Source organism: Musca autumnalis, unplaced genomic scaffold (genome assembly GCF_047663935.1).
Source record: "Musca autumnalis isolate F117 unplaced genomic scaffold, ASM4766393v1 scaffold_3, whole genome shotgun sequence".
Classification (NCBI taxonomy): domain Eukaryota; kingdom Metazoa; phylum Arthropoda; class Insecta; order Diptera; family Muscidae; genus Musca; species Musca autumnalis.
Window position 1 is genome coordinate 12,672,845 of NW_027411866.1, and position 72,089 is coordinate 12,744,933.

General features: G+C 36.2%; 1 protein-coding gene across 1 annotated transcript; it reads left to right on the forward strand.

The window, feature by feature from the left end:
* Positions 1 to 8,502: 8,502 nt before the first annotated feature.
* On the forward strand, positions 8,503 to 43,817 carry LOC141398330 (uncharacterized). Its single transcript, XM_073975615.1, has 11 exons — positions 8,503 to 8,585; positions 17,197 to 18,340; positions 26,294 to 26,672; positions 26,734 to 27,206; positions 27,284 to 27,363; positions 28,198 to 28,296; positions 41,979 to 42,235; positions 42,494 to 42,685; positions 42,770 to 42,939; positions 43,032 to 43,208; positions 43,274 to 43,817. The coding sequence occupies exons 2-11, from the start codon at positions 17,392 to 17,394 to the stop codon at positions 43,579 to 43,581; spliced, it is 3,084 nt and encodes a 1,027-aa protein (XP_073831716.1). The 5' UTR covers positions 8,503 to 8,585; positions 17,197 to 17,391; the 3' UTR covers positions 43,582 to 43,817.
* Positions 43,818 to 72,089: the final 28,272 nt, after the last annotated feature.

Below are 72,089 nucleotides of genomic sequence, written 5' to 3' on the forward strand. Positions count from 1 at the left end.
AGATTGTTATGTTGTACCACAAAAAAAAAACTTTTTTCATTGAAATTCTTCAGTTGGGGTGTCTTGGACTATTATGGTCTGAATTTTGTAGTTTTATTTAATTTTTGTTTTTTGCCAAATGTTAACATGAAAACTTTGTAATAACAATTTTAGAACCACAATTATTGTGTTGTGCAAAGCCAAAACCATAATGTCATTGTTTAAACCATAATAGCTTTTGGAAATATGTAATAGGATTTATTGCAACAAAATAATTTTAAAATTTTAGAATTAAACGTACATATTAGGTTTTGTTTTAGAAAATAACATTTCTGGCAGGTTAAAAGGGAAAAAAGCATATTCGATTAGAAAAATCACAGTTCGATGTCAAGCTTACAATTACAATATTCCAATAACTTCGATATAAGTATACGTTTTGAAGCATTGCCAGCGAATCCACTTCCACACGCGAAATCGGTCGCATCATTTCGGTGTTTTAATTGTTCAACCAAGAAATTTATATAGAGCTACTCGTTCTAATAAAGAAGCAATAAGTTTATTAGAGGCAAGTCTCTGTTCGTAGAAGAGGAATGGAAATGCAAAAAATTTCCTTCTTTTTAAAACGAAACTTGGCAATTTCAAAATAGACTAATAAAAACTGTATAATGTAAATCAGGGGCCTAATTACGACATTCGATTCGATCGAGTATTTGCTCCTGAATGAAAAAGTCGAACTATGAAAACCTACGTGTTATTCAAAGAACATTAAGAAAATAGATGGTAAACATGTGTTTATTTTAAAGCAAAAACTAAAAAAAAAACAAAATTATTAATGAAACAATTTAAATATTTGTTGTAATTGTTGAATAATATTTTGGGTAATAATTTCGGAATGATTTATTTTTGTACGAAATGATTTATTTTTGTAAAACTTTTTGTTATTGTTGTAACAAATTGCTAATTTATTTACCTCAGTAAAAATACGGTTGGTGGCGCGAATAGGTTTTCATAGTTCGATTTATTCATTCACTTGATCAAATCGAATGTCGTAATTAGACCCCAGGCCTTATATTTTTCACAATTGCAGAGATTACTACGAAGATCTCCTATTTTATTGGCGAATTTGAGGTTATAGTGCAACCCAGCAAAATGTTCGATGACAAATCACGAGTTGAATCATGGGTGCAAGTGATCTGGCATGTCATATTTTTTTCATTTTCACTCATGAATTTTATATGAGCCTGACCCCCAAAAGATGACGTTCTTTTTGGATCCGCAGCATGTCATTTTAACCAATGCTTTAACATGTCATTTTCACCAATGCTTTGGCATTGCATTTTTATGTCTTCTTTGGAAAATGAAAAATGCTGTATTTTAATATGATTTTCATGACATACAAAACTCTATTAATTAAAACGAATACATGAAATAATTGCAACTAATTTATCTGCAAAAAACTCATATAAAAATTTCAATTTATCACCGTCACTATACCGCAACAGAGTTTACTTCCTCCGCTCTCTGCATTTTTATTTTATTTCATCTTGCAAAATGTTTTTTCTATTATCTTATCCAGTTCAGATTTCGACATGTACTCCAACGGCACTCCTTCCCGAATTTCTTTTGGAAATGTATACTCTTTCATTTCGGGAAGAAATGATATCGCTACGTAGGGATCTACAAATCGATTTGCTTTTTAGGGATCTCTAGAGAATCGTATGTAACGAAAGGAGAAGAGGGACTTTTTCAGGAAAATATCATTTATGCGTAAAAGTCTGAGTGCAGGAGCTGCCTCGCCTGCTTGCCTTGCTTGCTTCTGATAAAATAATAAAAAAGAAAAAGGCAACATTGTTTGAAATTGGCTCGGCCTTCTTCCATATTTGTTATGTCAGAAATGCTGCAGGGAACAAGGCAAAAAGCGAGGCAGCTTATGTACCCAGGCCTTTATTAAATTATTTTTAAGTTAAAACATTTTCTTTCCAAAAGTCGTTACTTCTTTCTTTTCAGATTCTTGTTCCTTTTCTTTTCGGACTTTTTGTTCAAATTTCGAGAAGCGAGATTTGATTGATTTCATTCTATGCCAGATTTAGAACAGATAAGGGAATTTTTATAATACCAAAGAGTGCAGTCGGATTCTATTGTAAGCTCGTTAATTGGGACTTCCTTTTTATTGCAGTGTCTGAACGACGTTTCGAGCTAGGTAGAAGTCGTACTTGTATGATATACAGGAAATGTAAGACAACATGACGAATAGAGTTTTAACAATTTTAGTCGTGATTTCGAGTCTCCGACAGGATCAAGCCTATTGTAAATAATAAACCTTATATAGCTTACATCATATTTAAAAGAAAATACTGATGAATGCTGATGAAAAGATCGAATTTTTCACGGCTTCTTTTGCATGGGTTAAAATGCTAATGAAAAGATCGGATCTTTCACGACGCCCTTTACATGAGTTCAAATGCTAATAAAAAACGGATCTTTCACGACTTCGTTTGAAACAATGCAAAAGATGACATGAAATCACGTCATCGCATAGAACCTCTTTCTTCAAATTTTGCTGGGATCCTATAAATTACATCTCAAGGTAATCTTGCGGTTTAAAAAACTACTAGGAAGATCTTTCATATTTTTTACTAAACAACTTAAGAGGTCAACCAGTAAAAGATAACTAAGGACCTCATCCGCTTTGCAGAAGAATTCTACAGTTGAATATCCTTCATCGAAAAATTGCCGACTAGAAGGGAAAAGGTCTATAGTTGCGAAGAAAGTTTTCCATTGCATAAAAATCTTTCTACGTGACAGCTAAATATCCTCAGCATACGACTGTACAAAAAAAATTCCAGTAAGGAAAGAATCAAAGTGGGATGGGGCGACTATGTGATACCCTACACGTTCACTACTTCAATATAATTTGGAGAACTTTTTTCTAGATAAGAATGCGTCACATTTTCAAAATTTCATCAAAATGTCTGTATAGTTTTGTGCTTAGTGCGCAAATATATGAAATCTGGCCCATATTTGGGAGCTATATCCAAATCTGAACCTATTTGTATATAATTTGGCAAGCTTTATTGTAGCTCAAAATCGGTGACATTTTCCAAATTTCATCAAAATTGGACAGACTTTGCGAGTTTAGTGCACAAAACAAGTAAGAGAGTGCCAGTCACCTGTGTCGACAGAGATATACCCTCAGCCTCGGACCTAAATAAAATAAGTGAACACAATATTTCTGACTCCTCAGAAATGTTGGCGACATTTCCTGAGTATTTCAGTGATGTAAACCTTCTCTACAAAAGGGGTGTCTTAGACACGCCGTTCGGACTCGGCAATAAACTGTAGGTCCCATGTCATTGAGCTAATATGAATCGGGGTGCACTTATTGATAAGAGAGAAGTCTCCCTTGTCCCTTATGGGATGTTTGTGGAACAATTATATTATAAGGGGTTTTTTAGTTCTAGGGCCATTTTCTCAGGAAGTATGGACTTGCCCCCGAAAAAATTTGTTCATCGTAACTAGGGCCGCATAAACAAAATGTTGCCAAAAATTCAAAAACGATTCCAGACGAGTCCTTGAACTGCACTTTTTCCGAGCTTTGTGCAGGAGGTACCTGAAGAGTGGTCCGATATAGTCAATATTCGGACATAATCCGAGTCTGTAAGAAATAATACGATGTAAAAGGTTTGGACGAAATGGATTTCGCCCTTCGAGGGTTATCTAACATACTACCCAGTTAAGTTGGTGCCGACAGGCTTTTTTGGAGCTTTTGGGTCATTCTATGGAAGTATGGACTTGCCCCCAAAAAAATGCGCCGTCGTAACACGGTCCGCATGAAGATCTTGCAAAAAATTTCAAAACGATACGAGATGGCCCGTTAAACTGCAATTTTCCAAAATGTTGTGTGGGAGGTAACCGAAGGAGGGGACCGATATAATCCATATTCCAACTCGATACATGACTAGATGAAATAATACGATGTGCAAAGTTTGTAAGAATCAAAAACTCCTTTCGAGAGTTACCTTGCGGATTTACCATTTTACTTGATGCCGTCAAGGTTTCTTGACGCTTTTAGGCCATTAGGTAGACTTGACACACAAAAAAAATGGAACTGTCGTATCCGAAACGAATTGTTTAACTGTATTTTTTCCAAATTTTATGTGGAAGGTACACCAAGGAGTATACCGATTTAGTCCTTATTCAAACCTGATCTATACTTGAAGTGGACCGATATGGCCTATCTTCGAACGTAAACTAAGTTGGGACAAAATATTACGATGCCCTAAACTTGAAACAAATCGGCTGATCCGCTTGAGATTTATCGTGAGCACCAGCAAAAAAAAAAAGAATCCTGCAAAAAATTTTTTGTGAAAATTGGATCAGATTGGATCAGGTATAGCTATATAGGGCCCAAAATACCTAAAATCGGCCTATCGGAACTCTACCAAAATCCGATCCGATTTTCACAATTTTTTGTAGGATTCGATTTTTCATCGATTGGTCTATAAATGCGGATTTTAGAGAATTTTCGTGAAAATGCACCTTTAGCCCCATACAACATACTATGGAAACAAATATCCCTCTGGTAGCACGGGTTAACGTTAACCGATAGCCATTAAAGTTCATGTATAAGCTTTTTGGATCATATGGAATAAATTAGGAAGTGGCGTTTCAAAAAAAAAAAATCGTTTTTTGGACCTTCCTAATGTATACACTCTTTAGCCTCTCAACTGACACGGTGCTCTTGAATCAAATTTAAATGGAAGGTGCTTACACCTGGGAAGTTTTTGCGGATTCTGAAACTACAATGTTCATAGATGAGAAAAATCAAAAAAGAAAAAAAAATCGCCGGAGCGCTTTTTAAATAAATCGCGATTCAAGTTGACATTTTTAGGAGTTGTTTAGATTTTCACGATTTTGCTTAGAAACCGCAAGTCCTATCAAAATGAGACTGAAGAAAATGTTGTAGCTATGAAAATTCTCCACAAGATTTACCTTTACGGTATTTTCGTACGTTTTACCATTTTTGAGATATTGAAGTTCAAATTGGGACAATGCACTGACTGTATCGCCCCTTATAAAACAATGTCATGAAGGGTGCGCCTTAACTAACTTTTAATGAAAACAGCTTACACAGGGAAAGTTTTTGTGAATTCTGTAACAGCAATGTTCATAGATGAGAAAAATCCAAAAACAAGAAAAATCACTGTAGGGGTTTTTAAATAAATCGCGGTCAACATTCACATTTTTAGGTGTTTTTTTAGGTTTTTACGATTTTGCTTGAAAACCGCAAGTACAATCGAAATGGAGCTAAAGAAAATGTTGTAGCTGTCAAAATTCTCTAGAGGATTGACTTTATCATTTGTTCCCGGCTTGTACCATTTTTGAGATAAGGAAGCTCAGTTTACATTTTTAGTTTTTTTTGTTAGGGTTTCGCGAATTTGCTCGAATACGGTAAGTCGTATCGACATGTGACCTGAGAAAATCTTAAAGCTCTACAAGACTGTCTTAAGTAACTTATCCTTAGTTGTAAATTTTTTTTAGATATATAAGTTTAAGTTGGGAATTTGTAGTCATGACATTGTTTTATAAGGAGGCGATACAGAATTTAATTGAATTTGAATTGTCCCAATTTGAACTTCTATATCTCAAAAACGGTAAAACCGACGACAATATCATAAAGGTCAATCTTGTAGAGAATTTTCATATCTACAACATTTGTTTTAGTCCCATTTCGATAGGAAATGTGGTTTCTAAGCAAAATCGCGAAAACCTAAACAACCCCCAAAAATGTCAACGTAAATCGCGATTTATTTAAAAAGCGCTGTGGCGATTTTTTTTGTTTTTTGATTGTTCTCATCTATAAACATTGTAGTTTCAGAATCCGCAAAAATTTCCGAGGTGTAAGCACCTTCCATTTAAAATTGTTTCAAGAGCACCGTGCCGACATTTAAGTAGGTCGCAACAGGTTTTTTAGAGCTTTTGGGTCATGGACTTGCCCAAGAAGAAATTATACCGTTTTAATCAGAATCACAAGAACTCTCAGAACAATCTCAGAACAATCAGTATACGCCGATTCATATTAGTTCAGTCATATGAGACCAACTTTTTATCTTCGGACTCGGCATGTCGTACGACATCACTTCTAGAGAAGTTTTATATGGCTAGGGAGAAGTATTTTGCCACCGTTGGAAAGTATGATGTTTTTGCTCGTTCTGGAAATCGATCCCGGGCATACACAGTGCCAATATAGAAGACCCCTACGGTGTTCTTCTATAATATAGAAGACCCCTACGGTGTTCTTCTATAATACAGAAGAACCCTACGGTGGTCTTCTATGATATAGAAGACCCCTAAGGTGGTTACTATGATATAGAAAACCCCTACTGTTGCCTTTAATTCTATAGAAGAACCCTACAGTGATCTTCTACTCTAGAGAAGGTTCCTACCGTCGTCTTCTATTTATAGAAGACCCCTACGGTGGTCTACTATTCTATAGAAGACCCCTACGGTGGTCTACTATTCTATAGAAGACCCCTACGGTGGTCTACTATTCTATAGAAGACACCTACGGTGGTCTTCTCTTCTATATAACACCCCTACGGTGGTATTCTATGGTATAGAAGACCACTACAGTCGTCTTCTATGGTATAGACGACCACAACAGCGGTGGTCTTCTATGATATAGGAGACCCCTACGGTGGTCTTCTTTGATATAGAAGACCCCTACGGTTGTCTTCTGTAAAATAGAAGAACGCTCCGTTGGTCTTCTATGATATAGAAAACCCCCTCGGTGGTCCTCTATGATAAAGAAAAACCTACGATGGTCTTCTATTTTATAGAAGATCCCTACGTTGGTTTTTATTGTATAGAAGAACCCTACGGTGGTCTTCTATTCTATAAAAGACTCCTACGGAGCTCTTCTATTTTATAGAAGACTCCTACGGAGTTCTTCTATTTTAAAGAAGACTACTACGGAGCTCTTCTATTCTATAGAAGACGACTATGGAGCTCTTCTATTCTATAGAAGACTCCTACGGAGCTGTTCTATTTTATAGAAGACTCCTACGGAGCTCTTCTATTCTATAGAAGACTCCTACGGAGCTCTTCCATTCTAAAGAAGACTTCTACGGAGCTCTTCTATTCTATTGAGGACTCCTATGGATCTTTTTTATTCTATATAAGACTCCCACGGAGCTCTTCTATTCTATAGAAGACTCTTCTATACTATCGAAGACACTTCTATTCTATCGAAGACTCCTACGGATCTCTTCTATTCTATAGAAGACTCCTACGGAGCGCTTCTATTCTATAGAAGACTCCTACGGAGCGCTTCTATTCTATAGAAGACTCCTACGGAGCGCTTCTATTCTATAGAAGACTCCTACGGAGCTCTTCTAATCTTTAGAAGACTCCTACGGAGCTCTTTTATTCTTTAGAAGACTGCTACGGAGCTCTTCTATTCTATAGAAGACTCTTCTATTCTATCGAAGACTCTTCTATTCTATCGAAGACTCCTATGGATCTCTTCTATTCTATAGAAGACTCCTACGGAGCTCTTCTATTCTATGTCTTCTATGATAAAGAAAACACCTACGGTGGTTGTCTACGGTGGTATTTTATTCTATAGAAGACCCCCACTCCTTCAGAAGACACCTACAATTCTAGAGAAGACCATGTCGGTTGCCTTCAATACTATAGAAGAACCCTTGAAGAAATCGGTTTTCCTATAGAAGGCCCTACGGAGGGCATATATTTTTAAGTAGACCCTTACGCTTACTCTTACTTCTTTAAAAGACCCTTATGGGGGTCTAACTCCATAGAAGACCCTTTACGGAGGTCTTCTATTGTATAGAAGTAATTTTCTATTGTATAGAAAACCTCCATAGTGATTTTTGATTCAATAGAAGACCGCTACGGTGGCATTCTATTCTATTGTATGGGTCCTCTATATTGTTGCTTTTTATTCTATAGAATTCCCATATGGCGGCCTTCTGTTCTATAGAAGACCCCTACGGTGACATTTAATTCTACAGAATCCCCCTATGGCCTTCTATTGTGTAGAAGACCACTAGGGTGGTCTTCAATTTTATAGAAGATCCCTACAGCGTTTTAGTCTATGCTATAGTCTATGCTATAGAAGAATACCCCTAGTTTTATTCTATAGAAGACCACTGTAGGTGACCCTGTCTTCTATTCTTTTCGTTGCCCTGAATTCTATTCCATTGAATTAAATTTACAACTAGCATACTAAATTAAATAAATAAATATCTCCCCAATCCCGCCAAATGCATCTCGAAATTTGAACTTTTATTGTTATTCAGTCATTTTATAGGCTGCAATATGACGGCCTGTCATATCCGTTATTAAACGGATTTCAAGTTTTTTTTTATAGCTTAAAATGGCATTTCGTTATTGATTTTTGCATGCTGTTGCTGATGCATCCGACCCCCTCCACTCGAGTCCCTGCTGCTATTGCATTCAATTCAATTTTCATTCAAATGAAATTGACAGTTCAGTTATGCTACAGTATTGAAGTTTTCAATAAGCAAAGTTGGCTGTTGTGTTCGCCAAAATTCCTGAAATCGTAAATAGTCATGCAATGAAAGGTATTTGGTTTGGGGGCACAGTTTCTATGAATGAATTTCGATCGAAGAAAAAAAATATTGAAATGTTATTAAAAGTATGAAATGTTTGGCATTTCATTGAAATCGATTTTCCGTGCATATATCTTGTCATTGGACAAATAAAGTTATGTTTCAATGAAAATTAAATTCAATGGAAATTAATGGAAGTTGAAATGCATATTCAAATACAGATATTTGTGTTGATTAAAATGTCGCAAAAGGAGTTGAGTGTTATCTGAAGGAGTACTGTGACAAGCGATTAACGTTTTTCAAATATCGATATTCCACAATTGTGAACATTTGGTGCCAAGAAATCCAGATTCAATATCGTGTAGTGTGTTGCATATATCTCTTGTCACTCTCTTTCCATAAACGTTTTTCCATCCTCAAATTATCTCAACTCAAAAAAAATCCACACTCAATTCCAAAAACCATGAATGAATACATCTTTTTTTCTTCACTTGTCGTTTTCTGCAGTCAACAAAAGAAAGCAGGCAACAAGTAAATAACAATAGATTAAAAACAAAACAAAAATCAACATTGAAAACAAATCTCAAAATCTTTAAAGCTTGAAAGTAAACAAAAGAAAAGTGACCCTCCCCCTCATTTCCACGATAGTCAATTTCAAAAGCAAACAGGTTTAATGAAAATTAATGTCAAAACCTGCAGAGATAAAAGCGACAAAATACAGCTAAAGTCAAGGAAAATCATTAACAAAACAAACCACAAAGAAAGTGAAAGAAAAAAAATAAAACGGAGACAAACAAATCAAAGCAATATCTCGTTGATTGCTTTAAGTGATGCGTTTTCATGCCTGCCGGCCATTAATGTTACGCAATTTCAAGTTTTTCTGTTGCAGCCACATAAAAATGAAGCAACACCAGCAACAGGTTATTTTAGGTCAGGTTTGCAATAATAGATTTTGTCGGACATCAGGAAGCCAATCAAGTTGTAGCCGACACTTGTATCGAATAATAAAAAAATATCATAAAATGCGTGCAAAATCAAAGCGAAAAAATTGCACATCAGGAAGTGTTTTAACAATGTTGTTAATGAAATGTAATGAAGCGGAACGGTGTCTTGGTGTTGAATAGGGTCGATGAGGGAAACTCAAATTGTCCTTGGAAGAATTACAAATATACCTTCTTAGGCCTCTTTCAAAGGGCTGTAAAAGGTGACCTTCATAAGAGAATTCTATAGGATAAAAGAAATCTATAGGAAACTAGACCTCTGTAAAGGTGTTTTTATAGAATATAAAAATCTAACGCAATGATGTTGAGGTTCTGCTGTATAACTCTGTGACTCTTCTACACAACCGCAAGGATGTTCCCTATAACATAAAAACTTTAAAGCGATCTGTGTCTTTGTGTCTTTGATTAGAAAACCGCTTCTAGAGTTTTCTTTAGATTAAAACCCTCCAAATAAGAGGACCAACTTCGGAGACAACCAAGGACGTATATTTACAGGAAACACCTATAAGGATCTTCTTTCGTACAGAAGACCTCTACAAAGGCCATATTTTCAATAGCAATCCCATAGTGAAGCCTTCTCTTCTATAGAAGACCCCTTCAAAGGTCTTATCTTCCATAGAAAACCCCTTCAGAGACCTTATCTTCTATAGAAACCCGCTACAGAGGACTTCACCTCTATAGAAGAGCTTTACGGCGACTTTCTTTATATAAAAGAGCCCTAAAGGGGTCCTTCACTTTTATGGAAACACCTTCTTTACCATAAAATATCCATATAGAGATCACCTTATCTACAGAAAACCTCTATGAGGACCTTCCTTACTACCTTCCTTACCTATCATTTCTAAAGAATACCTCTACGTAGAAAATCCTTCTTTTATATTGAAAACTTTTACGGATCCCTTCTCTTCTATAGAATACCCCTTCGAACACCTAATCACCTATAGAAACTCTCTACAGAGCCTTTTTCTTCTACATAGCATCGCTACGAGAGCCTTCTTTGCTATAAAAACCCCAAGGGGTTCTTTTTTCTCAGAAATACTTTTTTAATATAAAATACCCAAAAAGAGTTATCCTTTCGTAAGGGCCTCCATATCCCAAGAAGACCTCTACAAAGACCATTTCTCCTAAAAAAGGACCCCCACGGAGCCCTTCCCTTCCATAGAAAGCCCATACAGAGACCTTCTCTTCTAAATAAGACCCTAATGGACATACACACTTAGGTTTTCTAATCTGCTAAAGGAACAAGGTTTTCACTTCTAAAGTATACCCCTACGTAGATCTATTCTTCTATAGAAATCCCAATGTAGGCTGTTTCTTCTATAAAAAAAATCCTATCAAAGTTTTTTCTAATAAAGAAACCACTTCTCTTCTTTTTTTAATATAACACCCCAATAAACTCTCCTCTTCTATAGAAGACCCTTAAGGAGACTTTTATGAAGCTCTCTTCTATGAGGTCATACTCTTCTATAGAAGATAAATCTTATACTTGATTCGTATTTTCCATAGAAGACAACCTAGTGTACAATAGATGGCTTGTGAGGCAAACTAGTCTACGATAAATGGCCTGTAAAGACCCCTGCGACTGGATTCTTGTTCTATGAAAATTTGGAATGAAAAATATTTCCTTTATAATTTTTTACATTACACAGTTTTCTCCTTTATAAAAGTTTTCATTTCGCATTGTGAAGTCCCCTAACCTACGATAACTGACGTCTGAGAACAACTGGTTTACAATAAATAGATCCAGAGGACCCCTATTGTACGATAAGTGCCCTCTGAGAGCATCTAATGTACGATTGAAGGCATTTGAAGGCACCCAGTGTACTATAAATGACCTCTGAGGTCACTTACAGTATGATAGAAGGCCACCGCGGACTTAGTATCCGATAGATAGACTCCAAAACTACTCGGTGTACGAGTTGACGATAAATGACCTCTGAAGTCATCTAGTGTACGAGATATGGCTTCTGAATCCACATTGACCACAATCGCTGGCCTCTAAGACCACCAAATCTTCGATATATGGCTTCTGAGGCCACTAAATCTATGAGAGGTGATTTGAAATCCACCTAGTATACTATAGATGGCTTCCGAAGCTATTCATTTGACGAAAGATGGCCTTTGAGGCCACTTAGATTACGATAGTTGGGCACCTCGTATACGAAAGATGGCCTCTGAAATCACCTAGATGGTCTCTAAGGTCACCTACTCTTTAACAGATGGCCTTTAAAGCTACCTTATCTTCGATGGGTGGCCTCTGAGGCCAATTAGTCTAAGATTGATGTCTTCTGAAGCAACTCAGCCTAGGTTTGATGGCCTCTGAGTTAACCTAGTATACGATGGATGTTCTCTGAATCCACTCAGGCTACGATAGATAACCTCTGAGGCAACTCAACCTGCTATAGATGACCTCTGAGACCACCTTGTCTACTATAGATGGCTTCTAAGTTCACCTACCTAGATGGTCTCTAAGGTCACCTACTCTTCAACATATGGCCTTTATGGCTACCTTATCTTCGATGGATGGCCTCTGAGGCCAATTAGTCTAAGATGTATGTCTTCTGAAGCAACTCAGCCTAGTTTTGGTTGCTTCTGAGTTAACCTGGCATACGATGGATGTTCTCTGAATCCACTCAGGCTACGATAGATAACCTCTGAGGAAACTCAACCTACTATGGATAACCTCTGCGACCACCTTGTCTACTATAGATGGCTTCTAAGTCCACCTACCTAGTGCGAGATAGATAGCTTCTGAGTCCACCTACCTAGTGCAAGATAGATGGCTTCTGAGTCCACCTAGTCTAACTAATCTTCGATAGATGCCCTCGGAGTCCACCTTGTATAAGATGGATGTAGTCTGACGCACCTCAGCCGACTTATGGTCTCTAAAACCACCTATTGTATGATATATGACTTCTGAGGCCACCTAGTGGACGATAAATAGCTTCAGAGTGCACATAGTGAACGATAGATGACCCTGAAGCCACTGAGTCTAGGATAAATTACTCTAAGACCATCTAATCTTCAACATATGGACTTTAAGTCTACCTAATCTTCGATAGATGCCCTCTCACTCCACCTAGTATAGGATAGATGCCGCTGAATTCTGCCGACTGATGTCCTTTGATATCAGTTGTTGTACGGTATATGGCTTCTGAGGCCACCTAGTGTACGATTAATAGCTTCTGAGTGCACCTAGTGTACGATAGATCACTCTGAAGCCACTGAGTCTACGATAAATGTCTTCTAAGACCACCTTATCTTCTATAGATGGCTGCAGAGGTAACTTCGTGTGCGATAGATAGCCCTGAGTCCATTAAGTATACGATGAATGTCATCTGAATCCAATCAGGCTACGATAGATATCCGCTGAGGCAACTCAACCAGCTATACATATATGGCATCTGAGACCACCATGTCTACTGTAGGTGGCTTCTAGCTCCACCTAGAATACGATTGATGGCATCCAAAGCCATTCAGTCTACAATAAATGGCATATAGGGCCACCTAATCTTCATTAGATGGACTTTAAGGCAAACTAATCTTCGATAGATGCCCTCGGAGTTAACCTAGTATAGGACAGATGTAGTCTGACGTAACTCAGCCGACTTATGGTCTCTAAAACCACCTATTGTAGAGTAGATGGCTTCTGAGACTACCTAGTGCAAGATAGATGGCTCCCGAGTCCACATAATCTACGATAGATGGCATCTGAAGCCACTCAGTATACAATAAATGGTCTATAAAGTCACATAACCTTTAATAGACGGCCTTTAAGGCAAACTAATCTTCGATAGATGCCCTCGGAGTCCAAATAGTATAGGATAGATGTAGTCTGACGCAACTCAGCCAACTAATGGCCTCTAAAACCACCTATTGTACGGTATATGGCTTCTGAGGCCACCTAGTGTTCGATAATTAGCTTCTGAGTGCACCTAGTGTACGATACATGACTCTGAAGCCACTGAGTCTACGATAAGTGTCCTCTAAGACCACCTAATCTTCAATAGATGGCCTTTAAGGCTACATAATCTTCGATAGATGCCCTCTGACTCCACCTAATAGAGGACTGATGTCCCCTGACTCAATTCAGCCGACTGATGTCCTCTGATACTATCTATTGAACTGTATATGGCTTCTGAGGCAAGCTAGTGTACGATAGATTACTCTGAAGCCACTGAGTCTACGATAAATGTCCTCTTAGACCAATCAGGATACGATAGATAACCTCTGAGGCAACTCAACCAGCTATATATGGCATCTGTGACCACCATGTCTACTATAGATGGCTTCTAAGTCCACCTAGTATATGATTGATGGCATCCGAAACCACTAAGTCTACAACAAATGACCTATAAAGTCTCCTAATCTTCAATAGATGGCCCTCGGAGTCTACATAGTATAGGATAGGTGTAGTCTGACGCTACTCAGCCGACTTATGGTCTCTAAAACCACCTTTTATACGGTGGATGGCTTCTGAGACTACCTAGTGAAAGATATATGGTTTCTAAGTCAACCTAGTCTATGATAGATGGCATCTTAAGCCACTCAGTCTAAAATAAATGGCCTATAAAGCCACCTAATCTTCAATATATGGCCTTTAAGGCTACCTAATTTTCGATAGATGCCCTCTGACTCCACCTAGTATAGGAGATATGTCCCCTGGCACAATTCAGCCGTATAATGGCCTCTGATAACCCATATTGTACGGTATTAGGCTGCTGAGGCCACCTAGTGTACGCTAAATAACTTCTGAGTACACCTAGTGTGCCATAGATGAAACAGAAGCCACGTATGGTCTCTAAAACCACCTATTGTACGGTATATGACTTCTGAGTGCACCTAGTGTACCATAGATGACTCTGAAGCCACTGAGTCTACGAAAAATGTCCTCTGAGACCACCTAATCTTCTATATATGGCCTCTGAGGTGATTTCGTCTACGATAGATGGGCCTGGTACCACCTAGTACACAATGGGTGTCCTCTGAATCCACTCAATATACGATAGAGAACCTCTGAAAAAACTTTGTCTACTATAGGTTGCTTCTGAACCCACATAGTCAACCGTAGATGACGTTTGAGTTCGCCTAAATTATAATCGATTACCTCTGTACTATAGATGTCCTCTGAAGCCACTCAGTCTACAGGGCAAATTGAACGATTGAAGATCTCTGAGGCCACTTTCTCTACAATAGATGGTCTTTGAGGCTAACTGCATTACAATAGATAAATCGTGAGACAACCCAATCATCGATAGATGACCTCTAAATCCAAGATGATTTTTGAGTCCACTTAGATTGTTATGGATGGAATCTGAAGCTATTAAGATGTCCTCTGCGTTAAATTGATGGGTTCAAGATTTCTGAGACCACTTTGTCTACATTAGACTGAGATAGACGGCCTCGGAGTCCACCTAGTATATGATGGATGTTTTCTGAAGAAACTTAGTCCACGATATATAGCCTCCGAGTCTATCTGGACTACGATAGATAACCTTTGAGGCCACTTAGTGCACCAAAACCATGATAGACTAGCTGTGAGGCCACCTGTTGCACGATCGATGTCCTCTGAAGCCACTCAGCTACAATAGATAGCCTCTGAAGCAGCTCAGCCTATTATAAATGGCCTCTGATGGGTTGAAGATTTCTGAGACCACTTTGTCTACAATAGACTGAGATAGACGGTCTCTGAATCCACCTAGTATATGATGGATGTTTTCTGATGAAACTTAGTCCACGATATATAGCCTCTGAGTCTATCTGGATTACGATAGATAACCTTTGAGGCCACTTAGTCCACCAAAACCATGATAGACGAGCTCTGAGGCCATCTGTTGCACGACCGATGTCCTCTGAAGCCAGTCAGCTACAACAGATAGCCTCTGAAGCAGCTCAGCCTATTATAAATGGCCTCTGAGTCCACTTAGTATACGATTGATGGCTTCGGAAACCACCTGTAGTACGCTAAATATCGTCAGGGTCCACCTATTATACGATAGATGGACTCTAAGGTCACTTGGTATACCATAGATAACGTCTGATTCCATCTCAGCTCAGAGGTAGAGCTGACAAACTATCGATAGTCGGACTATCGCTTCGATCACTGTCGTAAAGCTTTGTTTATATCGAACTCCGAAGCAATTATATTTTAAATAATCCAAAATAAGTTGTTTTGGTGCCACCGTGGTGCAATGGTATGCACACCCGCCTTGCACAACTAAAGGTCGTGGGTTCGATTCCCCGGCCAGGCAACATCACAAATTTCAACGGTTGCAAAATACCCCTCAGTAATGTTGGCGACATTTCCTGAGTATTTTAGCCATGTAAAAACTTCTCTACAAGTGGTGTCTTAGGACACGCCGTTCGGACTCGGCAATAAACAGTAGGTCCCATATCATTGAGCTAATATGAATCGGGGTGCACTCATTGGTATGAGAGAAGTCTCCCTTGTCCCGTATGGGATGTTTGTGGAACAATTGTTATTATTAAGTTGTTTTGGTATCCACCCACCCTCAAAACGATAGTCGGGCTATCAATAGTTTGTCAGCTATACTCTGAGGCCACCTTATGTACGATGGATGTCCTCTGAAGCTACTCAGCTACAAGGCTAATTGAACGATTGAAAATTTCTGACGCAACTCAGTTTTGATGGCTTCTGAGTTAACCTAGTATACGATAGATGTCCTCTCAATCCACTCAGGCTACGATAGATAACCTCTGAGGCAACTCAACCATCTGAGACTACCATGCCTACTATAGATGGCTTGTAATTCCACCTAGTATACGATTGATGGCATCCAAAGCCACTCAGTCTACAATAAATTTCATATAAGATCGCCTACTTTTCAATAGTTGGCTTTTAAGGCAAACTAATCTTCGATAGATGCCCTCGGAGTCCACGATGGATGGACTCTAAGGCCACTTAGTATACCATAGAGGTAGAGCTGGCAAACTATCGATCGGACTATCGCTTCGATCACTGCCGTAAAGCTTTATTTATATCGGACTCAGAAGCAATTATACACCAATCCCCTTTCCAATCCCCTTACCAATCAAAACGATAGTCGGGCTATCGATAGTTTGCTAGCTATACTCTGGGGCTACCTTATGTACGATGGATGTCCTCTGAAGCCACTCAGCCACAAGGCCAATTGAACGGTTGAAAATTTCTGAGGCCAATACAATAGATGGCCTAAGAGGCATCTAAGAATACAAAGTCGATGGCCGCTGAGACCGTGTCTCTGGGCCTTACATATATAGCTGACATTCGACAGAACGTTTACCCTATAAGCGAACTAAGAATAGATTTCCATCTCTCTCTCTATTTTTTGCATTTTCCCAATTCGGAATATCGTGTTTTTGATGTCGTCTTCCACTTCTTTTCTCCTTCAAAACCTTGGCCGTACAGTTCAGAGTGTAGCGCCATGTGGTTCGTGGTTATACACCATTTTAGTGGATTCATCATCGCTCATTCTCATGACATAACCTAGCCAACGCAATTGATGGAACTCGATTCCTTCCACACTGAAATATAGGCTCACCGGGCCCATCAAGTCTACGAAAGATTATCTTTACAATTCCACAAATTTTAAACTACTAAAAACTGTTTTCTCTCATTTCAGTGCAATAAATAGAATTGGAGCAGACATTAATTCCAAAGAAATTTGAAGAGAGTCAAGGGGAAATCTAAAAAACTTTCAACAATGAACGAAATTTTTCCTCACTGTAGATAACCTCAAATCATTGAGAAAACAAATACAATTTCAACAAAAAAGATCTTAACAAACAAAAATTCTTATCAAAAAGATATCATCATCATGTCATCATTTGCAGTCTACAAAATGTTGAAATTCCAAATACTCGGTTTACTTGTAAATCTAGTTTTCATTTTAAGCCAATTCCCCGGACGAACATCTGCAACAAATCTAACACTGCTTACAGCAGAACTTGAGCATCATCCGCACAATCCGAATATTACAATACTACACGAGGTACATGAGGAGGGTTTCTCCACAAAGAAAGATAAGCCACCCAACCCAGACATACTGCCATTAAAAAATTCCAAGAAGAAACCTTATTTGTTGTTGGAAAAACACCCCAACTCACATGAGAAACAAAAACCCTTAAAGGAAGTGGATTTGCATCCCGTGGTGTTTGATTTCAATTTGGGTGACCTGGAGGATTTGGAACATGAAAACTTTAAAAAGAAAGATTTAAGTGCCGAAGAGAAACTACTGCTGCGGGATACAGAGGCTGGGAATATACAGGTGGGCCCTACCCTAACCTATAGTGAAGATGTTAAGATACCTGATGCTGAAACACTGCAAGATGATCTATCGGTGCAGGTGGATATTGTTACAACCACAACAGAGAAGGCCGTTACTCCTTCAGATACTTTGTCCTCAACTACCAACACCTTGGAGTTTACCTCGACCACAGTTAGTCCCCACATTTTGAAGTTGTTTAAAATGAAATCCAACAAAAAGGGTAGAGAACTTTTAAAACATGATGAGTTGCAGCCAAAGGGCCAATTGAATTATCACAATAGCCTTAATCATTATTTGACGCCGGTGGACACGAATGGTGGCAGTAATCAAACGGCTGAAAGTCTACAATTGGCCAACGTGTTTCAAATTATGACAAATATTTATGATCACTTCTATTGGCAGCCATCGGATATCAGGAATAAGGTTTCCACGGGCTGTGGCTTGGAAATGCAGGCATATCTAACAGCTCTCCATGGCAATTATCGTTGGGCTCAATCGGGTGAGTATTTGGGGAAAAGGTGGTAAATAGGTCGTTAGATTCGGTAGAAATCGGTAGATTTTAAAACAATTTTTTTACATTCGATACATTCTCAGTTTAAAGGGGAGCTTATAATTAACAATGTTAGTCATTCGTAACAGGGTACATAATCAAAATTAAATATACAGCTATTGTAGTTGGTCCTTATCGGGTGAATATTTGGTTAAATGTATGATATAGTGGAGAAAAAGTGCTGCAGCATATTCACCATTTGCTATGCTGTGCTCATTAACTCGAAATCAATGTAATAAGTTATAAGGCATGTTCGTAGGTAACATAATAATTTTTGGAAGTTTTTGCGCAAATTTATGTATGTGAAGAGGTAGGTATCAGTAACAGTGGTCCTGGTTATTCCACTGACAAACCCAATAAGCACAATCTACACCAACAAAAAATATAACCCTTCTTATATTGCAGGATACCAGTAAGGTAAAGCTTTTTGAATAATTCGGATCATGGAGTATGAAGAATAAAATTATAGCATTGAAAAAAAGACCACAAAGACTACGAAAAACTTTTGTGCGAGAGGTGTACAAAAAAGATCCCTAATACGGAAGACTTTTCCCTTTCAGAACATCCCTATGGAGATCTTCTCTTATATAGAAAATGTATACGGAGGTTTTCTCTTCTATAGAAACCACAACTAGGCTTCCTTTTCAAGTGAACACCTCTACAGAGGTCTTCTCCTCTATAGAGAACCGATGACGATATTTTTTTCTTTTAGAAAAAGTCCCTATAAAGGTTTTGTCTTTAATAGAAACATCCTACAAATGCAGAGATCCTCTTAGGTGGACTCTAAAACCACCTAGTCTGAGGCAACCAAGTCTGTGAGACCACCTATTCCACGATAAAGATGCCACCTAGTCTACGACGGATGGCCTCTAGATGGCCTGTCAAATCATCTAATCTTGGATATGTGACTTATATAGTCTACAATAGATGGCTTGTTATGCCACCTAGTCTACCAAAGATGGCATCTGAGGCCACGTAGTCTACGATGGACGACATGAAACCATTTAATCTTCGATATGTTTCCTTGTGATGCCACCGTGTCTACGAAAGATGACCTCTGAGGCCACCTAGTATACAACAGATTACCTCTAAGTTCACCTAATGCATGATAGATGGCCTCTGAGGTCACCTAATGTAAAATAAATAACCTAATTTAAATTAATAAATAGCTTCTGTGACCGCCTAGTGTACGATATGGAATCTCAGACTACATTAACTTCGATAGATGGCCTGTGAAACTATCTGATCTTGGATATATTACCTATGAGGTACATAGTCTAGTGAGGTCACTAGGTCTACCATAGATGACCTGTGATGCCTCCGAGTCTATGAAAGATGACCTCTGAAGCCACATAGTCTACGACAGACAGTCTGTGAGGCAACGATATGGCATAGTTTTCGATAGATGTCCTGTGAAACCATCGGATCTTCGATATATTACCTATGAGGTCATCTAGTGTAGTGAGGTCATCTAGCCTATGTACTACAGATGAACTGTGATCCCAACATCTATACGAAAGATGACCTGTGATGTCACCTAGTCCACGACAGATGGCCTCTATGCACATCTAGTCCACGATAGATTGCATCTGAGGCTATATATGTAAAGACATACTAAAGATGGGAAATTATGCATAACGCATTCTAATTTTACTATTAAACCATAGAGGGCGTTTGTGTTTGATATGTAGTCCAACCTTCGATGGCCTTGGGGCCCCCTATACTACGATAGACGGCCTCTAAGGCCATCTACTGTATAATAGATAATATCTAAGCCTCCTAGTGTGCGATATGACACTGAGACTACCTAGTCTTCGATAGATGGTATCTGCGGCTAAATAGTCTAAATAGTCCACTTAGCCTCTCAGGCCATATATTGTAAAATATACAACGCCTGAGGCCGCCCAATTTACGATATGGCCTCTGAGGCCACCTCTGAGGTCATCTCAGACCACCTCGTCTTTGACAGATGACCTGTGCGACTACCTAATCCTCAATGGTCTGCAATATATTTTCTGTAAGGTCACCTAGTCTACGATAGATGCGCGTGATGGCACCTAGTGTCCGAAAGATAACCTCTGAGTTAAACTAGTGCACGATAGTGGTCCTCCGAGGACACTAAGTCTTCGATAGACGGCCTTTGGGCGCATCTAGTCCACTATGGATGTCCTCTGACGCCATCTTTTCTACAATAGGTGGCCTAGTCTACGAAAATCCTCAATGGTCTGCAATATATTTTCTGTAAGGTCACCTAGTCTACGATAGATGGCCGTGATGGCACCTAGTGTAAGAAAAATGACCTCTAAGGCCATCTAGTGTCCGAAAGATAACCTCTGAGTTAAACTAGTGTGCCATAGAGGTCCTCTGAGGCCACTTAGTCTTCGATAGATGGCCTCTGAGCGCATCTAGTCCACTATAGATGTTTTCTGAGGCCATCTAATCTACAATAGATGGCCTAGTCTACGAAAGATAACTTCTGAGGCCACATAGTGTACGATGGATAACCTCAGAATCATTACTTCAGGAAGCATGGACTTGCCCAACGAAAAATATTATTTCGTATGATAGAAATCTCATGCACTACCTTCGATGAAAATTTCAAAATAATCCTCGAACGGTCCTTAAACTGAACTTAAGCGAACATTTTGAATATTTTTGAGAAAGGTGCCGGAGGGATATTTATTATGCCAACCAACCAGCCTTTTCAGTTGATTACCGCCGGAGTTTTGAGATTTTACGTTATTATGACTGGACCCGTAGACTATCTGAGTTAAACTAGTGTACGATAGGGGTCCTCTGAGGCCACTTAGTCTTCGATAGACGGGCTCTGAGCGCATCTAGTCCACTATAGATGTACTCTGAGGCCATCCATTCTACAATAGATGGCCTAGTCTACGAAAGATGACTTCTGAGGCCATCTTGTGTACGATGGATAAGCTCCGGATCATTATGTCAGGAAGCATGGACTTGCCAAACGAAAAAAATTTAAATTATCTCGTATAAAAGAAATCTCAGTGATGACACCACCATAGATGTCCTCTGAGACCCTTCATTCTACCATAGATGGCCTAGTCTACGAAAGATGATTTGTGAGGCCACCTAGTGTACGATGGATAACCTCTGGATCATTATGTCAGGAAGCATAGACTTGCCAAACGAAAAAAAATTATCTCGTATAATAGAAATCTCATGCACTACCTTCGATGAAAATTTCAAAATAATCCTCGAACGGTCCATAAACTAAACTTAAGCGAACATTTTGAACATTTTTAAGAAAGGTGCTGGAGGGAGATTTATCGTGCTAACCGACCAGCCTTTTCAGTTGATTACCGCCGGAGTTTTGAGATTTTACGTTATTATGACTGGACCCGTAGACTATCTGAGTTAAACTAGTGTACGATAGGGGTCCTCTGAGGCCACTTAGTCTTCGATAGACGGGCTCTGAGCGCATCTAGTCCACTATAGATGTACTCTGAGGCCATCCATTCTACAATAGATGGCCTAGTCTACGAAAGATCACTTGTGAGGCCACCTAGTGTACGATGGATAACCTCTGGATCATTATGTCAGGAAGCATTGCCCAATGAAAAAATTATATCGTATAAAAGAAATCTCATGGACTACCTTCGATGAAAATTTCCTTAAACTGAACATTTTGAACATTTTTAAAAAAGCTGCCGGAGGGAATTTTCAGTCACTCCTTTCCATATTTATCATTCCAACCAACCAGCCTTCCTGGAACTTAATGTACGTTTGAAAGATATTTTACAATGAGCAAAGTTTCTGCCATTATAATTGGTGCTGGCTTGGGTTGTAGAGTCGCTGAGCCATTATCTCAGAAGGTATGGACTTGTGCCCGTAAATTGTACCGTCTTAATAAGGGACAATCTGCTGCTAAGAGGAGGTCAACATGCCAATTTAATTTTTCGAGAAATTTTTAAGCTTTTTATATAGGAGGTACCCGAATAAGTGGACTGATATAGCCCATATTCGAACCTAATCTATGTGTGGGAGAAAACTTACGATGTGCCAATTTTGGACCAAATCGATAACTCGCTTCGAGAGTAATAGAGAGTTATAGTGCGCAATCTTTTAGCGAAATGTCTTGATCTTTTGTGGCTGAGTTACCCAAAGAGGTGGACCGATATGGCCGCTCTTCCACCTTGATCAAAGTTTGAACAAAGCATTGCGAGGTGGAAAGTTTGAGCAAAATCATTTGGAGAGTTATGGTACTCATGCGATACTGAGACAAAATAATATAATTGTTCCATGAACATCCCTGAAGAGACTAGGGAGACATGTCTCATATCAAAGAGTACACCCCCATACATATGGGCTCAATGATGTAGATTCTATTGTTTTTCGCAAAGTCCGAACGAGGTGTCTTAAAACAATAACTCTTGTAGCGAAGCCATGTAGGCTGATATACCGGGGAAATGTAGCCAACATTACACTGAGTGGTATTTTGTCAACGTTAAAAATTTAATGTTACCTGGCCTGGGAATCTAACCCGAACATTTGGCGTACATATTATATCACCACGGTGGCAACCTTACTTATTTACTTAGCTGGCCCATTACAGAACATTTGTTCCATAGGCCGAACTAAGACAAGATCTCCATTCCTCTCTATTTGATGCTTCGCACTCTGGAATACCGCGCCTTTTCATCGCATCATCATCCACTTGTTTGCGCCATTTATTCCTTGGCCTGCCAATTCTGCGTGTACCGCCAAGCGGTCCGTATTTATACGCCTTCTTAGCGGGTTCATCATCGCTCATTCTTATGATATGGCCTAGCCAAGGCAATCGCTGCATCTCGATACGTTTAACAATATTGATGTCGTTGTATAGCAGATACAGTTCGTGGTTCATGCGACGTCGATATTCACCGTCAACGCAAATTGGTCCGTAGATCTTTCGAAGAATTTTTCTCTCAAACACACCAAGCACTGCCATGTCTGCTTGCGCAAGTACCCAGGCTTCGGAGCCATACATCAGCACGGATAGTATCAGTGTTTTGTAGAGCGTTATTTTTGTTTGACGAGATGTGGCTTTGTTTTTAAACTGCTTACTTAAACCAAAGTAGCATTTGTTAGCCAATACAATTCTTCTTTTTATTTCACAACTGATGTCGTTTGTTGTGTTTACGACGGTGCCGAGGTATGCGTAGTCTTTTACTACCTCAAAATTATAGGAACCAACTTCAACAGTTGGTCCGATCTCAATGGACGCATTGTGCGTCGACACCATCAACTTGGTCTTCTCGCCGTTTACCGCCAGACCCACTTTAGCAGATTCTCCTTCGACCTTCATAAAGGCATCGGTTACTTTTTAACTGATCGTCCCATGATGTCTATATCATCAGCATAAGCAAGTAACATATGGCTATTGGTGTAGATTGCGCCACTTCTTTTGACGTTTGCCTCTCGTATAACCTTTTCTAGCAGGATGTTAAAAAGATCACACGAAAGGCTGTCTCCTTGCCTGAAATCTCTTTTGGTACAAAACTCTTCGGAGAGGTTCTTTCCTATTTTAACTGAAGATCTTGTGTCAGTCAGAGTCATTTTACAAAGCCGAATGAGCTTTACGAGGATACCAAATTCAGACATGGCTTTGAATACCTTTGAACGTAGCGGGCTGTCGAAGGCTGCTTTATAATCGACAAAAAGGTGGTAGGTGTCGATCTGCATCTCTTGGGTCTTCTCCACGATTTGCCGCAGGGTAAATATTTGATCAATGGTGGACTTGCCAGGTCTAAAGCCGCATCGGTATGGTCCAATTATTTCGTTGACAATGTCGTTCGCACAATATCCCTGACACTATCTTGTAGGCGATAGGGAGAAAACTTATTGGATACCAACAGTTTGGAAAAATGCTCTTTCCATATCCTTAGCACACTATCTGTATCAGATACCTTGCTGGTCTCTACAGGAGGATGTGCCAGTTCCAAAGCCATCAGTTTGATGTTTCACACTTTGGTAAAATTTTCCGACTTCATTCTGTCTCCTGTACATCTCGATTTGTTCACACTCCCGCTTTTCCATCTCTCTCTTTTTCCTGCGGAAAAGACGTTTCTCCTCTTTCCTTTTTTCCCGATACCGCTCGTGCGCAACGCGTTGCTACAGATTGTAAAGTAAAGTAGCATTTTTCTCTTCGGTAGCAGCACGACAATCCTGGTCATACCATGGATTCCTTGGTGGAGGTCTCTGGTATCCAAGTACTGATTTTGCGATTGTTTGCATAGAGTGGGCAATGTTTTGCCATTGTCCTGATATGTTATCGGGACGAGGAGTGCTTTGATTTAGCAGTTGGGCCAGTTGAGTGGAATATGCTGTGGCTATCTGTGGTGATTGCAGCTTACCGATGTTCAACTTCCGTGATCAATTTGATTTCTTGTTCTTTCATCTGGCGACAGCCAGGTGCCCTTATGAATATCGAGATGCTTAAATCTGCTAACTACCATGTTTCTTGCAGCTGTCAAGTTTATCAGTCTCATACCATTGTCAGATGTTTCACTGTGGAGACTGAATTACCCGACTGTTGGGCCAAAGACATTCTCCTTTCAAATTTTGGAATTAAAATCGCCTAGTATAATTTTAATGTCATGGGCAGGGCAACGGTCATAAGTTTCATCTGAGCGCTTGTAAAATATATCTTTGGTCTGTTCGTCCATGTCTTCAGTGGGAGCATGAGCGCAAATAAAGCTGATGTTGAAGAATTTTGCTTTTAATGGAATTGCAGCGAGTCTTTCATTCACTGGGGTGAAGTTGGAGACAAGATGTTTTAACCTCCGACCAACTACAAATCCGCAACCAAACTCATGCTTTGTGTCATGACAGCTATAATACAGTGCGTCCCAATCCATCGTATTTCGTGTATGGCAGTAATATCGGCCTTGTACTTTTCAAGTACGTCTGCCAATGCGTAAACTACACTTTTCTTATAAAGAGTGCGAATATTCCAGGTGCAGATTCGCAGACCATGGTCTTTAAAATGTTTGCGGGGTTCGTCAACTTTAGAGGGGTTTGTTTTTCTTTCTTTCTTTCGTTTTTTCATAGTAGGCTGTGTTTTCTAGGGGAGTGTTACTAACCTGACGCCCAAGTTTTTAACGTTCTTATGGGTGAACGCGCGGCACATGTTAGCTCACTACCTTTAGCGGGTGTTAAAGGCAGTTCCCCAGGTGATACCACGGGGAGGTCACTGTCCACTTGAGATGAAAGAGGGACTAAGATAAATCCTGGGCTTTGCCATGTTAAAGCCGGTCAGGACCGTTCCTTGGTATCTTCCATCACCTACGTCACCATAACACTGATTTAAATTTCAATTGAATCAAAGATGCTAACGCTTATTCCTCTGTAGCATATAATGACTTCAACAAACAAATGCATTGAGTCAAATATTTAAATCCTTACCCTAGAAACATTCAATTTAAAATCAATTGATTTATATTCGTCTGCTATTGTCTCCTTTTGTCTAGATTTTAAATTTATTGTTTAAATTTTTCAAAGTAATTTCCACCTCATTTGTTGCTGATAGCTTTCCATTCATCAGTTACACTCTTGTGCGCAGATACACAGAGACAATGAATGAATGCCGTTGATACAAATCTAAACAAATACATTTAACGGTCAATTAATAGTTTGCGGCTTATAACAAGACAATTATTACGCTTCAATGGAGAAATAGACAAGAAACAAAAAACAAATGAATGCCAAATCTGAAAAAAACGAACAACAGACAGAGCGAGCAATCATCAAATGAAAATGAGGCAAATAATTCGTTTTAGAAGTTGCGTTTGTATTGTTCTTTTTTAAAGCCAAAACAGATAGCAGAGAAAAAACTCAATGAAGTGGAAATAATGTGCGTACTTTTTGTTATTGTCGTTCTTTTGTCTTTTGCAGCTTATGATGCTTCTGCCCGTTATCGAGGCCAACTATTGTTTGGCAATGACAAATGGTTGGGCCAACGACAATTCTGCTATGAACTCAATCGTCAATTGGATCCTGAAAAACGCAAACATTTTGAATTTGAATTCTATGTGGCGTTTATTGCATTCAAATTGCAGTTGCCGGAGAAATTTATGGCCAATTTACAAATTGGCGAATGCCTACCCAAATCATGTACGGCCCAAGACGTCCAGCATTTATTGGAATTGGATCCGCATGCGAATATGTTGTCTTCTATTAACAATACACAAATGGCCATTGTGAAAATAATGAGAGTAAGGACGGTGCCGGGTTTGTATAGCTATTGGCGGGAGTTAAAGTTTCAAATATTTGCGTGAGTTGTGTATCAAAACAAAAATAATTTGAAATAACTAAAATTGCTCTTTTTACTCCAGGAGCTTCTTACTGACTTTGATTGTCCTCATCATAGCCGCAACCTGGTATCAATCCCACTTGAATGAACAAAATTTAAAGAGACCCAACATCTCCATGATCAGCGGTTCCAAAGTGGATTCCTCCAACTTGCATCACATATCATCCTCAGCCACAGATAATGGCAAATCTTTTGAGTTATATCAAATGTCTACATTAAATGATAACAACAACTGTAGCACCACAAGTGAATCACCTGGTTCCGGTGATGTCAATGGCAAAAAATCTCCTTATTTGAATGGCCAACACGATTTAGATATCAATTCCAATAGGAATGGTGATGCAACAGCGGCAGCAGTAGCAGCTGTGGGCTATAATAATGGTAGTAGCAATGGCAACAGCAGCACTGTACGTGCCACTCATGATGCAGAATATCGCATAGAGACCACCAGCAATGCAGGAGCCACAGAGACCTATGAGGCCAAACAGCAATTGGGTAAATAAATATTCACTGTTGAAATAGAAACATTTTTATTGAGCTCAAAAATTGATACGTTTTCTGTTTTGTTGCAGGTATTCATGAACAAGTTTTGTTGTGTTTTGCATTTCAAACGAATGCCACCAGCATTTTAAATGTGGATGAGGCCAAAGAGGTAGGTATTTTTGGGGGAACGTAAAGAGGATATTCAGCAATTTTTAAAATAAGAAATATTTCGAACAATAAAATTCCTAATTTATCCATCTAAAACAAGAACCTATGGGGTGTATGGTTATTGTTGTTAGTCATACGCTACCATGGCCTTTGTTTAATCAAGCTGTAACAAGAATTGGTATGAGCAATAATGAAGGTGTTTCTTAATCCATTTGATAAGGAATTCTAAATTAAATTTCGAGGCATAAATATTTCGAAGTACAGTCGAACAACCCAAAGATGTAGCAGCCGGAGAAGAAAAATTACTACTTTATAAAGAAAATTCGTCATAGAACGATTCCTTATAGAGAATTATCCATTAATATTCGTTTGTTATAGAGAAGTTCGACTGCATAATTCGTATCCATTTAAACGACTTTTGTTCTATGCTATTTATTGAGAATTTCCATGATAGTCCCTGAGTCGTATGATTGACGATATTAGTTATACGTTACCCCATAGTTATTTATCTGAGCCATTTATTTAGAGTTTCACAAATAGACCCTAGGTCATATGACTAATGGCATTAGTTATGCGATAACCCAAACTTATGTTTCTGTGCCATTTGTTCAGAGTTTCACTGATAGTCCCTTTGCTTTAAGATGTATCACCATTATTGTATTAACCCACGTTTTAAATTTCCACATTCTTCTACACACTTAAATATTTTTTTTATTTTATCCGCACATATGCTTGTATATACGAGTACATACATATATATTTACCAAAAAAATATTTACATACTTTGCTTTATTCCATTAGCCTATTATTGACTCTTTTTCTTTCCTTTGTATAGACTCAAACATCCTGTGTACATGGATTACGCGTCATATCCGTTCTATGGACAATAATGGTACACACATATTTACAAATATTTAACATTGGAGAAAATCGGGTGAGTATTATTGATAAACATACGTATATGTATGTATGTATGTATGTATTTTTTGTATTATTCACAAAATTCCTTTAACAAAGAAACACATTTTTGATTGACATTTTGCAAAAAAGCAACTTAAAGCAGGAAATATAAAAACTTTTCACTTCCGCAACAACATGACGGCAAGTAAAGAAGGCAAAGGAAATATCTTAAATATATAAAACTAGCAAAATGCCCGCTACTTTGTATGCGGAAAAGGAATAATAAACACATAAACAATATTTAATTTAATGGAGAACACTGAAAATTTTGATGTACTAATACCTATTTGAATTGATATTTAATTTCTTTCAAGTACTGCTCGTACACGTTTTGTTCGAATTTAAGAAAAAGACCTCTACACTTCAACAGCGGCCTACATTTTAAATTCCATTCCATGTTTTATTAGAACGGTATGGGTATTTTGAAAATTTTATCCACATTTTCCAACCGAATTTTGGAATTTGTGATATCAAAATGTAGAAAACCATTATTCAGAAGATGTTACCCTATATAATAGTTAATTTTTGAGACATTTTATTTTAGGACTTTTTTTCTCAGGATGTAAAAACCTTCTTGTGAAACATTAGCCGCATAAATCTACCTTTTCAAGTGAACTTACTATAATGTTCAGAATAGACAACAAATATAAAAACAATTTTGTTGAAAAGGTACGTTTGACTTTTTGATTTCAGTACATTATTTTTTATTATATATTATTTTATATTATTTAGAAACCGAATTCGTGTTAACCTAGAAACAATAATAAATTATTCAGTACAATTTTTAAAATCCAGGACCTTAGCTCAAATGTTACAGTTTTAGTTCTAGTTGTTCACCCAATGTCAATGGTATTACATGTAGAAACCTTTCATACATTTTAAGGCGGATTTAAATAAACATTCTGATCCAATCTCAACAGTGATCCTCATAACATATTTTATTTATCGATTAACCCAATACCATTGCTTCAATATATAGTATTATTTAATATTTCTAGTACACTTATTGTACGACCACCTCTAACAATGAACCTGACAAATCAATAATATATCAGAATTTCACTTCTATTCCTTAGCCCAATACCAAATTTATTGCAATTTTGTACTTTTCATGCACTAATGATATAATTCCATCTTCATTGCTACACCCAAAGTCAAATTTAATAGCATTTAGTACATTTCGTATTTATTAATAAATCATCCAGCCCTCTGCCTAATTTTAGAATTTGTATGCACTTCAAAAAATCCGTATCTAAACACCAACACAATCCCTCATACAACAATTCGAAATTCCACCTATATCCAATCATGCAACACCAAACTGGTACCAAATTTAGTACTTATAGTATGTATAAGTTTCAAAAATTACTTCCTTTTATCCAAAACAATATCCCAACCGTGATTTAGTATTTTTCGTATACATTAGTACGAATTTCCCAAACTTCCTCAATACTACACTCCATAAGTAATCTTAATTATAAATTTCAGGATTCCAGCTCTATATGTTCGCCCAAATCCAAAAATGTACCAAACTTAGTACCATTTAGTACTTCCCGTACCCTTAAGTACGAATATTCGAAACTACCTCATTCCTACATTCCATAAGTAATCTTAATTCCAAATTTCAGGATTCCAGCTATCCGTCCACCATTTAGTACTTTCCGTACCCATAAGTACGAATTTCCAAGACTAAGGCAATCCTACAGTCCAACAGTAATCTTAATTCCAAATTTCAGGATTCCAACTATATTCGTTCCCTAAAATCCCAATTGTACCAATTTTAGTACTTATCGTACCCATAAGTACGAATTTCCAAAACTTCCTCAATCTTACACTCCAACAGTAACCTTAACTCGAAATTTCAGGATTCCAGCTTCATCCGTCCACCCAAATAAATAAATAAATAAATAAATAAATATAAATTGTACCAAACTTAGTACCATTTAGTACTTTCCGTACCCATAAGTACGAATTGCCGAAACTATCTCAATTCTACACTCCATAAGTAATCTTAATTCCAAATTTCAGGATTACAGCTCTACCCGTCCACCTAAATTTAAGTTGTACCAAATTTAGTACCATTTAGTACTTTCCGTACCCATAAGTACCAATTTCCAAGACTATGTCAATCCTACAGTCCAACAGTAATCTTAATTCCAAATTTCAGTATCCCAGCTCTATTCGTTAACCCAAATATAAAATGTACCAAATTTAGTACATTTAGTACTTTTCGTACCCCCTAAGTACGAATTTCCAAAACTTGCTCAATGCTACGCCCCAATAGTAATCTTAAATCAAAATTTCAGGATTCCAGCTCCATCCGTTCAACTAAATTTAAATTGTAACACATTTAGTACCATTTAGTACTTTCCGTACCCATAAGTACGAATTTCCAAGACTAACTCAGTGCTACACTCCAAAAGTAATTAAATTCCAAATTTCAGGATTCCAGCTCTATCCGTTCACCCAAATACAATTTGTACCAAATTTAGTACCGTTTACTACTTTTCGTACCCATAAGTAAGGATTTCCAAAACAACCTCAATCCTTCACTCCATCAGTAATCTTAATTTCAAATTGCAGGTTTCCAACTCTATCCGTTCACCCAAATATAAATTGTACCAAATTTAGTGCATTTAGTACTTTCCGTTCCCATAAGTATGAATTTCCAAAACTACCTCAATCCTACACTCCATCAGAAAACTTAATTCGAAATTTCAGGATTCCAACTCTATCCGTTCAACTAAATTTAAATTGTACCAAATTTAGTACCATTTAGTATTTTCCGTACCCATAAGTATAAATTTCCAAGACTAACTTAATCCTACACTCCAAAAGTAATTAAATTCCAAATTTCAGAATTCCAACTCTATCCGTTCACCCAAATCCAATTTGTACCAAATTTAGTACCGTTTACTACTTTTCGTACCCATAAGTATGAATTTCCAAAACTACCTCAATCCTTTACTCCATCAGTAATCTTAATTCCAAATTTCAGGTTTCCATGTCTATCTAAATCCAAATTGTACCAAATTTAGTACTTTTCGTACACATAAGTATGAATTTCCAAAAGTACACCCATATCTCAATCGTACGCTTCAACGGTAATCTAAATTCCAAGTTTCAGGTTTTCAGCTCTATCCGTTCACCCAAATCCAAATTGTACCAAATTTAGTACCATTTAGTACTACTCGTACACATTAGTACGAACTTCCAAAATCATTTCCTTATATCAACACCACTTCCCAACCTTGATTCCCATACCAAATATGAAGATTGTAGCTATATCCGCTCAAAATATACAATTGGTACCAAATTTAGTAACTTTTCGTACACTTATAGGTCGAATTTTCAAAAGCCCTTTGGTAAATCTTTCTAACTTTCCATCAGTTACCCTCATTCCAAATTTCAGAATTCTAGCTCTTCCCGTTTGTCTAATACAAAGGGTACCATATTTAGTACCTTTTAGTACTTTTCGTACCCTTCTAGGTCGAATTTCCAAAAATCCAGCCTTATCTCACCCCTACACATCGACAGCAATCCACAGTCAAAATTTCAGGTTTCTAGCTTCAGCGGTTTCGTCTGGGCGATGATATGTCAGTCACTCAGTAACTCAGTCACTCAGTCACTCACTCACTCACTAAGCTCTTTTATATATATAGACTAGCAAAGTGCCCGCAACATTGTATGCGGAAAGGATACAAAAAATAAACAATATGTAATATGGAAATTGCAAACACTGAAAATGTTGTTGCACTAATGCCAATTTTAATCAATATTTATTTTTATTTTAGTACTGTACGTACCCCTTTAGTTCGATTTTCAAAAAGATCGGCCGTATCTCACCCTTACACATTAACAGATCAACGTTGCACACCAATACTCACCCTAATTCCAAAAAATACAGATTCCAGCACTGTCCCTACACCCAAAAACAAATTGAGTACCATTAAGTACTTTTCGTATACTTATGGTACGTATTTCGACGACATATCTCAACCCTACACTGACATTGATACAAAATAATAACAATAATCGTAATTCCAAATTTCAAGATTCCAGCTGTATCCGTTCGTCCAATTCCTAATTGTACCAAACATATTATTATTTCGTACTCTTCGTATCCACAAGTAAGATTTTCCAAGACTACATGAATCCTTCACTTTAACAGTAATCTTAATTCCAAATTTCAGGATTCCAGCTGTATCCGTTCGTCCAATTTTTCTTTCGTACCCATAAGTACGATTTTTTTAAAACTTCCTCAATGCAACAGGGCTGCAATAATCATAGTTTCAAATAGCAAGGTTCCACCGCTATCCGTTCACCTAACTACAAATTGTACCAAATTTAGTACTTTTCGTACCCATAAGTACCATTTTTCAAAACTACCTGAATCCTACTCTTTGACTGTAATCGTAATTCCATATTTCTGGATTCCAGCTCTATTAATTCACCCAAATCCAAGTTGTACCAAATTTAGTACCATTTAGTACTTTTTATATCCATAAGTACGAATTTTCTACCTTAATCCACTCTCCAACAGCAATCTCAATTCCAAATTTCGGGATTCCAGCTCTATCCGTTCACCCAAATCCCCATTGTACCAAATTTAGTACAATTTAGTACATAAGTACGAATTTCCAAAACTACCTCAATCCTACACTCCACCAGTAATCCCAATTCCAAATTTCGAGATTCCAGCACTATCCGTTCACCCACAGCACCATTGTACCAAATTTAGTACTTTTCGTACACTCATAATTTCCAAAAACCCTTTAGCACATCTCTCTTACTCAATCATTCGCCCAAATCCAAACTGTACTAAATTTAGTACCATTTTTTTAACTTTTCGTTCCCATTAAGTACAATTTTTTCGCAGTTCCACATTTCAGGATTCCAGCTTTATCCGTTCACCCAAATCCCCATTGTACCAAATTTAGTACCATTTATTACTTTTCGTACACATATGTAAGTATGAATTTTCCAAGTACCACTTCCCAACTTTGATTTCCATACAAATACCATTATTCTAGCTATATCCGTTCAAAATATACAATTGGTACTAAATTTTGTAAATTTTAGTACTTTTTGTACACTTAGTACACCCTACACCCTTACGGTATTCTTAATTCAAAACTTCAGGTTTCAAGCTCTATTCGTTCCCCATGTTGTACAAAATTTAGTAATATTTAGTGCTTTCTGTACTTATAAGTACGAATTTCTAACACTACCTCAATCATACACTTCAAAAGTAATCTTAATTCCAAATTTCAAGATTCCAGCTCTACCCGTTCACACAAATCTAAATTGTACCAAATTTAGTACGATTTAGTACTTTTCGTACCCATATGTACGAATATCTTAAACTTTCTCAACTCTGCAGTTCAACAGTAATCTTAATTCCAAATTTCAGGTTTTAAGCTCCATCCATTCACTCAAATCCAAATGGTACCAAATTTAGTACCATTTAGTACATCTCGTACTCATAAGTACGAACTTCCAAAACCATTTCCTTATATCAACGCCATTTCCCAAACTTGATTACCACACCAAATTTGAAGATTGTAGCTATATCCGTTCAAAATATACAATTAGTACCAAATTTAGTAACTTTTAGTACTTTTCGTACACTTATCGGTCGAATTTCCAAAAATCCTTTGGTATATCTCTATAACTCTCCATTAGTGCCCTCGTTCAAAATTTCCGAATTCTATCTCTTCGCGTTCGCCTAATACAATGGATACTATATTTAGTACCTTTTAGTACTTTTCGTACCTTTCTAGGACGAATTCCCAAAAACCCCTTTACACAATAGCAAATTGTACCAAATTCTGTGCCATTTAGTACTTTTCATAGTTTTTTTTTGTCCAAAGTCATCTATCTGCATATCTTAATCCACACACAAACAGTGACTCTAGAACAAATTGTAGAATTCCAGCTCTGTTCCTACACCCGATACCAAATTTAGAACGATTTAGTACTTTTCGTATACCATATGCCAAAGCCACACACCAACACTCACCCTGACTCCAATAACAAATTGAGTGTCATTTCGTAATTTTCGTATACATATGATACGTACATATTTCGATTACCACATACAAATGTAAAACATAGTACCATTAAGTACACTTCGTACCCATAAGTGCGATTTTCCAAAACTACCTCAATCCTTCACTACCATAATTCTAAATAACCGGATTCCAGCGCTATCCGTGCAATCAAATCCAAATTGTAGCATTTGGTACATATCGTACCCACAAGAACGAATTTCAAAAACTACTTCCATCTCAATCCTACACTCCAACAGTAGTCTGATCAAATTAAAGGATTCCAGTTCTATCCGTTCCCCCAAATCCAAATTGTACCAAATGTAGTACCACTTAGTACTTTTCGTACCCATAGCTAAGAATTTCCAAAACTACCTCAGTCCTATACTCCAACAGTAATCCTAATTTCAAATTTCAGGACTCAAGCGCTATCCATCACCCAAATCCTAATTGTACCACATCTAGTATCAATTAGTACTTTTCATAATCATAAGTACAAATTTCCAAAACTACCTTAATCCCACAATCCAACAGCAATCTCAATTCCAAATTTCGGGATTCCAGCTCTATCCGTTCAACCAAATCCCCATTGTACCAAATTTAGTACCATTTATAACTTCTCGTTCCCATAAGTACGATTGTCGAAAACTACTTCAGTCCTACACTCCAACACAAATCACAATTCAACATTTCATGATTCCAGCTTTATCCGTTCACCCAAATGCCCATTGTACCAAATTTAGTACCAATTAGTACTTTTCGTACATAGTTTCCGAAAACCCTTTAGTACATCTCTCTTACTCTTCATCAGTGACCCTCAGTCCAAATTTGAGGAATCGAGCTCTATCCGTTTACCGAAATCCAAGCAGTACTAAATTTAGTACCATTTAGTACTTTCCGTACCCATAGGTACGAATTTCCAAAATTCCCTCATACCTACACTCCACCAGTAATGTCAATTCCAAATTTCGAGATTCCAGCTCTATCCGTTCACCCAAATCCCCATAGTACCAAATTTAGTACCATTTGGTACTTTTCGTACACATAAGTATGAATTTTCCACACCATCTCCTTTTAGAAGCACCACTTCCCAACCATGATTTCCATACCAAATTCCATGATTCTAGCTATATCCGTTCAAAATATACAGTTGGTACTAAATTTTGTAAATTTTAGTACTTTTCGTACACTTAGAGGTCGAATTTCCAAAAACCCTATGGTACATCTTCCTAACTTCATGCCAAATTTCAAAATTCTAGCTCTTTCCGTTTGCCCAATACAAAGGGTACCATATTTAGTACCTTTTAGTACTTTTCGTACCCTTCTAGGTCGAATTTCCAAAAACCCAGCCTTATCTCACCCCTACACACCAACAGCAACCCACACCCAAAATTTGGAGATTCTAGCTTCAGCGGTTTCGTCTGGGCGATGATATGTCAGTCACTCACTCACTCACTCACTCATCACTAAGCTCTTTTATATATATAGATGATGAATTCACAGCAACAAACTGAACCAATAATAGACGAGCTGAAGGTCGTCTTTATACACGAGCTGAAGGTCGTCTTTATAGATGAGTATAAGGGAGTTTTTATAGGCTGAAGGTCGCTTTTATAGGCGACCAGGAGGAAGTCTTTATAGACGAGCAGAGGAAATATTTATAGACGAGCAGAGGAAATATTAAAGACGAGCAGGAGGAAATCCTTATAAACCAGCAGGATGGTCGTACTTATAATTGAGCTAAAGTTTTAGAGTACGATTGATATCTAAGTCCACGTAGGGAACTGTAAATGACACTAAGTCGATAAATTGGCTCCAAGTTTACGAAATATGGGCTCTGAGATCACCTTGTGTTCGCCAGATAACCTGTGTGTCCACCTAGTACTCGATAGATAACCCCTGATCTCAGCTAGTGTACGATAAATGACGCCTATCTAGACCACGACATATGGCCTCTGAGGCCACCTAGCCTACAAGAGATGACCTGTGATGACACCTGGTCTACAAAAGATGACCTCTGAGGACACCTAGGATATGATAGATGATCTGGCAGACCACATAGTGTACGATAGAAAACCTCTAAGTCCACTTAGTATACGATAAGTGGCCTCTGTGCCCATCTAATCCATGACAAATTACTTCTGAGGTCTACTCAACGATAGCTAGGTCCATGAGGCCACCTAGAGCACAATAAATGACATCTCAGACTGTATAGTTCACGAGAGATGGTCTCTGTGCACACCTATTATATGATACATAACCTATGAGAAAAGTGACCTCTGAGGCTACCTAGTCGAAAATAGATGGTCTGTGAGGCCACCTAGTGTACAATAGAAAATCTCTGAGTCCACCTCGTGCACGATGAATTTCCTCGGATTTAGTCTACGATAGATGGTTTCTGTGTCCATCTAATCAATGATAAATGACCTCTGAGGCCACCTACTGTTCGACACCTAGAGTTCGACAAATAAGGTCTAAGATTACCTAGGCTTTGGTCGATGGTTTGCGAAGTCACTTAGTGTTCGATAGTTATCCTCTGAATCCACCTAGTGGACGGTGTATGGCCTCTGAGGTCACTTAGTCCAATATAGATTGTCTGTGAGGCCACCTAGTGTTCTATAGAAAACGTCTGAGTTCACCCCGTATACGATAGATAACCTCTGAGCTCACCCAGTGCACGACAAATGACGTTTGAGACCACTTATTCCACGATAAATGGCCCCTGTGCCTATCTAGACCACGACAAATGGCCTCTGAGGCCACCTAGCCTACTATAGGTGACATGTGATGACACCTGGTCTACAAAAGATGATCTCTGAGGACACCTAGGCTATGATAGATGATCTGGGAGACCAGTTAGTGTACGATAGAAACCCTCTAAGTCCACTTAGTGTACGATAAGCGGCATCTGTGCCCATCATATCCATGACAAATGACTTCTGAGGTCTACTCAACGATAGCTAGGTCCATGAGGCCACCTAGAGCACAATAAATTACATCTCAGACTATATAGTTCACGAGTGATGGTCTCTGTGCACACCTATTACATGATATATAACCTATGAGACAAGTGACCTCTGTAGACACCTAAGCTATGATAGATGATCTGGGAGCCAAATAGTGTACGATAGAAAACCTCTAAGTCCACTTAGTGTACGATAAGTGGCCTCTCTGCCCATCTAATCCATGACAAATGTCCTCGGAGGTCACGTACTCTACGATAGATAGGTCCATGAGGCCACCTATAGCACAATAAATAACCTCTCAGACTACATAGTTCACGAGAGATGGTCTCTGTGCACACCTATTACACGATAGATAATCTATGAGTTCACCTAGTATACGACAAGTGACCTCTGAGGCTAGCTAGTCGAAGATAGATGGTCTGCGAGGCCACCTAGTGTACAATAGAAAACCTCTGGGTCGACCTAGTGCACGATAAATGACCTCTGATTTAGTCTACGATAGATGGTTTCTATGTCCATCTAATCAATGATAAATGACCACTGAGGCCACCTACTCTACGATAGATGGTCTCTGATGACACCTAGGGTACGACAAATAAGCTCTAAGATTACCTAGGCTTTGATCGATGATTTGTAAAGTCGCTTAGTGTTCGATAGTTATCCTCTGAATCCACCTAGTGGACGATGGATGGCCTCTGAAGTTACTTAGTCTAATATAGATTGTCTGTGAGGCCACCTAGTGTTCGATAGATAACGTCTGAATTCACCTAGAATATATCTATCGTATACAAGGTGAACTCAGACGCTATCTATCGAACACTAGGTGGCCTCACAGATAATCTATATTAGACTAAGTGGCCTCAGAGCTCACCTTGTGCACGATAAATGACGTCTAAGACCACTTAGTCCACGATAGATGGCCTATGTGCCTATCTTGACCACTATAGATGTCATCTGAGGCCACCTAACCTACGATAGATCACCTGTGATGACACCTGCTCTACAAAAGATGATCTCTGAGGTCACCTAGGCTATGACAGAAGTTCTGTGAGGCCACTTAGTATACAAAAGATAACTTCTCAGTCCACATAGTGCACGATAAATGACCTCTAAAACTACATAGCCCACTTGAGATGGCCTCTGTTTCAATCTAGTCCACGATAGATGGCATGTGATGGCACATAGTGTACGACAAATGGCCTCTGAGGCTGCCTAGTCTAAGATAGATGGTCTGGGAGGACACTTAGTTTTCGACCGTTAACCTCTTAGACCACCTAATCTAAGAAATGTGTCGTCTGAGACCACTTACTCTTCTCTATATGAATAATCTCTGTGTAAACCTAGTACGCGAAAAATAACCTCTGAGCTAACCTAGGTACGATAAATGACGTCTGAGACCACTTAGTCCACGATAGATGGCCTGTGACGTCTCGTGGCCTAGGAAATATGGCCTCTGAGGAGACTTTAGATGATAGATGGTCTGTGAGGCCACCTAGTGTACAATAGAAAACCTCTGAGTCCACCTAGTGCACGATAATTGACCTCTGATAGATGGTCTCTGATGACACCTAGTGTACGACAAATAAGCTCTAAGACTACCTAGGCTTTGATCGATGGTTTGTGAAGTCACTTAGTGTTCGATAGTTATCCTCTGAATGCACCTATTGGACGATGTATGGCCTCTGAGGCCACTTAGTCTAAAATAGATTGTCTGTGAGGTCACCTAGTGTTCGATAGATAACGTCTGAGTTCACCTAGTATACGATAGACAACCCATGAGCTCACCTAGTGCACGATAAATGACGTCTGAGACCACTTAGTCAACGATAGATGACCTCTGTGCCTATCTAGACCACGATAGATGGCCTTTGAGGCCTATAGATGACCTGTGATGACACTTGGTCTACAAAATATGGCCCCTGAGGACACCTAGGCTATGATAGATGGTATGTGAGGCCACCTAGAATACGAAAGATAACCTCTGAGCCCACTTAAGGCCACCTAGTTCTCGATAGATAACCTCTGATTCCACCTAGTGCACGATAAATGATCTCTAAAACTACATAGCCCACTTGAGATGGCCTCTGTTTCCATCTAGTCACGATAGATGACATGTGATGGCACATAGTGTACGACAAATGACCTCTGAGGCTACCTTGTCTAAGATAGATGGTCTGGGAGGCAACATAGCTTTCGACCATTAAACTCTGAGACCACCTAATCTAGGAAATATGTCGTACGAGACCTCCTAATGTTCTATAGATAATCTCTGAGTCCACCTTATACACGAAAAATAACCTCTGAACTCACCTAGTGCACGATAAATGACATCTTAGACCAATTAGTCCACGATAGTTGGCCTGTGACGTCTCGTGACGAAATATGGCCTCTGAGGTGACCTCAGATTACAGATGGTTTGTGAGGCCATCTAGTGTACAATAGAAAACCTCTGATTTAGTCTACGATAGATGGTTTCTGTGCCCATCTAATCAATGATAAATGATCTCTGAGGCCACCTACTCTACGATAGATGGTCTCTGATGACACCTGGTATACTACAAATAAGCTCTAGACTTTGATCGATGGTTTGTGAAGTCACTTAGTGTTCGATAGTTATCCTCTGAATCCACCTAGTGGACGATGGATGGCTTCTGAGGTTACTTAGTCTAATATAGATTGTCTGTGAGGCCACCTAGTGTTCGATAGATAACGTCTGAGTTCACTTAGTATACGATAGATATATACTAGGTGAACTCAGACGTTATCTATCGAACACTAGGTGGCCTCACAGACAATCTATATTAGATTAAGTGGCCTCTGAGCTCACCTAGTGCACGATAAATGACGTCTGATACCACTTAATCCACGAAAGATAGCCTCTGTGCATATCTGGACCACGATAGATGGCCTTTGAGACTACCTAGCCTACGATAGATGACCTGTGATGACACTTGGTCTACAAAAGATGACCTCTGAGGACACCTAGGCTATGATAGATGGTCTGTTAGGCCACCTAGTGTACGAAAAAAAACTCTGATTCCACTTAGTGCACGATAAATGGCCTCTGTGCCTATATATCCATGACAAAGGGCTTCTGTAAGGCCAACTAGTTCTCGACAAATAACCTCTGAGTCCACCTAGTGCACGATAAAAACCTCTAAAACTACATAGCCTCTCTGCGATAGCTGAATGCCGTCTTTATTGTTAGGTAGTCCGCCTAGTGGAAGATAGATGGCCTCTGATACCACCATGTCTACGAAAGGTGTCCTCTGAGGTCGGAGGAGCGAGTGGCCCTTTGCTATTCGAACAATCGGAAAGTGAATTCTCGTAGAGCTATAATCTGCTCAGCCAGATCTATTCCCCTCTGGTCATTGCCGAGGACCATAACTCATCATGAGCATTAAAGTCCCCCAAGACAAGAAAGTTATGACATTCCACAGGCCCTAAACCTGGAATGCAGCTATTTATCGTCGGGATGTTTAGGTATACTCTACCTCGGCAGTTCCATATCTAACGGCTTCTAATGCATCTCGTCCCGGGTTTCCAGCTAGTGGTCATCTCTATAGGTGAGCCAAAGGTCATTTTTATAGGCGATCTAAACCTCACCTTTTTAGGCGCGCTGTAGCTCGTCTTCATAAGTGACCAAAAGGTATTCTACATGGGCCAGCTGAATGGATTCTTTATAGAGGATCTGAAGGGAGTATTTATAGACGAGGAGCGAAAATAAGTCTTTATATCGTCCTGGAGGAAGTTTTTGTAGACAAACTGAATGGCGTCTTTGTGGACGAGCAGAAGGCAGTCTATATAGACGAGCAAAAGGCAGTATTTACAGACGACCAAAAAGCAGTCTTTATGGGCGACCAGATGGGACTCTTTTTAGACAACCAGAAGATATTCTTTTCAGACGTCCAGAAGGAAGTCCTTATAGACAGCTAGAAGAGAGCCTTTGTAGATGAGCAGAGAGCAGTCTTCCTAGACCAGCTGAGGAGAGTATTTATATAGGAACTGAAGTCTTTGTAGACGAGCGAAAAATAGGTCTTTATATCGTCCTGGAGGAAGTTTTTGTAGACCAACTGAATGGAGTATTTGTGGACGGGCAGAAGGCAGTATATACATATATATGAGCAAAATGGAGTCTTTGCAGACTACCAAAATGCAAATGGGACTCTTTTTAGACAACCAGAGGATATTCTTTTCAGACGTCCAGAAGGAAGTTTTTATAGACAGTCAAAAGAGAGCCTTTGTAGACGAGCATAGAGCAGTCTTTATAGACGAAGACAGTTTTACAGAGGAAAATTATATATAGGGGAGGGATTTGTGTATTGAGGAGCAGATGACTATCTATATATACGAACATACGCCTGTGTATACATATATGAGTAGGAAACTGTCCTCTATCTAGACAATGAGAAAGCTGCCCTTGGTAAGGAGATAATGGTCCGGGAACGGGGAGCAGCCTTTTCTCTATAAAGACAGAAGAACTCTCTGGCTTTCCGTTTATATAATTTTCTCATTTTAATACTGGTGGCGTATAAGATGTGACGTTAATCATACGCTCCATAACACAGTACCCAATCAGGCTTTGAAAAGATATTCTTTTTCCCACTTTAAATCCATTATTTATCCTCTTTTATTTTCAGTATACCCGTATCATCACCGAACGCACCCTTTGGTATCAATTTGTAGGCAATGCCACATTTTCTGTAGACACTTTCTTTTTCATCAGTGGCTTTTTGGTTACCCTGCTGTATTTAAAACAAGAACGAAAGGTGGCCGATCGAACAACACAATTCATGAAGAAAGGTTTTGTGGACACATCCATTGTGATTATCTATCGTTATATACGGCTGACACCCACTTACTTGTTTGTGATATTTTTCAATGATTTTGCAACGCGGTGAGTACAGTGAAAGGAAAATGGTGAAAACAGGGGGGGGGGGAAATAAATGTTAAGATCTTCCCTAATATACCCATCAATCAATTTTAATAAACCTCAAAAATGAAATCAAACAAAAACAAGCATCAATCAATTTGTCAGTCAGCCAATCATGTTTGGGATTTATTATTTTTATCTAAACGCAAACACAAACACTTCTCTTCTCTATTTGCCACATTTCATTTTTTAAACCATTTCTTTTCTCCTTTTTTTCTCTAGGCAAACCTTTGACAACTCGGTGTTCCAGCCAACGGTGCCACCCAACACGTGTGCCAAATATTGGTGGCGCAACATTTTGTTCATCAACAATTTCTATCCATTGAGCGAGATTTGCATGATTTGGAGTTGGTATATGGCAAATGATATGCAATTTTTCATTATGGCCTCCATTCTATTGATGTTTTCAACAAAGTATGGAGGAGGCTCAGATACCCAAATTCTGTTTACAGTTAATTCATTTTCTCCCTCCTCTCTTTTGATTTTTAATTTTTTCAGATATTCCAAGGCCGTGGCATTAACATTGGCCACATTTTTGGCCTCCTCATGGGGTGTGTCGGGTGTCATATCACTGCGTTATCACTACACACACAAGGTTTCCAATCCCTTTGAATCCTTTGACTTTCTGTATGATAAACCATGGCAAAGAGTTGGCCCCTATATTATGGGTAAATTTTTTGGAGGATTCCAAAAAACGTTAATGAGTTTACGTTTAATCGTTGATGTTGTTTTTTCTTTCATCTTCCTCCTCCTTTTTTAGGCATGTTAACCGGTTACATTATGAGCAAAGTGCGTTCGGCACCAAAAGTTTCGGGACGCTTGAATGCCTTGTTATGGTCAATAAGTTTGGGTTTATTAATACTCATAATTTGTGGCGTGTGGCAGGGTGAACTTAATGAAGTCTCCACAGCATTTTATGTGAGCATTGCCCACACAGGTGAGTGGAACAAAGGAATCATTGTGAAACACTGGTGTTATTGTTAACATTACTTTTATCCACAGCTTTTGGTGCTGCTCTCATATGGATTGTGTTATCCTGCTGTTGGAATATATCACCCACCATGAATCGCATACTCTCCTATCGTTGTCTCTGGCCTCTGTCGAGACTCACCTACTGTGCCTATTTGATACATCCTGTCATAATGTTAATTACCGGCTATCAAATGGATGGTACCATTCACTTGAATCCCATTTTCATTACAGTTATATTTTTTGGTAATGCGGTGGTTTCGTTTATTGCTGCCTTCTTTATATCGGTAGCCCTTGAAGCCCCGGTAATACGTTTACTGAAAATAGTATTTCGTAAATAGTTAATAAACAATGTAACTGTATTATTGTAATGCCAAGTTTGTTTTATAAGCAAAATCTAGTGACTGTTTTTTATTATATGTTAAATAAGGCAAAAAAATAAATTTAATTTTTTCTATAAGTGGTAAGTGGTGAAATATGTTGAAAAAATATAATTAAAAAATAGTTAAATTTTTGTTTACTGTATATAAAATATTATTAAGTTGTATTATTTTTAAATAAATTACTTGTAAATATTTTTTGGATATGGTTTTCTTTAAACAAATATAAATAAAAGTTAATTCAATAAGATCGCCTAAAAGTAGGCAACAGGTTTAAGGATTCACAGAACAGGAAGCTAAAAGTCTTTTTTATAGAAGAGCTATAGGTCGTCCTTAAAAAACGAGCTAAAACTCGTCTCCATAGACCAGCTAAAGGTCGTCTTTATAGACCAGCTAAAGGTCCTCTTTATAGACGAGGCAAAGGTCGTCTCTATAGATGAGCCAAAGGTCGGCTCTATTGAGGAGCTAAAACTCGTCTCTATAGACGAGCTAAAGATCGTCTCTGAAAACTGATAAAGATCGTCTCTAAAGACGAGCTAAAGGTCGACTTTATAGACGAGCCGAAGGTCGTATTTATAGACGAGGCAAGGGTCGTCTCTATAGATGAGCCAAAGGTCGTCTCTATAGATGAGCCAAAGGTCGTCTCTATAGACGCGCTAAAGGTCGTCTTTATAGACGAGCTAAAGGTCGTCTCTATAGACGAGCTAAAGGTCATCCCTATAAACGAGCTAAAGGTCGTCCCTATAGACGAGCTAAAGGTCGTCCCTATAGACGAGCTAAAGGTCGTCCCTATAGACGAGCTCAATATTGTCTCTATAGACGAGCTAAAGATCGTCTTTATAGACGAGCCAAAGGTCGTCTTTATAGACGAGCCAAAGGTCGTCTTTATAGACGAGCCAAAGGTCGTCTTTATAGACGAGCCAAAGGTCGTCTTTATAGACGAGCCAAAGGTCGTCTTTATAGACGAGCCAAAGGTCGTCTTTATAGACGAGCCAAAGGTCGTCTTTATAGACGAGCCAAAGGTCGTCTTTATAGACGAGCCAAAGGTCGTCTTTATAGACGATCCAAAAGTCGTCTTTATAGACAATCTAAAGGTCACCTCTATAGACGAGCTAAAGATCGTCTTTATAGACGAGCTCTGAAGGTTGTCTTTATAGACGAGCTCTGAAGGTCGTCTCTATAGATGAGCCAAAGAGTCGACACTATAGACGAGCGAAACGTCGTCTTTATAGACGAGCGAAAGGTCGTCTTTATAGACGAGCGAAAGGTCGTCTTTATAGACGTGCTAAAGGTCGTCTTTATAGACGAGCTAAAGGTCGTCTTTATGGACGAGCTAAAGGTCGTCTTTATAGACGAGCTAAAGGTCGTCTTTATAGACGAGCTAAAGGTCGTCTTTATAGACGAGCCTAAGGTCGTCTTTATAGACGAGCTAAAGGTCGTCTTTATAGACGAGCCTAAGGTCGTCTTTATAGACGAGCCAAAGATCGTCTTTATAGACGAGGCAAAGGCCGTCTCTATAGATGAGCCAAAGAGTCGACACTATAGACGAGCGAAAGGTCGTCTTTATAGACGAGCCAAAGGTCGTCTTTATAGACGAGCCAAAGGTCGTCTTTATAGACGATCCAAAAGTCGTCTTTATAGACGAGCGAAAGGTCGTCTTTATAGACGAGCGAAAGGTCGTCTTTATAGACGTGCTAAAGGACGTCTCTATACACGAGCTAAAGGTCGTTTATGGACGAGTTGAAGGTCGTTTATAGACGAGCTGAAGGTCGTCTTTATAGACGAGCCGAAGGTCGTCTTTATAGACGAGCCGAAGGTCGTCTTTATAGACGAGCCGAAGGTCGTCTTTATAGACGAGCCGAAGGTCGTCTTTATAGACGAGCCGAAGGTCGGCTTTATAGACGAGCCGAAGGTCGTCTTCATAGACGAGCCGAAGGTCGTCTTCATAGACGAGCCGAAGGTCGTCTTTATAGACGAGCCGAAGGTCGTCTTTATAGACGAGCCGAAGGTCGTCTTTATAGACGAGCCGAAGGTCGTCTTTATAGACGAGCCGAAGGTCGTCTTTATAGACGAGCCGAAGGTCGTCTTTATAGACGAGCCGAAGGTCGTCTTTATAGACGAGCTAAGGTCGTCTTTATAGACGTGCTAAAGGACGTCTTTATAGACGAGCTAAAGGTCTCTCATATCGTTGTCTCTGGCCTCTGTCGAGACTCACCTACTGTGCCTATTTAATACATCCTGTCATAATGTTAATTACCGGCTACCAAATGGATGGTACGTACCATCCACTTGAATCCCATTTTCATTACAGTTATCTTTTTTGGCAATGCGGTGGTATCGTTTATTGCTGCCTTCTTTATATCGGTGGCCCTTGAGGCACCGGTCATACGTTTACTGAAAATAGTATTTCGTAAATAGTTAATAAACATAGTAACTGTATTATTGTAATGCCAAGTTTGTTTTATAAGCAAAATCTAGTGACTGTTTTTTATTATATGTTAAATAAGACAAAAAAATAAATTTAATTTTTTCTATAAGTGGTAAGTGGTGAAATATGTTGATAAAATATAATTAAAAAATAGTTAAATTTTTGTTTACTGTATATAAAATATTGTTAAGTTGTATTATTTTTAAATAAATTACTTGTAAATATTTTTTTGGATATTGTTTTCTTTAATAAAATATATAAAAAAAAATTAAAAAATATAAAAAAATAAAAGTTCATCCAATAAGCTCGCCTAAAAGTAGGCAACAAGTTTAAGGATAAACAGAACAGGAATGGAGTATTTATAGACAAGCTAAAAATCTTTTTTTTTTTTTTTTGGATGAGCTAAATGTCGTCTCTAAAAAACGAACTAAAAGTCGTCTCCATAGACGAGCTAAAGTTCGTCTTTATAGACAAGCCAAAGGTCGTATTTATAGACGGGCCAAAGGTCGTCTTCATAGACGTGTCAAAGGTCGTTCCTATAGACGTGTCAAAGGTCGTTCCTATAGACGAACTAAAGTTCGTCTCTATAGATAAGGTAAAGGTCGTCTCTATAGACGAGCTAAAGTTCGTATCTACACATAAGCTAAAGGTCGTCTCTATAGACTAGCTAAAGGTCGTCTTTATAGACGAGCTAAAGGTCGTCTTTATAGACGAGCCTAAGGTCGTCTTTATAGACGAGCTAAAGGTCGTCTTTATAGACGAGCTAAAGGTCGTCTTTATAGACGAGCCTAAGGTCGTCTTTATAGACGAGCCAAAGATCGTCTTTATAGACGAGGCAAAGGCCGTCTCTATAGATGAGCCAAAGAGTCGACACTATAGACGAGCGAAAGGTCGTCTTTATAGACGAGCGAAAGGTCGTCTTTATAGACGAGCGAAAGGTCGTCTTTATAGACGAGCGAAAGGTCGTCTTTATAGACGAGCGAAAGGTCGTCTTTATAAACGTGCTAAAGGACGTCTCTATACACGAACAGGAATGGAGTATTTATAGACAAGCTAAAAATCTTTTTTTTTTTTTTTTGGATGAGCTAAATGTCGTCTCTAAAAAACGAACTAAAAGTCGTCTCCATAGACGAGCTAAAGTTCGTCTTTATAGACAAGCCAAAGGTCGTATTTATAGACGGGCCAAAGGTCGTCTTCATAGACGTGTCAAAGGTCGTTCCTATAGACGTGTCAAAGGTCGTTCCTATAGACGAACTAAAGTTCGTCTCTATAGATAAGGTAAAGGTCGTCTCTATAGACGAGCTAAAGTTCGTATCTACACATAAGCTAAAGGTCGTCTCTATAGACTAGCTAAAGGTCGTCTTTATAGACGAGCTAAAGGTCGTCTTTATGGACTAGCTAAAGGTCGTCTTTATAGACAAGCCAAAGGTCGTCTTCATAGACCTGTCAAAGGTCGTCTTAATAGACGAGCTAAAGGTCATCTTTATAGACGAGCTCTGAAGGTCGTCTTTATAGACGAGCTCTGAAGGTCGTCTTTATAGACGAGCTTTGAAGGTCGTCTTTATAGACGAGCTTTGAAGGTCGTCTTTATAGACGAGCTTTGAAGGTCGTCTTTATAGACGAGCTTTGAAGGTCGTCTTTATAGACGAGCTTTGAAGGTCGTCTTTATAGACGAGCTTTGAAGGTCGTCTTTATAGACGAGCTTTGAAGGTCGTCTTTATAGACGAGCTTTGAAGGTCGTCTTTATAGACGAGCTTTGAAGGTCGTCTTTATAGACGAGCTTTGAAGGTCGTCTTTATAGACGAGCTTTGAAGGTCGTCTTTATAGACGAGCTTTGAAGGTCGTCTTTATAGACGAGCTTTGAAGGTCGTCTTTATAGACGAGCTTTGAAGGTCGTCTTTATAGACGAGCTTTGAAGGTCGTCATTATAGACGAGCTTTGAAGGTCGTCATTATAGACGAGCTTTGAAGGTCGTCTTTATAGACGAGCTTTGAAGGTCGTCTTTATAGACGAGCTTTGAAGGTCATCTTTATAGACGAGCTTTGAAGGTCGTCTTTATAGACAAACTCTGAAGGAAAGATGGCAGGGTGGTCCACTACTGAAGCTAAGCAAGGATGCCAGCAGAGGTGAATCGTACAGGCCGATCTCCCTCTGGTCGCAAATAGCAAAAATTCTAGAGGCACAACTCCTTCCCATGATTAGAAGCAGTTTGCCAGTTGCCTAACATCCGCATGGATTCCGGAAATGCTGGTGTTGTTCAACAGCATTACACGCCATATAGACACATAGCAGTCGAGGAATGAATCAGATCTGGCCGTGCGGCCAAAGGGTTATGTTGACCCTTGCATATAGAAGTCTTTCGATACCGCCTGAACATGCCACGTTGTTCGAAGATATAGATTGAATAATCAACCATGTGTGTGAACGCTAATCGTTTTAAGAGTTCCCCAAGGCGGGGTGATACATTCGGGACTTTTTAACCTCTAATTTTCTGAAATTCCACACCCCCAGACAACATTGACATCGTAATGTATGCGGATGATTTTATAACCTTGGCGTGAGGGATATGAAAATATCCGCCCCTAACTGCACTGCCACACTGTTCACCACATGAACGGCTGAAATTAGGCTCCCCTTGAACGTATTGGTCGCTGGTGTCCTGATGCCGACCACTAATACACCAAAATATTGTGTATAATGTTCGATAACATGTTTAAATCAACCGCGCAAGCCACAGCTATTTTCGACAAGATCTGAAGCAGAATCAAAGCCTCAAGTCGCTGACCGACAGCACTTGGTGTGCAAACAAAGACATTTTCTGACCTCCTACAAAGCAATGAACCGATCTGTGGTAAGCTATAGGCATCAGTGTGGCATACAAATATTAGCAGTACGCAGTGGAAGAATATTCAAACGAATGATGCCCTGAGAACTGCAACAGGGTTCCTCCTCATGACATCATTAGCATTCCAGCCACAACCTTGTGTACAGGTATGCGCACACAAATGCACATCAGGAGAAATCTTCATGATCTGGAGAGAGAGAATCCAAACGGTACAAGCGAGAACCTCTAGATTAACGAACCTATCAGGCAGGCCTGAATAACGTTCACACTGATGCTGTTACGCAGGCAGTACAATAATAACAAGGTGAATGCCGTACTCGGAGGCCATCCCGTATCCATCGATGTCAAGACAAACACGAGTGGTTTTAACCCAATTAAAATCCGGATGATGCAGCTGCCTTAATTCATGTTGGGCCCGAATTAATTGCACTATACCCGAAACATGCCCTGCCACTCGGCCCCCTGCATTTGTTTAACTGTCCAGCTAACTCCAATCACCTTGACGCAGTCAGTCCAGACTTTTTGAATCAGAAAACAGAGGAACCAGAAGCAGACAACTGAAGAAATTATACAAACGAACATATTTTCGTTGGTAGAACAAAAACAAAAGTTCAAAAATTTTCACTAAAATGGTGTGCAAGACTATCCTCGATGGAGTAAGGGATTTGATACAAATCTCACCCCCCTCACAAAAGTTACAAATTGTAGCTTAAGTGAAATTTTAGGAATGTTCGACGATCGTTTGGCAATTTATTCCATAAGCACTCTTGGTGGCCCGGTTTTTTCAATGCTTCCTGACTTTCTTCCACGCACCTTGACATGATGGTCCAAAAGCTTTAAAAACTCATATTTTGACCAAATGCCTGATGGATCCAACCTTTGCACAATGTAATATTTCTCTCACACTTCGAGTACCTCCCACACAAAATTTCAAAATTTTTTGTAATTGTGCCGTTTTTGGACAAGTATATAATCGTTTTGAATATTTTTCAACAGGTTATGCTAACGGGTCATATTACGACTATATATTTTTTCGGGGGTAAGTCAATAAAAAAACCTACGGCAATCAGTTAAAATGGTAGTCTCCGATTTGGTCCAATTCCTACACGACGAAATCTTTGTTCCAAACTTGCATCAAATTCGAAAATGGACTTAAGAGGTCCACTTTTTCCGGTACCTCCCCCACACAAGTTCAAACACTTTTGCTTTATAACAGCTTGATATCGTATAATTTATATACTTTGTTTCGAAAAGTTCTCGCAGTTCCTATTACAACAGCAATGTATTGGGAAAAACATATTGGGTTGGCTTCCTGAAGGGATACTTCTTTCAACAAAGCCGATTATTACTTATTTACTTGTTAAACTACACCTTACGGTTACGTAGGTCCCACTGTACTGTATCATTACCATTCCTGGAACTACTTTGATCCTTATCTCTTCTCAAGTGGACACATTCCTGTACTTCCTGCACCTTACTTTTTATCTGTTATGCGTTTCAAGAAGTCACAAAACTACTAAAAAGTATTCTACCCTACTATCCTGGGGAGTTCATAAAAATACATTGCCTACTACTAGGAAGCTTAAACAAATTATTCCACTAATGAAATGACACTTACCCAATAGGCTACCTTCTTTAACAGCTGTTCAATGACAAGACCAAAACAAGGCCAAAAACTTTTTTCCAAACGAAAAAAATAATACGACAGGGAGCTTTGAAACCCCTATAAACATAAGGAACTCCGAATAGTTAAACGCCATAAAATTAAGGTTGAACTCTTTTTTCGCTAAGAGGATGTAAATGTTTTACATTTCATGCGGGTAATAACAGCCATTTGTACTAACACCCAAACAAAATCTCTGCTTTTGGCCCCATCCCCCTAAGAGGGAAACTTAGAAACAGAAAAAAAGTAAATGATTTTTTTTGTGTTCGTGGAGAAGGATCTTTTAAAAGGAACAGCGAAAAAACCTTTATTTAAAGTTTCAACTGTAAAGATGATACGAATTCTTTAATAATGAACTCCGTCGCACGCCTCCTTTTGTGATTTAAAAGATGATTACAAAACTTTTATAACAATATTAAAGTGTTGCCTACTTTTAGGCAAAAATCTTTTTAAAGAAAAAACAAATTTTTAGGGAAACCTACTTTTCCTCCCCACGAAGAAAAAAGTAGTTTTTATAACGTCATTTTCTGTTAAATGAAGAAAAATCGCCTTTAAATTAGATTTGATGTTCTACGTCTTAACTTTGTTTGTTTGCTTGCTTACTGCCCGAGAACAAAACATAGCCATCGAAAATTAATACAAATTTACCATGGCAGCGCAAACAACAACAACTTGGTCATGACTACACATAATCCACCGGCGTCAAAGTTGGCAGCTAGACAACAAAATAAACGATGATTCGTGCCTGACAAATGCAAACAAACAACTTCAATTTTCACTTGTTTTGGGAGATGGGGGAACAAGAGATGACAAACTTTTTCGAACAAAAATTTGTTCGATGTTTTGAGAATATTTTACAAGAGCCCAAAGGCCAATAAACGCGAAAATTTGATTTTTTAAAGAATATTTTTCAAGGATCCAAAGAACAAAAAACGTGGATTTTTTAAAGAATATTTTTCAAGGATCCAAAGAACAATAAACGTGGATTTTTTAAAGAATATTTTTCAAGGATCCAAAGAACAATAAACGTGGATTTTTTAAAGAATATTTTTCAAGGATCTAAAGAACAATAAACGTGGATTTTTTAAAGAATATTTTTCAAGGGTCATCACACCAATAAACGTGGATTTTTTAAAGAATATTTTTCAAGGATCCAGAGAACAATAAACGTGGATTTTTTAAAGAATATTTTTCAAGGATCTAAAGAACAATAAACGTGGATTTTTTAAAGAATATTTTTCAAGGATCCAAAGAACAATAAACCTGGATTTTTTAAAGAATATTTTTCAAGGATCTAAAGAACAATAAACGTGGATTTTTTAAAGAATATTTTTCAAGGGTCATCACACCAATAAACGTGGATTTTTTAAAGAATATTTTTCAAGGATCCAAAGAACAATAAACGTTGATTTTTTAAAGAATATTTTTCAAGGATCCAAAGAACAAAAAACGTGGATTTTTTAAAGAATATTTTTCAAGGATCCAAAGAACAATAAACGTGGATTTTTTAAAGAATATTTTTCAAGGATCCAAAGAACAATAAACGTGGATTTTTTAAAGAATATTTTTCAAGGATCTAAAGAACAATAAACGTGGATTTTTTAAAGAATATTTTTCAAGGGTCATCACACCAATAAACGTGGATTTTTTAAAGAATATTTTTCAAGGATCCAAAGAACAATAAACGTGGATTTTTTAAAGAATATTTTTCAAGGATCCAAAGAACAATAAACGTCGATTTTTTAAAGAATATTTTTCAAGGATCCAAAGAACAATAAACGTCGATTTTTTAAAGAATATTTTTCAAGGATCCAAAGAACAATAAACGTGGATTTTTTAAAGAATATTTTTCAAGGATCCAAAGAACAATAAACGTGGATTTTTTAAAGAATATTTTTCAAGGGATCCAAAGTACAATAAACGTGGATTTTTTAAAGAATATTTTTCAAGGATCCAAAGAACAATAAACCTGGATTTTTTAAAGAATATTTTTCAAGGATCCAAAGAACAATAAACGTGGATTTTTTAAAGAATATTTTTCAAGGATCCAAAGAACAATAAACGTGGATTTTTTAAAGAATATTTTTCAAGGATCCAAAGAACAATAAACGTCGATTTTTTAAAGAATATTTTTCAAGGATCCAAAGAACAATAAACGTCGATTTTTTAAAGAATATTTTTCAAGGATCCAAAGAACAATAAACGTCGATTTTTTAAAGAATATTTTTCAAGGATCCAAAGAACAATAAACGTGGATTTTTTAAAGAATATTTTTCAAGGATCCAAAGAACAATAAACGTGGATTTTTTAAAGAATATTTTTTTGGATCCAAAGAACTATAAACGTGGATTTTTTAAAGAATATTTTTCAAGGATCCAAAGAACAATAAACGTGGATTTTTTAAAGAATATTTTTCAAGGATCCAAAGAACAATAAACGTGGATTTTTTAAAGAATATTTTTCAAGGATCCAAAGAACAATAAACGTCGATTTTTTAAAGAATATTTTTCAAGGATCCAAAGAACAATAAACGTGGATTTTTTAAAGAATATTTTTCAAGGGATCCAAAGAACAATAAACGTGGATTTTTTAAAGAATATTTTTCAAGGATCCAAAGAACAATAAACGTCGATTTTTTAAAGAATATTTTTCAAGGATCCAAAGAACAATAAACGTGGATTTTTTAAAGAATATTTTTCAAGGATCCAAAGAACAATAAACGTCGATTTTTTAAAGAATATTTTTCAAGGATCCAAAGAACAATAAACGTGGATTTTTTAAAGAATATTTTTCAAGGATCCAAAGAACAATAAACGTCGATTTTTTAAAGAATATTTTTCAAGGATCCAAAGAACAATAAACGTGGATTTTTTAAAGAATATTTTTCAAGGGATCCAAAGAACAATAAACGTGGATTTTTTAAAGAATATTTTTCAAGGATCCAAAGAACAATAAACGTGGATTTTTTAAAGAATATTTTTCAAGGATCCAAAGAACAATAAACGTGGATTTTTTAAAGAATATTTTTCAAGGATCCAAAGAACAATAAACGTGGATTTTTTAAAGAATATTTTTCAAGGATCCAAAGAACAATAAACGTCGATTTTTTAAAGAATATTTTTCAAGGATCCAAAGAACAATAAACGTGGATTTTTTAAAGAATATTTTTCAAGGGATCCAAAGAACAATAAACGTGGATTTTTTAAAGAATATTTTTCAAGGATCCAAAGAACAATAAACGTCGATTTTTTAAAGAATATTTTTCAAGGATCCAAAGAACAATAAACGTGGATTTTTTAAAGAATATTTTTCAAGGATCCAAAGAACAATAAACGTCGATTTTTTAAAGAATATTTTTCAAGGATCCAAAGAACAATAAACGTGGATTTTTTAAAGAATATTTTTCAAGGGATCCAAAGAACAATAAACGTGGATTTTTTAAAGAATATTTTTCAAGGATCCAAAGAACAATAAACGTCGATTTTTTAAAGAATATTTTTCAAGGATCCAAAGAACAATAAACGTGGATTTTTTAAAGAATATTTTTCAAGGATCCAAAGAACAATAAACGTCGATTTTTTAAAGAATATTTTTCAAGGATCCAAAGAACAATAAACGTGGATTTTTTAAAGAATATTTTTCAAGGATCCAAAGAACAATAAACGTCGATTTTTTAAAGAATATTTTTCAAGGATCCAAAGAACAATAAACGTCGATTTTTTAAAGAATATTTTTCAAGGATCCAAAGAACAATAAACGTGGATTTTTTAAAGAATATTTTTCAAGGATCCAAAGAACAATAAACGTGGATTTTTTAAAGAATATTTTTCAAGGGATCCAAAGTACAATAAACGTGGATTTTTTAAAGAATATTTTTCAAGGATCCAAAGAACAATAAACCTGGATTTTTTAAAGAATATTTTTCAAGGATCCAAAGAACAATAAACGTGGATTTTTTAAAGAATATTTTTCAAGGATCCAAAGAACAATAAACGTGGATTTTTTAAAGAATATTTTTCAAGGATCCAAAGAACAATAAACGTCGATTTTTTAAAGAATATTTTTCAAGGATCCAAAGAACAATAAACGTCGATTTTTTAAAGAATATTTTTCAAGGATCCAAAGAACAATAAACGTCGATTTTTTAAAGAATATTTTTCAAGGATCCAAAGAACAATAAACGTGGATTTTTTAAAGAATATTTTTCAAGGATCCAAAGAACAATAAACGTGGATTTTTTAAAGAATATTTTTTTGGATCCAAAGAACTATAAACGTGGATTTTTTAAAGAATATTTTTCAAGGATCCAAAGAACAATAAACGTGGATTTTTTAAAGAATATTTTTCAAGGATCCAAAGAACAATAAACGTGGATTTTTTAAAGAATATTTTTCAAGGATCCAAAGAACAATAAACGTCGATTTTTTAAAGAATATTTTTCAAGGATCCAAAGAACAATAAACGTGGATTTTTTAAAGAATATTTTTCAAGGGATCCAAAGTACAATAAACGTGGATTTTTTAAAGAATATTTTTCAAGGATCCAAAGAACAATAAACCTGGATTTTTTAAAGAATATTTTTCAAGGATCCAAAGAACAATAAACGTGGATTTTTTAAAGAATATTTTTCAAGGATCCAAAGAACAATAAACGTGGATTTTTTAAAGAATATTTTTCAAGGATCCAAAGAACAATAAACGTGGATTTTTTAAAGAATATTTTTCAAGGATCCAAAGAACAATAAACGTCGATTTTTTAAAGAATATTTTTCAAGGATCCAAAGAACAATAAACGTGGATTTTTTAAAGAATATTTTTCAAGGATCCAAAGAACAATAAACGTGGATTTTTTAAAGAATATTTTTCAAGGATCCAAAGAACAATAAACGTGGATTTTTTAAAGAATATTTTTCAAGGATCCAAAGAACAATAAACGTCGATTTTTTAAAGAATATTTTTCAAGGATCCAAAGAACAATAAACGTGGATTTTTTAAAGAATATTTTTCAAGGATCCAAAGAACAATAAACGTCGATTTTTTAAAGAATATTTTTCAAGGATCCAAAGAACAATAAACGTGGATTTTTTAAAGAATATTTTTCAAGGATCCAAAGAACAATAAACGTGCATTTTTTAAAGAATATTTTTCAAGGATCCAAAGAACAATAAACGTCGATTTTTTAAAGAATATTTTTCAAGGATCCAAAGAACAATAAACGTGGATTTTTTAAAGAATATTTTTCAAGGATCCAAAGAACAATAAACGTGGATTTTTTAAAGAATATTTTTCAAGGATCCAAAGAACAATAAACGTGGATTTTTTAAAGAATATTTTTCAAGGATCCAAAGAACAATAAACTTGGATTTTTTAAAGAATATTTTTCAAGGATCCAAAGAACAATAAACTTGGATTTTTTAAAGAATATTTTTCAAGGATCCAAAGAACAATAAACTTGGATTTTTTAAAAAATATTTTTCAAGGGATCCAAAGAACAATAAACGTTGTAGCAGGTTTTGGTGTGGTTATTTTAAAATAGTTTCGTTGTCCAATATTCCAAATAAAACACCAAGATTTCTACATAAACGTTATAATATTAATTTATTGATAAAATATCTTACATGGTTTTGACAATAATTCCATATGCCTCAAACATGAATACAAGGGACTGCCATCGCTTTCACCAAGTATTCGATGTCGTTAGCTTTGGAAGAATAAGCCAACCGGCCACACTATCGTGTTTCCAAGAAGACTTAGTTCTTACCGTATGGATTGTCTATAAGAGAATCAAGGCTCTTTGTAAATCAGCATTGCTCTTTTATAGAGATCCAAACAAAGCTTTTAACTAATAATCACTCAATAAAATACATTATGACTCAATAATTCAGCAATCAAAACAAAAGCTCTTTACGTTAAGATATTAAAGGATAAAAGAGACAACAAACAAAAGCACAAACATAACACTCAATCAGTGATCGAACCCCACTCAATAACTGTTACATTGTAATACTTCGGCTGTTCGATCACTCAATGTGTTTTGAATTTTCGTTACAAGCATTAAAAGATCGTACAACTGATGTGGAGGGAAACTAATAAACAATGTTGCACAGTGAAACAAATCATTGTAACAAAGTTTAACGATAGTTTTAAATGAAACAATAATGAAAATAGTAAAGCTTATGATCATTAACGAAATGATAATTAAGTAATAATGATAATTTGAATAAAATAATATAACGTCGCGCTACAACGTGGATTTTTTAAAGAATATTTTTCAAGGGATCCAAAGTACAATAAACGTGGATTTTTTAAAGAATATTTTTCAAGGGATCCAAAGTACAATAAACGTGGATTTTTTAAAGAATATTTTTCAAGGATCCAAAGAACAATAAACCTGGATTTTTTAAAGAATATTTTTCAAGGATCCAAAGAACAATAAACGTGGATTTTTTAAAGAATATTTTTCAAGGATCCAAAGAACAATAAACGTGGATTTTTTAAAGAATATTTTTCAAGGATCCAAAGAACAATAAACGTGGATTTTTTAAAGAATATTTTTCAAGGATCCAAAGAACAAAAAACGTGGATTTTTTAAAGAATATTTTTCAAGGATCCAAAGAACAAAAAACGTGGATTTTTTAAAGAATATTTTTCAGGGATCCAAAGAACAATAAACGTAGATTTTTTAAAGAATATTTTTCAAGGATCCAAAGAAAAATAAACGTGGATTTTTTTAAAGAATATTTTTCAAGGATCCAAAGAACAATAAACGTGGGTTTTTTTAAAGAATATTTTTCAAGGATCCAAAGAACAATAAACGTGGATTTTTTAAAGAATATTTTTCAAGGATCCAAAGAACAATAAACGTGGATTTTTTAAAGAATATTTTTCAAGGATCCAAAGAACAATAAACGTGGATTTTTTAAAGAATATTTTTCAAGGATCCAAAGAAAAATAAACGTGGATTTTTTAAAGAATATTTTTCAAGGATCCAAAGAAAAATAAACGTGGATTTTTTAAAGAATATTTTTCAAGGATCCAAACAACAATAAACGTGGATTTTTTAAAGAATATTTTCAAGGATCCAAACAACAATAAACGTGGATTTTTTAAAGAATATTTTTCAAGGATCCAAACAACAATAAACGTGGATTTTTTAAAAAATATTTTCAAGGATCCAAACAACAATAAACGTGGATTTTTTAAAGAATATTTTTCAAGGATCCAAACAACAATAAACGTGGATTTTTTAAAGAATATTTTTCAAGGATCCAAACAACAATAAACGTGGATTTTTTAAAGAATATTTTTCAAGGATCCAAACAACAATAAACGTGGATTTTTTAAAGAATATTTTCAAGGATCCAAACAACAATAAACGTGGATTTTTTAAAGAATATTTTCAAGGATCCAAACAACAATAAACGTGGATTATTTAAAGAATATTTTTCAAGGATCCAAACAACAATAAACGTGGATTTTTTAAAAAATATTTTCAAGGATCCAAACAACAATAAACGTGGATTTTTTAAAGAATATTTTTCAAGGATCCAAACAACAATAAACGTGGATTTTTTAAAGAATATTTTTCAATGATCCAAACACCAATAAACGTGGATTTTTTAAAGAATATTTTTCAAGGATCCAAACAACAATAAACGTGGATTTTTAAAGAATATTTTTCAAGGATCCAAACAACAATAAACGTGGATTTTTTAAAGAATATTTTTCAAGGATCCAAAGAAAAATAAACGTGGATTTTTTAAAGAATATTTTTCAAGGATCCAAACAACAATAAACGTGGATTTTTTAAAGAATATTTTTCAAGGATCCAAACAACAATAAACGTGGATTTTTTAAAGAATATTTTCAAGGATCCAAAGAACAATAAATGTGGATTTTTTAAAGAATATTTTTCAAGGATCCAAACAACAATAAACGTGGATTTTTTAAAGAATATTTTTCAAGGATCCAAACAACAATAAACTTGGATTTTTTAAAGAATATTTTTCAAGGATCCAAAGAAAAATAAACGTGGATTTTTTAAAGAATATTTTTCAAGGATCCAAACAACAATAAACGTGGATTTTTTAAAGAATATTTTCAAGGATCCAAACAACAATAAACGTGGATTTTTTAAAGAATATTTTTCAAGGATCCAAACAACAATAAACGTGGATTTTTTAAAAAATATTTTCAAGGATCCAAACAACAATAAACGTGGATTTTTTAAAGAATATTTTGATTTGATGGATTTTTTAAAGAATATTTTTCAAGGATCCAAACAACAATAAACGTGGATTTTTTAAAGAATATTTTTCAAGGATCCAAACAACAATAAACGTGGATTTTTTAAAGAATATTTTTCAAGGATCCAAACAACAATAAACGTGGATTTTTTAAAGAATATTTTTCAAGGATCCAAACAACAATAAACGTGGATTTTTTAAAGAATATTTTTCAAGGATCCAAACAACAACAAACGTGGATTTTTTAAAGAATATTTTTCAAGGATCCAAACAACAATAAACGGGGATTTTTTAAAGAATATTTTCAAGGATCCAAAGAACAATAAACGTGGATTTTTTAAAGAATATTTTTCAAGGATCCAAACAACAATAAACGTGGATTTTTTAAAGAATATTTTTCAAGGATCCAAACAACAATAAACGTGGATTTTTTAAAGAATATTTTTCAAGGATCCAAAGAAAAATAAACGTGGATTTTTTAAAGAATATTTTTCAAGGATCCAAACAACAATAAACGTGGATTTTTTAAAGAATATTTTCAAGGATCCAAACAACAATAAACGTGGATTTTTTAAAGAATATTTTTCAAGGATCCAAACAACAATAAACGTGGATTTTTTAAAAAATATTTTCAAGGATCCAAACAACAATAAACGTGGATTTTTTAAAGAATATTTTTCAAGGATCCAAACAACAATAAACGTGGATTTTTTAAAGAATATTTTTCAAGGATCCAAACAACAATAAACGTGGATTTTTTAAAGAATATTTTTCAAGGATCCAAACAACAATAAACGTGGATTTTTTAAAGAATATTTTTCAAGGATCCAAACAACAATAAACGTGGATTTTTTAAAGAATATTTTTCAAGGATCCAAAGAAAAATAAACGTGGATTTTTTAAAGAATATTTTTCAAGGATCCAAACAACAATAAACGTGGATTTTTTAAAGAATATTTTTCAAGGATCCAAACAACAATAAACGTGGATTTTTTAAAGAATATTTTTCAAGGATCCAAAGAACAATAAATGTGGATTTTTTAAAGAATATTTTTCAAGGATCCAAACAACAATAAACGTGGATTTTTTAAAGAATATTTTTCAAGGATCCAAACAACAATAAACGTGGATTTTTTAAAGAATATTTTTCAAGGATCCAAAGAGAAATAAACGTGGATTTTTTAAAGAATATTTTTCATGGATCCAAACAACAATAAACGTGGATTTTTTAAAGAATATTTTTCAAGGATCCAAACAACAATAAACGTGGATTTTTTAAAGAATATTTTCAAGGATCCAAACAACAATAAACGTGGATTTTTTAAAGAATATTTTTCAAGGATCCAAACAACAATAAACGTGGATTTTTTAAAAAATATTTTCAAGGATCCAAACAACAATAAACGTGGATTTTTTAAAGAATATTTTTCAAGGATCCAAACAACAATAAACGTGGATTTTTTAAAGAATATTTTTCAAGGATCCAAACAACAATAAACGTGGATTTTTTAAAGAATATTTTTCAAGGATCCAAACAACAATAAACGTGGATTTTTTAAAGAATATTTTTCAAGGATCCAAACAACAATAAACGTGGATTTTTTAAAGAATATTTTTCAAGGATCCATACAACAATAAACGTGGATTTTTTAAAGAATATTTTTCAAGGATCCAAACAACAATAAACGTGGATTTTTTAAAGAATATTTTCAAGGATCCAAACAACAATAAACGTGGATTTTTTAAAGAATATTTTCAAGGATCCAAACAACAATAAACGTGGATTTTTTAAAGAATATTTTTCAAGGATCCAAACAACAATAAACGTGGATTTTTTAAAAAATATTTTCAAGGATCCAAACAACAATAAACGTGGATTTTTTAAAGAATATTTTTCAAGGATCCAAACAACAATAAACGTGGATTTTTTAAAGAATATTTTTCAAGGGATCCAAAGAACAATAAACGTGGATTTTTTAAAGAATATTTTTCAAGGATCCAAAGAACAATAAACGTGGATTTTTTAAAGAATATTTTTCAAGGATCCAAAGAACAATAAACGTGGATTTTTTAAAGAATATTTTTCAAGGATCCAAACAACAATAAACGTGGATTTTTTAAAAAATATTTTCAAGGATCCAAACAACAATAAACGTGGATTTTTTAAAGAATATTTTTCAAGGATCCAAACAACAATAAACGTGGATTTTTTAAAGAATATTTTTCAAGGATCCAAAGAAAAATAAACGTGGATTTTTTAAAGAATATTTTTCAAGAATCCGAACAACAATGAACGTGGATTTTTTAAAGAATATTTTTCAAGGATCCAAACAACAATAAACGTGGATTTTTTAAAGAATATTTTTCAAGGATCCAAACAACAATAAACGTGGATTTTTTAAAGAATATTTTCAAGGATCCAAACAACAATAAACGTGGATTTTTTAAAGAATATTTTTCAAGGATCCAAACAACAATAAACGTGGATTTTTTAAAGAATATTTTTCAAGGATCCAAAGAAAAATAAACGTGGATTTTTTAAAGAATATTTTTCAAGGATCCAAACAACAATAAACGTGGATTTTTTAAAGAATATTTTTCAAGGATCCAAAGAAAAATAAACGTGGATTTTTTAAAGAATATTTTTCAAGGGTCCAAACAACAATAAACGTGGATTTTTTAAAGAATATTTTTCAAGGATCCAAACAACAATAAACGTGGATTTTTTAAAGAATATTTTCAAGGATCCAAACAACAATAAACGTGGATTTTTTAAAGAATATTTTTCAAGGATCCAAACAACAATAAACGTGGATTTTTTAAAGAATATTTTTCAAGGATCCAAAGAAAAATAAACGTGGATTTTTTAAAGAATATTTTTCAAGGATCCAAACAACAATAAACGTGGATTTTTTAAAGAATATTTTTCAAGGATCCAAAGAAAAATAAACGTGGATTTTTTAAAGAATATTTTTCAAGGATCCAAAGAAAAATAAACGTGGATTTTTTAAAGAATATTTTTCAAGGATCCAAACAACAATAAACGTGGATTTTTTAAAGAATATTTTTCAAGGATCCAAAGAAAAATAAACGTGGATTTTTTAAAGAATATTTTTCAAGGATCCAAAGAAAAATAAACGTGGATTTTTTAAAGAATATTTTTCAAGGATCCAAACAACAATAAACGTGGATTTTTTAAAGAATATTTTTCAAGGATCCAAACAACAATAAACGTGGATTTTTTAAAGAATATTTTTCAAGGATCCAAACAACAATAAACGTGGATTTTTTAAAGAATATTTTTCAAGGATCCAAAGAAAAATAAACGTGGATTTTTTAAAGAATATTTTTCAAGGATCCAAACAACAATAAACGTGGATTTTTTAAAGAATGTTTTTCAAGGATCCAAACAACAATAAACTTGGATTTTTTAAAGAATATTTTCAAGGATCCAAACAACAATAAACGTGGATTTTTTAAAGAATATTTTTCAAGGATCCAAAGAACAATAAACGTGGATTTTTTAAAGAATATTTTTCAAGGATCCAAAGAAAAATAAACGTGGATTTTTTAAAGAATATTTTTCAAGGATCCAAACAACAATAAACGTGGATTTTTTAAAGAATATTTTTCAAGGATCCAAACAACAATAAACGTGGATTTTTTAAAGAATATTTTTCAAGGATCCAAAGAAAAATAAACGTGGATTTTTTAAAGAATATTTTTCAAGGATCCAAAGAACAATAAACGTGGATTTTTTAAAGAATATTTTTCAAGGATCCAAAGAACAATAAACGTGGATTTTTTAAAGAATATTTTTCAAGGATCCAAAGAACAATAAACGTGGATTTTTTAAAGAATATTTTTCAAGGATCCAAAGAACAATAAACGTGGATTTTTTAAAGAATATTTTTCAAGGATCCAAAGAACAATAAACGTGGATTTTTTAAAGAATATTTTTCAAGGATCCAAAGAACAATAAACGTGGATTTTTTAAAGAATATTTTTCAAGGATCCAAAGAACAATAAACGTGGATTTTTTAAAGAATATTTTTCAAGGATCCAAAGAACAATAAACGTGGATTTTTTAAAGAATATTTTTCAAGTGTTATCAGACCAATAAATGTGGATTTTTAAACAATATTTTTCAAGGGTCATTAGACCAATAAAATTGGATTTTTTTAAAGAATAATTTTCAAGGGTTAGCAGACCGATAAACGTAGATTTTTTAAAGAATGTGTTTCAAGAGTCAGCAGCCCGATAAACGTGGATTTTTAAAGAATGTGTTTCAAGAGTCAGCAGCCCGATAAACGTGGATTTTTAAAGAAGATTTTCAAGGACCTTACAACCAACTTTGAAAAGCCTCGAATCAATAAACGATTTTTGCTAGAAAATCTTAATCGACAACTCTAACCCACTTTTCTGATGGTGCCAACAGTCATTACTCGCAACATTGTTCTCCGTGTTGTTGTTATTGTTTTTGTATATTGGGTCATTATTACTTTTTCATCCAAAGACCATCATCATTCAATGGATAAAGTCATGATAAACTACCAATATCCCCTGAACTTCCTTACCAACTTAGTAGTCGATAGCAAACAAAGCAGCCATGCTTTAGGATTTGTAAAACAAACCAAGACAAAAATAAACAACAAACAAAAAGCCAATTGTGAACTGAAGGGGATTTATATGATGTATTTTCTTCGCAGGAAAATCTACATCACAATTCATCAGCATACGGAATAATATTGCAAAATCTCTTCAAGCCAATGCATGTCCAAGGATAACAAGGTTAAGAGATACAGAAGATACTCAATGTGTACAAATACCCAGAGGAGGGAAGAACCCCTTGAAACTTTGACTTAATTAAAAACATTTCCTCAATCAATTTGGAGAGATGTAAATGTAATTATTGACCTGATATTTGGAAGTTTGTGTGGTGTGCCAATTAAATTAAGGTTTGTTTGTAACTGAATAATAAGAATATTTAATTTTTCTAATCAATAGAGAGCTCCTGAGCGCCCTTCTATTGTATATAAGGCCACTTCAAATATTTGCTCTGCTTCACTTGAAACAATACAAAAGGTTCTCCTTTGTATAGCAGAACCTTTCGAGTTTCACAATTTTGCATTTGAAATCCTTGCCGGCATTATTTTTTTTTAAATCTTGCAATTTCCAAGGTTGTTCCCCATACGTTTTTCCAGCAATAAACAAAAACATGAACATAAAAATAATATATTTAAAATGTCTTCATTTTTCTTCCAACTCAATGTCAGCTGTCAGCCTTTTTTCTTATTAGCTTATAGTCTTGTTTCCAAGCTTTCGAATACTTATTTACTTTTTAAAATCAGATTCATAGTTTCAGAGTTACAGCGTTTTTTGTGGAGCAACCCAATAATTAATAGCACTCATACGCACTAAAGTACCAATAAAAACAACCTCATAACTCCCTTACTATAACTGGGATTTTAAATATAGAAACTGTTTTGGAAAGCTGACAAACTGTTGTTTAAACGTGAAATAAAATCAACGTCATACACAACATTGAAAAATCTTCATAATTCCTTTAACTACGCCAAGGATTATAAGTATAAAATCAAATTCTCATGTTGAAAGGTATAAAAGTACGTGTGTCATGCTTTTGCTTGATTTTCGCTTATTGTCTTCCACAAAATTAAATTCCTTTACTTATTTTATATCTTTTGACACCCACTAAAGGTTTCGAAATTAAATTCAACAAATTTAATTATCTGTAACATTATTTTAATTAACAGCAATTAATGTAAGCCCATAGTCATTATCATCCCACCCATTGCCCATTCATTTGTGGGCCATTCCTCATTCATCCCTAAAAGAAGATGTTTATCTGCTTGCGTTTCGTTGTATAACATCTCAATAAATTAAATTGTGATAATTAATTTGACAGCTACATTTTCCCCTATAAATAAAATCCCTTGAGTGAAAAGTGTGTCGAAATGAAAAAGAAATTTAAAAATTAAATCAAACATTTGCAAAGGCTTACAGGGGAAAAGACATGATAATGATGGTGTATGAAAGGGTTTAAATAATTTTTTGCGTCTTGAATATGTCTTGTGATAAAATATATAAGTTACAGGCAACTTTGAAAAGTACCAACCGTCGGGCGTTTTTCTGTGAAATCTACAAGACGGCCACAGATGAAAAAAAAAACTTAAAATTTATGAAAACTTTTCAGTTGAATAAACCATAAAACAAGCGAAGCATAAAGAACATAATTTAATGAAACAGAAAACGGACGACATGATACTACTCAGCAATGAAACGCACAGACATATGCACAAAGGGACCCGTTTGGTTATATTTAATTAATTAAGAGTCGCGCAAGCAACAATTTTCTGCATAAATGCCAGTCTGTTTCTACTTTCAAGGGGATATCTGTGTGACAAATACAAAAGCGTATATTGTGTTAAAGAAGCAATTATATTAATTGAATAATGAACTTTTTGAGATAAGAATATAATAGAAAGCATACGAAAGGGCTGGATAATTTCATGCATTTTTAATTAATTTATAATGCCATTTAAATGCAGCAAAAATCAGCAAAGCGAAGAATAAAAAAATCGCCTAAAAGTATGTAAAACATATTATTTAGTTTAAAGAAGAAAGAAATTAAGAGTTACAAAATAACTCTCTTTTTACCTTAAACCTCACCAATAGTTTTGCCCACATGTTTACCTACCTTAGTCAATAGTGTTCCCACCCAATCCTCAAAACTATGACCAAAATCGTGGACATAAAAATATTACTTTGAAATCATTTTTGTTTTTTCTTCCTTCTCAATTCCAACTCTGAGCATTTCTTTTTCTAAGTTTATAGTCTAATTTCTAAACTTTCGAAAACAAATTTACATTTTAAAATCGAATTCATAATTCCAGAATTACAGCGGTTTTTGTAAAGCAACACAATAATTAATAGTAATCATACGCACTGAAGCACGCATTTTAAATTCCTCATAACTTCCTTACTGCTAACTGGATTTTAGTTATAAAAACAGTTTTTGAAAGCTAAGTTACAGTTAAAGCTACAGTTATTTGGAAAATAAAGCAAACTCATTATATTGCATAAACATTATTCTAAAAATCAACGTTCTCCGCTCACCCAGTTTTATGGAGCTAGTAATGTAAGTACATAATTTCACAGGCCTTCTGTTTCCGCTCTGTCCAAGATTAGCTATTAACTTGCCTTCTTTTTAGTTCATAGCCTCATTTCTAAGCTTCTGAAAACTAAATTAATTTTCAAAATCGGATTCATAGTTCCCGAGTTACAGCAGTTTCTGTGAAACAACCCAATAATTAATATCAATCATACACACTGTAAAAGTATGAAAAATAATTATAATTCAGTTTCAAAAAATTTAAAAGAAAAGGTAAAACATAACTGCTTTTTACCTTAAACCTCACGAATCGTTTTGGCCATCCATTTCTCGTAACTATGACCAAAAACGTGGACATTAAAATATTACTTTAAAATCGTCTTTGTTTTTTCTTCCTGCTCAATTCCAACTCTGAACTATTCTTTTTCTAAGTTTATAGTCTCATTTCTAAACTTTCGAAAACTAATTTATATTTTAAAATCGTATGTTTAGTTCCAGAGTTACAGCGGTTTTGATGAAGCGACTCAATAATTAATAGTAATCATACGCACTGAAGTGCGAATTTTAAATTCCTCGTAACTTCCTTACTGCTACATGGATTTTAGGTATAAAAACAGTTTTGGAAAGCTGTGAGGCTACAGTTAATTGAACAATAAAGCAAAGTTATTATGTTGCATAAATATTATTTTAAAAATCAATGTTCTTCGCTTGTCCAGATGTATGGATCTAGTAAAGTAAGTTTATCATTTCACAGACCTTCTTTTTTCGTCCTATCCAAGTTTTGCTAAGAACCTGCCTTCTTTCAAGTTCATATCCCCATTTCTAAGCTTTTAAACACAAATTTAATTTTCCAAATCGGATTCATAGTTCAAGAGTTACAGCAGTTACTGTACAAGAACCCAATAATTAATATTAATCATACGCACTGTGCTCCAAATAAAGATTATTCATAGCTCCCTTAATTTGACTCGGATTTTAAATATAAAAACAGCTTTTGAAAGCTGAGCAGCTGTGTGTTAATTGACAAAATATAGGTATTATCTTTCACCGACAATAATTTAAAACTTTACCTATATCCAGTTACCAAGATCTAGGGAGGAATGAAATGAAATAAAAGAAAACTCTGACATCGTCTCTCATCTACTTTCTTGCTCAAGATCAAACAAGCTTCATTTCATAGCTTCTTAAAATGAATTAGTTTTTATAAATGGTCTGATAGCTCAGGATTTTAAAAAACCTCCTAAAGTATGCAAAAAACTTAGTTTCAAAAAGAAAGGAAGAGGTAAAAATGGAATGTAAGGGCTTAATAATTTCATTGATTTTTATTTAGTTCGATTTCAGGGCAAAATGAGGCAGGGACTCTCAGAAATTTGTCTTGAAGAGAAGAGAAATGTTTCTCTTGAAGAGATATTAATTTAGAATCGGTATTTAGAAATGCTATCGACTCCTCAGTTCCAAAGCAAAGAATTAAAAACATGATCCTAGGTGAGCTTACCCCAAGGGTTATCGGATTTATTCGAGAACGGAGGCGAATCTGCCGCGCTATGCGCAGAATCAATGATCCCTCGCGAGTTAACACTCTTAAGGCGGATGTAAGGAATCTCGATCACATTATAAGTGATTCGATTCGCATTTTTGAACATGAACGTTTCCAAAACTTCTTGGATGGTATAAGAGTAGATAACAGAACCTTCGCTAAGGTCAAGGCTGCAGCAGGAGTTTCATCCAGGGACCCAGTTGGTGAGTTAATAGACTCAGAAGGTATAAATATCGTTGAAGACACTGCTAAAGCTGAAGCTGTAGCTGATCAATTGCAGAACGCCTTTGAGTCGGCTGATGGAGCGATTGACCATTCTTTCCACGGTTCTGTTTCCAGGGCTGTGGAGGGAATGGATTATCAGTCTCCCTTGGAAACGTTCTCAAGCTCCTTCACGGCTGACGGTTCGGCAATTGATATCGATAGATGGAATCAAGCCGGATTTGTTCTACCCAACTGTGTAAGCGAGGCTCTTGCAAGCAGACGCGAAAAAAGTCTTTTGGTTTAGACAGGATACCAGACATAGCAGTGAAAAAGGCGGGATCAGCATTATTTGTTCTACCCAACTGTGTAAGCGAGGCTCTTGCAAGCAGACGCGCCAAAAAGTCTAGTGGTTTAGACAGTATACCCGACATAGCATTGAAAAAGGCGGGATCAGCATTATTTGGTTTCCTTGCTATTTTATTCAACCATTCACTGAACCTAGGGTACTTCCCAAAAGCCTGGAAGAAAGCTATGGTCGTACCAATTCTGAAGAAAGTCTCACCATCTAGTGATTGTGGTAGCTATCGTCCCACTTCCATGCTTTCAGCTTTTGGGAAGCTCTACAAGTCTTTCATACTAAAACGCCTTAAACAATTGTTGAAGACAAACGAATCCTAAAGGACAGCCAGTTTGGTTTCAGACCGGGTCACTCATACCCTTACGGTATTTTCCTATTTTGTGATCAAGGGATTTGATCGGAGATATGGGACTATAGCTGTTGGGCTTGACTTCGCCCAGCCTTTCGACGGGATCTTATCTAAGCTGAAGCAATTTGGTTTTGATGCCCAGATTTGCAGATTAGTGGCTAGCTTTCTCAAGGGCAGAAGTTTTAAATTTAAGGTAGGGGACTGTCTCTCCACTGAAAGACCTGTTCGAGCTGGAGTTCCCCATGGCTCTCTTCTGGGTCCCATACTTTACAATATTTTTTGTCAGTGACATACCTGAACCTCCCCAAAGAGGGCTACTACTCATGTATGCTGACGATGTGATACTGGCGATGTCTGGTCCAAGAGCAAAGACTGTGGCTTCTCGCCTCAACGTTTGGCTTGAGAGCTTACATAGATATTTTCCTAGGTGGGGCCTCAAGCTGAACGTGGACATATGTTCAGCCATCGTTTTCAGAGGCAAACCGAAGGTCGTTTTTCCGAATTTTAGGTCTTTCTACCCGATTCTAAAAGTTGGTGGTGAGGTTATCCAACTCAAAGATAAAATCAAGTACTTAGTAGTAGTTTTCTGCGAGAAATTTGAGTTTATAAGACACGTAGATTTTATCCTTGAAAAAGCCAAACGAGTTTATTTTGCCTATCAAGGTGTACTTCTACATAATGGTGGACTTTCTAATGCAATAAAACTCTTGATCTACTAACAGGTGATCAGACCCATTGTCTCCTATGCTTTTCCAGTCTGGTTCCTTATCTCTTCCTGTCAAATGGAAAGACTTAGGAGATGGGAAAGATCGATACTGAACTACTGCTTGGGTCTAAAAGCAACAGTTCAACGGCATGGATCGTATAAAAGTCCGTCATGTAGGGCAACTTATGATGACGCGAATATTGAACGAATCGAAAAGTTTCTTATGAGAGGCGCATTGAATTTTGTGGACAGAACACAAAACCTTGAGAATGATCTGGTTGAGGATTCCTTATATTGTCCGCAGAGGCTGTACGTACCAAAAAACATCTCCCGCCTGGGACTCTATTGAAATTGCTCAATCAAGGGCTATTATATGATGGTGATAACCTGTTATTTTACCACAGAAGGTATAACACAATGAATATTGAAAACTACACAGTAAACATTATATTTCTAGTTTAAGTCTAGTTTAGGGTCGCTGATTTTTATAATTTGATAAATTTATTTAAATGGCGCTTTAATCAGCTCTTGTATATCAATAAATAACAGCTTACCTAAAAGTATGCAACAAATGTATTACTTAGTTTCCACGTAACAAAAAAGTTGGATAAGCGGTATACTAAAGGAGCGGATACTTTCACCTATTTTTAATAATTTGACAAATTTATTTAAATGGAACTAAAATCAGCTGTTATAAAGCAATTAATAATAAATTGCCTAAAAGTATGCAACAAATTTATGATTTAGTTTAGACAAAGAGTGAAGAACAAGAGGAAAACGCGAAAAGTAGATATATTTTCCTTATAATAATATGGAATTCAATTGCAATTTCTTATAAGACATTTTCAAAATCTCCAGCTATTTTTCATTCAATAAAACTTATTTATTTAACATTAATTTATTCCATATATTCCACTTAATAATAACATCACATAAAACAAATATAATAAACACGCACTATATTAATATCAGTTTTTTTTTTTTGTTTATTAAACATACTGACACTTCATATCTCAAACTCAAACTCATTCATCATTCCATCAAGTCCATGTGGCCTGGGCATGTGGAATATCCATTAGACCAAAGAACAAAAATATCATCAACACATCTTCAGTAGCAACAGCAGCAGCAAAAGCACAACAATACCAGCATCATTATGAGTAGCATTATTAACAAACATCAGTAGTATGTACTGCCAGTGGCTGGGGATAATAAACTGGATTCATGCATTTTACGCTGACTGACATATTCAATTTACTCTCACTACACTCAAATGTGTGTCGTTCTTTTTCTTTTTTCTTTATCCCTCATCATGGTCTGACTTATGTTGTTTTTCTTTTTTTTTTTCAATGTGTATAAAAGGCACACTGCTGCTGTTGATGGCGGGGTTTTTCCTCGAATTTATTCACAATTTCCATAAAATATGTTTCATGTCATTCATGTTTATATTTCGAAGCAATTTATTTTTCAGCTTTATATTAATAAATATTGAGCAAATATAATAAATAACGGCAATGATTGGACCTATCAAGGATTAAAAGAAGAGAATTTAACGCCTTTGACCAAAGGTGGTTATACAAAATATTAATACAATCACCCTTTGTTTACTATCCTCCTGTTCAAGATCAGCGAATACTTCTTCCTTTTATCATATAGCCCGGTTTTTTAGCTTTCAGAAACTAGTTTGATTTTCAAAATAGCATTTATAGTTCAAGAGTTGTAACAGTTTTCGTAAAACAAGACAATAATTAAAAGCAATCATACGCACCGGGGTACCAATTACATAAATCCTCATAGCTCCTTAACTATGGTTTGGATTTTGGATATAAAACCAGTTTTGGAAAGATGGATAATTTCCCGATAATTGACAAATATCAAAAAAATCTTCACAAATGTTTTTAATATTGGCAGGTACGGGATATTTAAAAAAATTCAAAAGTTGTGTTATACACAAATATTATTTAGACTAGCCGACTTTCCGGCCTAAAGAGGCAGATGTAAGAATATTAGTCTTGCTACACTCAACAAAGAGCCACTTCAAACCTCTCCTTTACTAATTTACGAATATAAATAAGCTGCTCAATACTCTTATTGTCGTTATAAAACCGCTCTAAACCTCTCCTTTACCTAATTTAAGAATACGTAACAAGGAATACACCAAGAAGACCTAATCGAAGCCCATCAATTCGATGGAAATCATTTTCGAGATTTCGCTTTCTAATATTTCTTCTCCTCTTGTATCGGTCTTCTGTGATACTACAACCTCTGACACCGAAATTTGAGATATCCTTATTCACTTAAGCATTCGATACAATGCTTTGGTCTCCATCTTTCCGTGAATCCTTAGCAGGCTTATTCATCCTCAAAACAAAACCTATTCCATCTACCCACTTTTTCCAAAATTGTCCACATACTACATCTTCTGATTATGATTCGAGGAAATAGTGGATGAGTATGGAGAATATCAAGGTTACGGCGGTAATGGATGTCAAGCTCAAAAACAACTGCAGCTTAAAGAGTTGTGATGATTACAACTTACTGAAGAATGCCTCTTTTGTGAAAGTCTCAACCGACTGGTCTCGGGCAGCTTTAATGATGATAATCAGTTGTGGCAAGCGCTCTTCGAAAATTACCAGAGGGGTATAGTGCTGACTGATCAGATTAATAGCTCTACGCTTTGCATGGTCAATAAGAACACTCCTATCAGATGTAGCGGAGAGTGCCACAAGTCGCCTAGTCTGACAAATAACGGCACCCGTCAACCCGATTTCATCACCTCTGAACACCGCACTTTCATCAAGCATAGGAAAGCAATTTGACTTAGTTTCAGAAAGTTTTCTAATCACAGCTGGAGAGATTTGCCCAACCCTTCTTATTTTGGGATAGCAAAGAGGTCGTTCCGATACATCATCATAGCTGCAGCAGCCCGCCTGATGGACGATACCAAATTCGCAGCGGAAGCGACGTGATTAGCAAATGAGCTTGAAGAGCTTCGTTGAGCT

Coding starts and splice junctions, on each gene's coding strand:
- LOC141398330 (XM_073975615.1), top strand. CDS start 17,392: ATGTCATCATTTGCAGTCTACAAAATGTTGAAATTCCAAATACTCGGT. Junction 42,686..42,769: donor CTATTGATGTTTTCAACAAA/GTATGGAGGAGG, acceptor TAATTTTTTCAG/ATATTCCAAGGCCGTGGCAT. Junction 42,940..43,031: donor AGTTGGCCCCTATATTATGG/GTAAATTTTTTG, acceptor CTCCTTTTTTAG/GCATGTTAACCGGTTACATT.